Here is a 70,508-nt window from a genome sequence, read left to right as displayed (position 1 = left end):
TCCGCATAAGGAGCCCGATGTGGGACTCGATCTCGGGACCCCGGGATCACGCCCTGAGCCGAAGGTAGACACTCAACCGCTGAGCCACCCAGGTGTCCCTATCAGTAAATGCTTATTAACAATGGTGTTCTAGAGACATGAAAGCAACAATTCAGAGGGAACAAATCACAGAGCCTGCTCCCCTTCCTGCCATTTCTGCCTACCCCCAAGTCTCCAGCAAATCCTTTCTGCTTAGAGCTTTTGCTACCGGCTCGCAGGGCCTAGGATGTCCAGTTAACAATGATGTGAAGCTCTTGGTGTGGATTTGCCCTCCTTGGTACCTGATATGAACCGCTCCCAAGACAACTGCAGACTCATTTCTCAATTATGTCTATTTAGGCTGAAAGATATCCAGAGTGACCAGCTGACCCCAGGCCTCAATTCCCTGGGGCACCCAGAAGTAACAGGATTTGGGAACCAATTCTTCTAACCTGCTCTCAAATGAAACAATTGATGATTCAAAAAGACCATTTATTGAGAATAATAGGAAGCAGATTAGACCAGAGCCCCAGTCCCTGGTATCACTTAGAGAATTCCCTCTCAGAAGACTCCCCCCCTGAGCACCCACAAGGCTGCTCACTGGCTGAGGAACCAAGTGGGCTGGCCGACCTGGAGGCATAGACCCTCCAAACAGCACGCAGAGCAAAACAAGAAGAGGCCGAGGACCAGCAGAACTGGGTTGTTACTCTCGCCAGATTTGTTAGCTGCGTGGCTTTGGGCAAATTTCTAACTTCTCTGAGCCCCGGTTCCTGGTGCAAAGTGGGGTCACGATGCTCACCCCCACGGAGTAGCTGTGGGAACTGAGATCGTACAGGTAAAGTTCCTGCTGCATCAATAAATGGCACATCTCCGTGGTTTTGAATGTCCTTCCTCCTCTTGGGAGATATTTCTGTGCCCGCAGCCAGCATCAGCCCCGGGATCCACTCGCTCTCCCCACCACGCCCCACACACAGATGGATAGACTTCAAATGGTTTTCATGCTCATCATCTTTTCCTAGGTTCTGCTGTTTCCTGCCATAACTTCATGGCCATGCTTCCTATAAAAATAACCACATACTTGCATGTGATTTTCAAAGGCTTAAAGATCCGTGAAGCCTTTCCCTAAGTCTTCTAGGGCCATGTGCACCCCAAGATTGAGAAACCCTGCCTTGGGATGCCTGGGTGGCTCAGTGGTTGAGCACCTGCCTTTAGCTCAGGGCTTGATCCCCAGGGGCCCAGGGATCAAGTCCTGCATCGGGCTCCCTGCAGGAAGCCTGTGTCTCCCTCTGCCTATGTCTCTGCCTCTCTGTGTTTCTCATGAATAAAAAATAAATAAATAATAAATAATAAATAAAAATAAAAAAATACCCTCCACCTTAACAGAGCTTTAGGGCTTCTGGCCCTCCCATCTGTGCTTGGCCCATACTGCTGCTACCCATGTGTTCTCGGTTCATCCCCAAAGGCAACAGGGTAAAAGTCCCTTACTTCACAGTTTACGCAGTATCACAGAACAAAGTGATCTGTTCTCAGTTTAATGGTCATGGAAGGCTGATTCCACACCTCCTCAGCCCCCATTGTGTGGTGTCTGCCTCAAAAGACATGCCTTCCTGACCCTCCCAGGAACTGGGCCTGCAGTGTCCACCTCCCCACCCCCTCCAGCTCTCCCCATCCTGAGCCTCGTCCCACTCCGAGGCCCACCCCTGCGTGTTCCCAGGCCTGAGAGCCACCTGTCCCAGGGCTTCACTGACAAGTGCCACCATCCTGCAAAGCTCCTCTGGGCCCTGCCACCAGGGCAGGAGGGAAGAATTAAGATACTGGAGTTGAAAGATAGCAGGCTTCAGAAGCAGACTCTAAACAGACTTGAATAGCAGAAAGTTTCAAAGGCTCTCGCTGAAGTCCTCATAAAACTCCTGCCGCCTCTTCTGTGAGCTGGCAGTCCCAGGCTCCTTTAGATCTCTGAGCCACCTCCTCGCCCAGCCACCAGCTACAGTCCTGCCAAGAAACCAAAGGGTTTTTTGTATGTAAGCCTTTCAGTAGAAAGAGACTGGTGGGGGGCTTTGGACTTTCCCAATCTGAAACGTGAATGTCTCATAGCCTCACTAAGCCAGAAATGCTCTACTCTCTCCTGCCGGGGAATGATGACCATCTTGAGCTGGAAGGGGACGTAGTCACGCGTCTCAACAAGCTCATCTAGCAAGGGAGGAAACAGGCTCAGTAAAGTCTACCTGTTTGCCCAGAGTGGCCCAGCTGGAGCTCTCACGGTTGTCCGGAATCCTTGCCTCATTCCTGTGCTGCTCAGCACGCAGCCTCCAGAGGTGGTGACTTCGCAGGACTCATCACAGAGCCTGCTCCTCCATGGCCAGAGTTTTGGGAAACTTCACAGGGCTCACAAGGCTAGGACTATCGAAAACTGAACATGAATAAATGGTCACACAGAGCTTTGGAACATCTATATATCTGAGTGTGCTCGGGCTGCTGTCACAGAAGCCACAGGCCGGGTGGCTTACACAACACACCTTCATTGACTCACGGCTCTGGAGGCTGGAAGTCTGAGATCTCAGCATCCACTGGGTTGGTCTCTCCCGAGCTTTCAGGAGGCCACCTTTCTGCTGTGTCCTTCAGATGGCCCTTTGTCCCTGCACGCACTAGCTGGTGTCTCTTCCTCTCGTTATAAGGCCACCGTTCCTACTGGATTAGGGCCACCATAATGGCCCCCCATTCTACCTTAATCACTGCTCTACTAGGCCCTATCTCCAACGACAGTCACATTCTGCAGCATTAGCTGTCAGGGCTTCAGTGCACGCGGAACAGTACTGCCCTCCCGTGACGGCTTCCGACTGGGCTCTTAGTTCACCAACGTAGTTCTGTTTTTTTCTCTTTTAAGAGCGTGCACACACACACACACACACACACACACATAAAAAGAGCACACACATTGCTATGGGCTGAATTGTGTCACACACACACACGCACACACACACACACACAAATTCATACATTGCAGTCCTAACCCAGGGACCCTGGGCTGTGCTAAGATCCCTAAGTGCAGGGCTTCCTTGGCTACCCACCAGCTGAATGGTGTCCTACTGAGGGTCAGCATGGGGCCAGGTAGTGTCTAGACACTTCCATCAAGCAAGGAACAAGTGCAGGCTTAGAACCAACAAACCTGGGTCCTGATGCACTGTGGTGCTTTGGGCAAGTGACTCAGCGTGGCTGACATTCAGCTGTCTGTCCAATAAAATGGGGCTAACCTGTCCTAAACACTTCAACAGGAAAGTAGGGGAGAGCAAATAAGATAAAGCAAAGAAACGGCAGTATATTATGAACTGTAATCATACCAAATAAGGGAAAGTTATTAAAACGTGTTTTTTTTTCCCTTTTGAGTAAACTAACATGTCCCCCCACAGAAAGATGACATTTCCCAAAGCATGGCTATCATTGGTGGTGTCTCTTCAGAGCCAGTGTCTAATGGGCCCATATGTCACCAGCTCTGAGGAAGGGGGTATTGTGCTTTGTTCCGATGAATGGTATATGTAAAAGGTTCATTCCTGCTGTGTCAGGGAACTCCTCATGCAGAGGGAGAGGCGGGGCCTGAGCTGAGTCCCCAGCAATATCCCCAGGACATGACTGGGGCCCTGGCATTCCCAGCAGGGCAGGGGCGGGGGGATGAAGGGCAGAAGTCAGCGAGTCAGCGATCATGTGGGCAGATCTGCAGAAGCAGCACAGTGTGGCAGATACCGGCCAGCCCCTAGAGCTGGCTTTGAATCCAGCTGCACGTGTCTGGCCCAGCTTCTTAGCCTCATTGTGCCTCGGTGTCCTCATCTGTAAAAATGGATACTATTATGGCACCCACTGCATAAGGTTGTTGTGGGCTTTAAATGAGTCATATACCAAGAGGTTTGGGGGTGGTAACTGGCACATGGTGAGTGGCCAGGGAGTGTCAGCTGTTATGGTTCACCCTGCTTTTTCTTTCAGCTTTGGACAAGCACCAGTATGCGTCCGACACTATGGGAGGAACACAGCCTTGCCCTCCAGAAGCACAAAGTATGCATAGATGTGAAACCCACTGAAACAGCTATAAACAGTCTCTCAGAGATAATCCCAATACTCTGTGGAAACCAGGAAAAGCATGTGACCTGGCAGCGGAAGTGGAGGGAGGGGAGATATCGGATGGGGAGTCCAGAAAAGCATCCCCAAGAAGGTATCACCTGGTCCAGTCTTGAGAAGTAGAAACATCTTTGGAGGGGGCTGAAGGTAGGAGCGCACCACGTGCAGAGAGATGTGGGGCAGCGTGGTCCCCATGGCAACCAACGGGGAGTTCTGGGTTGGAAGAGCTCATGCCTAAGGAGAGATGACAAAGGACACATCTGAGAAACAGGGGGAAGCCAGCGCCTGGCGGCTCGGGTGCCCTGCCAAGGGCTTGGACTTGATCCTATGTGGGTTTGAGCAGGGAGTAGCATACTTAGATTTGTGCGTTAAATCTGAGCACAGCAAGAGGTGAAAGTAGAGGAGAGAACACTAGAGGGGAGAACAGAAAGTGAGCCACGAGCAGATGAGCGTAGGGCCCTAGTGATGGGGATGCAGAGAGAGCAAGGACACCAGGAATACTTAGGACATGGCACGATGTGACTGGGTGACCATAAGAAGAGGAGGACAGGGTGCTGGATCCATGAGCAGGCCTCAGAAAGAGAAGGTCAGAGAGGAGGACAAGTCTGACATGCAGGTAGGGGGTCCAGGGAGAAGTCCAGAGCATGGAGCATGGAGAGAGCAGCCCTGGGAGAGGGAGCAGATCAGAGTGGAGGCCTAGCCCAGAGTCAGGGGAGGCTGCAAGCGTGCACGGATGAGTAGACGGTGAAGGAACCTCCAGGAAGGGCAGGAGCAGAGGTTTGAGCCCACCCTGGTGGAGGGAGGGCAGGCCGTGCTCGGCCACCGGAGGGCAGTAGCGTGCCCGTGGGAGTGGGGAGGTGAGCAAGGCAGGGCTGAGGAGGGAAAGATGGCCCAGAAGCGGAATGGTACATGTGGACCCCCCCTTTGGGAGATTTGAGTGAAATGGGGAAGGGAAAAAGTATAAAGCAGCATCGGGGGAACTAATATTTAAATGGGAGAAGTATGAGCTAAGACCAACAGGGGCACAGGTGGGGGACGGGAGGAAAGAGTGCTACCCGAGAGGCCCAGCCCCTGGGGTTCAGAGGGCACGTGTGCCAGCCTGGGATCCTTTGGGGGTAAGTGACAGAAAACCTGATCTACCCTGAGCTACGAAACAGAGAATCTGTTGGCTCACGGACCTGAAACATTCCAAGGTAGTCTGACTTCTGGCACGACCCGGTATAGGGGCTCAAGTGGGATCACGGATCTGGCTTCTCTCCCTCTCTCTCCTGTCTCTGATTCCTCGCTGTCGACCCCGTTCTCCAACAGGTGCACCTTTTTAAATTCGTCTCTTTAAAAACAGATATAATTCACTTATAAAATCCACCCTTTTAGAATGTACACTTGCACCTTACAGTTATTTTAACTACATTGACAAGGTCGTGCAACTATCTGATTCCAGAACATTTCCGCCAACCTGCACCAAGAACCTGTACCCACTAGCAGCCACGTCCCATTTTCCCCTACTCCCAGCCCCTGGCAGAGAGGCGGTGTGTGGTTTGGGGAGGAGTGTATTCACATTGGCGGCAAACAACTTGCAGAACAACTTGTGAAAATAGCTCAGAGAGCCTCAAAAATCATATCTGATTTGGTTTATCTTGTTGACAATAGTCAAAAACCTTTTCTTGTGCTCAGAAATTATTTTCCGGTCCCCAAATTCTACCTTTTAAGACGCAGTGGCTCTATTTTTACTTCAGATCTTTGGCCCAATTTCCCAGGCATTTCAGTCCTCCAGAAACTATGTAACGATGACTAAAGAGCTTTATCATGACTAGAAATCACCATCACCCTCATCAAGATGTGACAAGAACGGAGGCATGGTTAGCCTGGGACAGCATTGGCGTTCTGCAAAATACTTACTGGTCCACACCACGCAGGAGCTGATCTGTCGGAGCACAAAGCAGCTGCCGACGGCCTGGCCGACGGCGTGGTGCAGCCATGCCACGCGAAGCAGCCAGAGAGCGGGGCCTAAGAGCCACTGGTCATTCCTGCCCTGCCAGGCTCTTGCATTATGTGGGTGACAAGCATCAGGGCTGGAGAAGCCCAACATCTCCCCAGCACAGTGTCTGGCCAGAACCCCCAAGAACAGGCTCATAAAGAGGAGGAAAAAGACTGTTGCTCTGAATCCATGGCCTGTGCTCCTCGGGCTAGTGCACAGTCTGCCTCTTTCATTACCTGCAACTTCGAGGAGTGAGAGTCTCTGAGATGTAAGACAAAGTCTTTTGGGTATAAGAGAGTGAAGGTGGTGGAGGTGATGGAAATGGTGGTGGTGGTGGAGGTGGTGACGGTGGTGGAGGGGGTGAGGGAGAGGGTGATGGTGGTGGAGGGGGTGATGGTGATGGTGGTGGAGGTGGTGATGGTGGTCGAAGTAGAGGTAGAAGTAGAGGAGATGAGATGGTGGTGGTGGCCTCTTGATAGAAACATAGCAGTAAGATGCACTTTATTAAGAAGGAACCAGTCCAAGGGAAAAGAGGAGAGTGCACTCACCTCTGTGGAAACCTGTAAGAGGTGAGTACTCTGCAGTCTACCTGAAGAGCAGCTGAGTTCAGTGAAAAGAGGAAACGTAAATGATTTTATCATGGGAGTTAACTGGACACCGTTTGGACTGAAAGCCATTCAAAAGACAGGAAGGCCCACTTTGCTAAAAGCAGCTCTGTCCAGAATGTGTTCTTGCCTTGTCTTGAAGGTCAAGGAGTCAGTAGGCTCATAATGCCACCTCCTACTTGTCCTCTCTGCTCCGGATGGACAGTTCCTGGGGGCCAAGGGCCACCCAGCGGTTCCTCCCATCGTGGGCTCCACCAGGACAGCCTTTCTCAGTCCTCAACTTCCTCCTCACACCAAGGTGGACAACTGCATGGAGAGGGAGGCCCATGGTCATGGGCTTTGTAGCTTCTTCCATCCATGACCTGGCCAGGGTGACATAAGAAGCAATATATCAGAGCGCCCCAAGAGTTTGCAAAGTGTAGACTTGGATTTACACATTTTTATAGGCCCCAAGCTCCTCCCTTCAGGGCAGTCCCACAAGGCAACCTCTGAGCACACTGGATCTCTACGTTTCAAGTTCTTAGCCCCTCCATCAGAGGATTCTGAGCAAAGGCCTGTGATCCGATGTGTGGCGGCTCCCCGAACGTCCCTCCTGAGTGGCTGGAGCACATTTTGCCAGCTACCACATTAGGAGCCAGGGAGTCCCCTTCCAGGATGTGTCACTAGGCAGATATGTCTGTGAAGCTGGCCCATGGGTGTCCCACTGGGTTTTTCATACTGCCAAATTGTGAAACACTAAAATGTATATATTAGTCTCTGCCTCCAGTGCCTGCTAATATTTGGTCTTTGAGCCCAGTTCTCAACACAAAGCTCTTAAAAACCTCGTAATTTCCTGGGTGATAGGAGGCTAGGAGGAGGTAATTCTTGGTGGGCTCCTGGAAACCCAAGCCATGATTACAAGCTTAAGCCCCAACCACCATCCTCCAGAGAGGGGACTGGAGCAAGGAAATGGGTTTACTAACCATCATGACTGTGTGATGAAGCCTCCCTAAAAAGCCCAGAAGCATGGAGCTTGGAGAGCTTCTAGGTTAGTGAGTACATCTATGTGCCGGGAGGGGGTGGTGCGCCCCAACTCAACAGAGACAGAAGCTCCTGTGCTTGGGATCCTTCGCATCTGTCCTCACCCTATAGATCTCTTCACCGGGCTGTTCATTCCTAGCTTTTAAAATATCCTTTGTAATAAATCAGCAAGAGTAAGCAAACTGTCTCCTGGGTTCTGTGAGCTGCTGAAATATACCATTTCAAGAGATGACATCCCACTAATTTTTTCTGGAAACAGCCAGTGTACCTCAAGAAACTGGCTCTGCTTCCTGAGACCATGACCGGACCGAGAGGCACAGCTTCTTAAGTCTTAGTATATATGTACAATGGACTATTGCTCAGCCACCAGAAAGGATGAATACCTACCATTTACATCAACATGGATGGACCTGGAAGGTATTATGCCGAGTGAAATAAGTCAATCAGAGAAAGACAGTTATCATATGGTTTCACTCATATGTGAAATATCAGAAATAGTGAAAGGGATTATAAGGGAAAGAAGGGGAAACTGAGCAAAATTAGAGAGGAAGATAAGCCATGAGAGACTCCTAACTCTGGGAAACCAACTAAGGGTTGCAGAAGGGGAGGTGGGTGGAGGGATGGGGTGATTGGGTGATGGGCTTTAAGGAGGGCACATAATATGATGAGCACTGGTGTTATACCATATGTTGGCAAATTGAATTTAAATTTAAAAAAAAAATCTTCCTTCCTCTCCTCTCTGCCTCACTCGAAGCCATTCCCCCTCCATCCTTCTGACCTGGGTTTACAGCCCAGCCCACCCAGTCTCACAAAGTGTTAGCGTGAGAATCTGCCGAGGGCCGTTTTCTAGAGTGCCTGGAAAGACAGAGTACTTAAACCCCCCCCCTCCTCACTTCCAGGGGTAGAGGTAACAAGTTTTGGGGGTGTGGGGTGGGGATGAGTTGGCAGAGTAGAGTACCGCGCGGGTCGGTGCTAGAGGTACAAAGGCTGAACTGGGGATGAGCTATTCCAGGGGGAACCCGAGCTGGCACCCGCGGGCCTGGGACACTGATTGGATGAGGGCAGGGGAGGAACCAAGATAGCTGCGTTTGGGAGCTCAGCCTGAGAGCCAGTAGAGCCATTAATAGAAATAGGGGAGAAGCTGAGAATTGAGCATGGGTGTTAGGGTAAGACGGACACGGAGTCTGGCCCAGGCTCTGCCATTTACTAGCTGTGTGCCCTCGGGACAGTCACTTGTCATCTCTGGGCCTCATTTCCTTACCTCTAAGGTAGAGACAGTGACAACATTTCCCCTGTTGAAGCGACAAATGGAACTCATATTCAGCACAGAGCCAGGGCCATAGCCGGAGATGGATAAATTAACGTGTCATGTTGTCTTTATTGCCTTGGCGCAGACGCTGAGTGTCCTCGACTGCACAGAGTTGCGGAGGGGGGAACTGAGGCACCACCAAGGTGCCTCCCCGTCGGCCCATCCACAGGTAGACAGAGGGCCCCCAAGCCTTCCTGGGGATCGCTGGCTGGTGAAACAAGGGATGTGGGAAGCCCCCAAGTCTGTGGACAGAGTTCCCTCAGAGCCCTGGCCCCCGCCCAGCCAGGGTCCACGGGGTGGCCAGGCCAGGACGGGACAGGGGCACCGACTCCCGGCTCCTCCTGCTGCAGTGTCTCTGACTGTAACTGGGGTGACCCCACACTAGAATTTCCTGGGGAGCCTGATGAAAATGCAGAGTCTTGGGATCCTTCGCATCTGTCCTCACCCTATAGATCTCTTCACCTGGCTGTTCGTTCCTAGCTTTTAATATATCCTTTGTAATAAAGCAGCAAGAGTAAGTAAACTCCTTTTGCCCAGCAAGTCGGATTCTGGGGATGGGCCTGGCACCTGAACTAGAACGTGCCCCCCGGGGACTCTGTGGCCCACTAACACCTGAGAACCACCATCAGGACCCCAGACTCAGGGGCCGAGGGTCACATGTGACTTTTTCCCTCTCGATGTGCTGAGACTGAAAAAACCTTGGCTCATGAGGGCTCTCCTTCCACCAGGAGCCTGACCAGAAGCACCCTGGTCTATCTCCCCCTCCAACCCAGCTACCCCAGCACGCACCCCCTCTTTATCTGCCTCCAGGAATTTGTCTTTCTCAGTCTCTCTCCCTGACAGTATCTCCCTCCATGTCCATCCTCCCCTGTCTCTCTACTTCTGTCTGTCTCTCTCTCTCTCTCTCTCTCCCACCCCTCACTATCCCCTCCCATCTCTCTCTCTCTCTCTCGCTCTCTCGCTCTCTCTCTCGCTCTCGCTCTCTTTGCTCCTCTGTTCCTATTGTTCTCTCCCTCCATCTCTCTTTGTCTCTGTCTGTGGGTCCTGCTATCTCTCTGTCTACCTCTTTCTCTCTCTCTTTCTTCTTGTCTCCGTTCTTCTGTCTCTGTCTCTCTCTGTCTCTGTGTCCCTGTCTCTGTGTCTCTCTGTCCCCTGTTTCTCTTGCTATTTCTTTCCCTGTCTTCTCCCTCCCTGGAGGCCCCCAGGCTGGTGGTTGGGAACAGATGGCTGTCAGGCCTTGGCCAGAGGCACATGTCATCACAGGCTCCTCCCTCAGTGGCAGCTTTTCAGCCACCACCTGGGGAGTGCAAACTGTCCTGCCACCAACAGGTCCCTGTCATCACTGTGCTCCAGGGCCTGGCCCAGCCCTGGGCCCAGACTGCCTCAGGTAACCCTGTGGGGTTTTGCTTGCACAACAGCGGCTCCAGGGACCAGAGGCCTCGAGGGGAGGGCAGGGGGAGGGGAGAATCCTGACTCCAAGTAAGTGTATCCCCGTCACAGCACTGGGAGCTAGGGGTCCTATGGACACAGGCCAGCCCTGACCTCTCTCCCTGAGAGGCATGGTCAAGGCCCTCACCCTGGTCCCCTCTCATACCAGGACATGGAGGAGAAGAAGCCAGGCTGGTGAAGGGCCCTAATGCCCCAGCCTGATTTCTCCAGACCTGAGGGGTGAGCCCAGAAGTGGCTTCACGCTGCTCACCTTAGGCCAGCCCTGCCCCACCTTGATCTGCAGAGACCTCTGCGCTGGATGGGGGAGAGGGGACAGATGTCACTGGATCCCTCATTTACCCTGTGCCATGCAGAAGGCCATGCAGAAGGCCAGCTGCTGAATCTGGAACAGCTGCACCAGGCGGGAATCGACACACCCATTGTTCAGATGAGAAACCAAGGCCCAGAGAAATGACATGACCCTCCCAAGGTCCCACAGCACCAGTGGGGGACCCACAGTGGTCTTGTTACACATATGCACACACCCCTGGAATTGCTTTAAAGGAACCCCTGCCATGGGCAGGCGGGAGATTGTTCTAGAACACAGATGAATGGCACGGTTTTGACAGCAGCGCTCTGCACACCACCACCTGACGTTCCTGAGATCCTGCAGTGAGGTGAGTGCACAGGGGCTGTTTCTGTCCTCGCTCCTCCCATCCAGCGCCCCAGAGGTGCCCTGACAAAGAGGTGAGCGGCGGCCTTTCTGTGGTCGTGTCCCAGGCTCGGGGACTGGACTGGCACTGTTTCAGAACAGGCACCACACTCTGCACCACCTCACTTTGTCTTCTACCTTGGACAGTGGGCATGACTGCTCCCAGGTTACAGATCAGAAGACCAAGGCTCCAAGTTGCCTGGCGATGTTGGGACTTGAGCTCCCTGGTTCGGAAGTGATCTTTTAAGGATGAAAATGTAAACAGCCAGCAGGGACCTCCCCACCCCACCCCAGACCCAGGGAAGTGAAGGGGAAGGCAGAGTCCAGGGGAGGCAGGAGAGGCTCTGCCGGATGGCACGTGCCTAGCAGGTGTCCAGATGCCAGAGGAGCCGAGAGCAGTCCCTGCAACATGGGCTCAGAGGGAAGGCGTCCGTTCTGTGGTTTTCATACATCGAGGAGGCCACGGAGCCTGGGAGCTTTCCCCAGGGCCTGCCTTTCCCTGTCCCCGGCCCCCTCCCTTCATCCCTCCTGGCTGGAGGGAGGACAGGATGGCAGGATGCAGTGGGAGAAGGCTGGCTCATGTTTCTCCCCTCTCTTCCTGGCAGGGATTACATGGTGAGCAAGGAGGACAGCTGAGCTGGCAGGTGGGTGGCCTGGTCATGCTGAGGGAGAAAGCCGGGGAGGAAGGACGGCTGAGGTAACTGGGGCCTCAGGCAGCCGCCCTCCTCACACATCCCCTCTTCCCAGCCACCCCAGGGCCACGGGACTCCGCTCCAGCACCTGGGCGCCTGCACTCCATTCCCCCAAACTCTGCTCTCCAGGATAGCCAAAGCCAAAGCCAAATAGTATCTCAACAGACAGACAGACTGGCTTCAGAGACTCAAAGACCCACACGTTTGGAGGAGCCAGTGGGGCTCATATAAATGAAACCTGTGTCATTCTAGAATCTCTCACTTGCACTGCCCCTCAGCCAGCCACCTTCACATTCCCCTCCCACCCGCCCACCAGCTCTGCAGCTGTTTCTAGACAGCCTCTGTCTAGTAAACTGCAGAGCCACCTCCCCTTGCCCCACAAAGCCGTCTCCCTCCATAGAGCCCATGGTTGCCTGGGCCACCTACCTAACTGCCTGGAAATCCTCCAGCCTTGGGGTGGTGGTTGTCAACACTTACAGTTCATCAGGTGGCAGTGAATAATTTGGGGGCATCAAACAACGAGAATTGGGTATGGATCCAGAAAGTGCCAGGAGTGATACGTCAGTGGGAAACTGCACACCTTGGGTGCCAGAGGGGCCTGGGGCTGGGGCTCATGGACCCTGGCTGAAGCCCTAACAGATGGGAGGTGAAGCTGAGCTCTCATCCCTGGGGCTATGCTTGGTCTCCAGGGGCCCCCACACTCCCCAGGAGGAGAACCTGGACCAGAAAAGCAAAGCAGGGCAGCCTGGGTGGTTCAGTGGTTTGGCGCCTGCCTTTGGCCCAGGGCGCGATCCTGGAGACCCAGGATCGAATCCCACATCAGGCTCCCGGTACATGGAGCCTGCTTCTCCCTCTGCCTGTGTCTCTGCCTCTGTCTCTCTCTCTCTCTCTCTCTCTCTCTCTCTCTCTCTCTCTGTGTGTGTGTGTGATGAATGAATAAATAAAATCTTAAAGAAAGAAAAGAAAAGTTGGACATTGGACTGGCATGCAAATGCCTATAGATCTCCCTAAGGGTGCTCAGTGCATCCCCAGCAGACAGAGTCCAGGGCCAGGAATCTTCCAGAAGGACGCTGGATCTGGCACAGGCACCAAGGGATGCTCTAGTTCCACATCCAACAGGTACGACCTGGCATCAAACTCCAACAGCTGTGTGTGTCCCCCTGCCCCCAACCTCCTTCTCACTGGTCACCACAGGAGTGACTATGTGGTTCCTATCCGAATACGCCTCCAGGCAACGCAGTGCAGAAGTTAACTGTCAGACAGCATGGTTTTCACTCGTCCTGGACCTGTTTGCTTCAGGCTCTCATTCCGATGCTCTGTGTTAGCAAGCATGTTCAACCTAGCCCTGCTCTTCATGATTTATTCATGTGGAACAGGGGCTCTGAGGAACTGGGGTTCCTCATCTCTAAGATGCAGGGAACTACCTAGAAAGGTGGTTGGGGTAAGTAAGACTAGTAAACGCTCCTAGCACAGGGTCCGGTACCCAACACATACTTTTTCCTCCTTTCCCTCCCACCTCCCTCCCTCCCTTCCTTCTTTTCCTCTTTCCTGCCTTCCTTATCCCCTACCCACTCTCTCTTTCTCTCTTTCTTTCCATTATTATCTTCCCAAAATGCAGAGACTAATCATCTTGGTTGATCCAGCTGCAGCTCCCTCTTCTCCTTCTCTCTTTGATTCCACTGCTCCCTTCATAAATGAATCTGCACTGTTTTCTAGGTCAACAATGAGAGACCCATTCATCTCTGTGTCCCCACAACTCCAGACACAGGACCTGGAGCACAGTGTCTGGTTCCAGATGGGACGAAGGAACCGGTAATGGATGGGGTGGGGCACAGTTGGGTGAAGAGATGAATGGATGGGTGGAACAAGTCAGATGGGAGGGATAAAAGAATGGGGTTGGCAGAGTGATTTAGGGGTGATGTTCAGGTAGAGAGCGAGGTATGAGTGAACAAATGGCTAAGTGAGAGATGGATGGACAAAAGGGGGACTGGATGGGTGGGTAGAGGGCCTGGATGGATCAACATGAAAGAGTGTGTGAGAGCATGGATTGTTGGATGGGTAAATGGGCAGACATGTCATGGCTGGCTTCACACTGAGGCAGGAAGGTGCAGAGAACCCACTTCAATGCTTTTCATCCCAAATCAAAGCTTTCACTATCTCCTGCTCTCAAACTGTAAAGATGTGGCAGGGAAGGAAAAGAGCGGCTGATAGCAGCTGGAGCCGGGTACCATCTTGGTTGCAGATTTGCCAAGCGCTCGATTGGTGAGTCCTGCCCCCCAGGCTGCCAGCATCCCAGTGCTCAGAGCTACAGGACTGGAGAAAGGCTGAGGGCACCCTTGCCCTTCCCTGGCCACTTCCACCAGTCTCACCCTTGGAAGATGCTGCACAGAAGGGAACTGACTGTATGAGCAGAGCTTCGAGTGTCCTCGTACTCAGCACCAAAGGCTGGAAACTTGCCAATTTCAATGGCACTTGCCAGTCTGCCTCTGCCACCGGGCAAGCTCGCACACTGGCTGTGCCGAGGGTCGGCTGCAAGGGGCCTCTATGCCGCTCTCCCTAAGCCCAGGACTCTTGGGACCATCTGTATCGTCCTCACTGCCTCAGGCCAGGGAGGAAGTTCCTGACACAGAGTTGGCATAGAAAAAAATGTGTGCGGTTAAATAAAATGGATAAAGAGTCTCCAACACAACTGCCTGTCATTGGGGGAAAAGAAGGATATACTGAAAAACAATGGTAGACCTTGACCTAGGACTCCCAGCTTGACCCAGCTCTACCTCGCCCCGGCCGTGTGGCCTTGCACAGTGTCTGCACCTCTCTGAACCCCCATTCCCTCACCCGCAAAATCAGGATTATAGTTGATACTGCTCAACTATCAACTGAGGCTACGAGGGTCTCATTGGGAATTGGCTTCTCATCTGGTCCTTTGGAGTCACCCCCACTGAGGGAGCCCTGATAATCAAGCCCCAAAGCTGAACATCCCTCTTGCCCAGCCTCGTCACCCAGACGGCAGAGCAGGGGGCCTGTTGGGAGAGGACCTGCAGGTCACAGGAGGGGAGCATGCTCCACTTTCAGATTTCTCTAACTGGGGCTACGCATAATCACCCTGACCTCAATCTTTCTTGGTGAATTATGGAAAAAGAGTTCTCTGAAAATGAGGCATGTGCAAAAGTTCCAGCAAGCTCCCTGTCCTCCCCCTCATTTCACCCTTCCCAACTTAATAAGGACCATGGCTTATTAGTTGTTCCTGTCCAGCTCTCCTTGTCCTGTGCCTGCCGACGTGAAACTAAAAATACCCGCGGCTCCTATTAGAGGCTGTGCCCCAGGGACAGGCAGGGCTGAAGTCTGCACTGACACGAGAAACTGGCTCCCTTGCCCCTGTGGGATCCAGGCCACAGTGCCCATCCTGTTTGGGGCAGAAGGGCACCAAACCTCACTCCAACAGTCCCCAGGGACTGAACAGAAGCCCGTTCTGACTTCGTTTGTGTTTTTGTGCAAGCCCTCCAGAGCTGTTTCCTGTGACTCTCCTCATTAGACAACCTCCCACCCCAGGCGTGGGTGCTCTCTCCCACAGGACACGTAACTCAGGGCATTGCCTTGGGCCCTGCAAAAAGTGGCTGGCCGAAATCTCAGCCTGCTGGTGGAAAAGACACTCGTGCCCTTCCCCACTAAAGCATACAGAATGGCAAGCGTGTGAGGCTTGGTGTGAGCCCTGGGCCCATCTAGAAGCTGGTGTTGACTCCCTGGGAAAATCGCACAATCCCATGTCTCGATCCTGTTTTAGTGTCAATAAAATGGGCATAAAGGTATCAGCCCTGCCTTGAATTACTGTGAGGACGACCTGAGTTTATGAGAGTAAAAGTGCACACTTCTCTACAGGAGTAACTGACCACCGAGGGGTGAACTGGGAAGCGTGACGTCCGTGCAAGGACCTCTGGTGTCCCTCGGAGAGGCGGATCGAGGAATATGCAAGGGGCATTTCAATGGCTGGGCAATAAACACTTGGCGAAGCTGAAGAGGTAATCTCTCCATGGGCTTTCATGTGCCACTGGATACCTCTCTTGGCACGGCCGGAGATATTTTGGAAGTGGTGGTGAGAGACAAATTGATTCTCATCATCTCCATCCCCAGGAAAAGGCCAAGAATGCCATAGTGTATAAAGACTCCAAAATTCAAACTCCCTGGAACTTGGGATGGAGTGCTTCCCACATTTGCACATCACTGTGTGCAACAAAATGGGATCGTAAAAACTATGGACAGGAAAAAGAGGGGAAACCGATGAAGGCGTCATGGGTAGAAATGCCAGAACAGGCTGACAGGCCGACCAGGGGGACACAGGCCAGAAAGGCTGAGAGAGGGAATTGTATTGAACAGAAATGTCACAGCTTCTGGCTCCTGATTGGGGCGGGATGGAGGCGGCGGCAGGGGACCCAGCAGTGCTGTTAGAACCAAGCACTCCCCCAAATTCATGCTCCAGATGGTTCTGTCAGCAGTGGGAGAAGGTGCCTTTAGAGCTGCTTGTCCTCAGTTAACCTCCCTCACTTCCACTCTCTGACGGTCTGAACGAAAGGCACAGAAGAGCAAACGCTACAAGTCTCTGCAAGGCTGCTACACCTCCGGGCTAAAGGGACAAGTCTTGGGTGGCTGGGAGCGTTCATTCTGCCCAATTTGATTCAAGCATCTATTGAGCGCCTCCTGTGTGCAATACACATAGGAGGCACAGTGTGCGGGGGGTAGTGGGGGGTGGATTAGGAATGAGGAAGACCCTGACCTGGCCCTCAGAAAGCTTAATGTGATCTGAGGCCAGGCAATGACCTCACCATACACTTTCCCATGCAAATAGGAAATACCTGAGGTAGCTTGGAAGAGCATTTTTTTAAAAAACTAACATTTACATGCTCATGTCAGGGGCACCTGGGTGGCTCAGTTGGTTAGGTGTCTGCCTTCAGCTCAGGTCATGATCACCAGGTTCTGGAATCGAGCCCCACATCAGGCTCCCTGCTCAGTGAGGAGTCTGCTTTTCCTTCTCCCTCTGCCCCTTCCCACCACTCCTCTCTCTCTTTCTCACAAATAAATAAATAAATAAAATCTTTAAAAAAAATAAATGTTTGTGCCATTCCAGTAGAAAAAGGGAACTAAAGATGGTTAAAAAGAGAGGCACCACAGAGAACTGGCATTCTCCAGGAGCTCCAAGAACCAGGGTGACCAGGAAGGCTTCAGGGTGGAGGTGAGAGCAGGTGTCAGACTTCAAAGGATGGCTAGACTGTACTTACCAGGAATGTCCAAACAGGCATTTCAGGAAGAAGTGACAGCAATAACAAATTCAGAAGTGGGAATGAGCCAAGTCAGGCTAGTGAAGACACCACAGGAGGCCTGTACCAGCTTTCGAAAAGGTTTCTGGTCTCTCATGTAACAATTTGTCCATCTCAGCAGAAGCAAGGGTATGAAGAGTCTGGGACGTGATCCGTGCTCTTTATCGAGCTGCCCCACTCTCTGCGTGCTCCCTCCCCACTGCACCAATGGAGAAAACCATGTGATGTCTACAAATCACCTGCTAAAAGCCTTTCGTGTATTGGCTTTGCCTATTTCATCTCTATGCAGAAGGGAGAAACTTACCTCCTGGGATCTCTAGAAGGGCGAAAGAGTTAGGGCTGGTGGTCCCTGAAGAACCACTATTTCGGGCACCTGGGTGGCTCAGTCAGTTAAGCATCTGCCTTCAGCTCTGGTCAGGTTCTTGGGGTCCTGGGATCAAGCCCTGCATCGGGCTCCCTGCTCAGTGGGGAGTCTGCTTCTTCCTCTCGATCTCCCTCTGTGCTCTCCCTCTCTTTCTCAAATAAATAAAATCTTAAAAAAAAGTACCACTATTCCTTAGGAAAAACAAAAACGTGAGTCAGAACACACCCCTTCTGTTGAAAATGTCATCAGCCAGAAGCAAGCCTCCCCCCTGTCAACCACCTCCCATCTCCAAGACAGCTCAGGGCTCAGAACCATTAGGACAACTGATGAACCTCATCTTCAACTAAAAGGGTGGAAGCTGTGTAGATGCCAGTAGGACATGTCTGAGTATTCAGTGTAATGGAGGATAAAGGCAGCAATACAACCACTTTGAGGGCTCTTTGACTTTTGGTGTCCTGAAATTTCTAACTCATTGTGATTAAAATCATTAAAGGTCTGCCCAACAATGGAGAGAGGCCCTCGTTTGTCACATCCTAAGACAACGAGGTAGAGAAATGTGTTAGGTCAGAATGTGGAAGTACTTGAGTCCCATGTTGTTCAAGATGGTGTCAGGGTGGAGGGGCTAGTGTGTTGAGGAAAGCCTAGAAGCAGAAAGGCCACGTAGACGTGTTTGTGGAGGAGTGGACACAGCTACGGCTGCAGCATGTGTGAGCTGGCAAGGAAAGAGGAAGAGGTGGGTCTTTAGAGGAAGGCTGGCCCCAGGGTGTAACTCACAGGCTGAGGGGCTGTTCTCAGTGCCATTGGTTAGGGCCGGGGGGGGGGGGTTGTTGAACAGAAGGTATAGACTCCCTGAATGATGCCTCATAGCCTCACTCCTTCTTGCTCCCCCTCCCCTTTCCAATACATCCAAATGTTTTCCTGTGGTGTGGTGTCTGGTCCCCTCTCAGCCAAAACAGTGCGGATGAGAGGATGGGTCAACAGAGGCCAGAGTGGGGGCATGAAGAATGAGGCCAGCATCACATCTTTCTGCCCATGCTGCTGGCAGGGAACAGCTCTACACGTCCAAGAAGCCAGCTACTAGACTGAGAGCCATCAGTGGGACTGAGGAGTGGGTCCAGGCTCTGGACACTATCAGGATCCAGGAGCGGCAGCATTTTTCAGAACAAAGTAACACAGCCCCTATTTCATGGGCTTGTTCCAAAGCAGTGTTTTGCCTGCATTTTTGTCCTCCAGGAAACATACGTCAACATCTGGACACATTCCGGGTTGTCACAACTGGGAAGTAGGTGCTACTGGCATCTAGTAGATAGATCCCAGGGATGCTGCTAAATATCCTACAATGCATAGCACACCCCCTACAAACAACAAGGAGTTCTCTGGCCCTAAATGTCTGTAGTGCTACAGACAAGAAGCCCCACTCCAAAGGATCTGATATCCTAAAGAGGCAAGAGGCCCCTAGAATGGCTTCCTGGACCTCAGGTTGATACACCCCCAGGTCATCATCTTCTCCTTCAGAGACAAGTCTGGAAAGGGATGCCAAGTGAGCAATCTCCCATCAGTGACACATTCCGGGGGGGGGGGGGACAAGGGAGATGGATGGGAGTACAAATTCAGGCAAATTTCATTCATTACTGAATGAGAGGGGCTACCCAGAAGCTTCTGTTGGGACTTACACCATAGAAGGAGGTAGGACACACTGTCCTGGGTCAGATGAGGGGATGATGCCTGGGCAATCTCCAAGACCCCAGGGACTTTCAATAATCCATAGTTCTCACTTTCCTAGGCATGTAGAGAGCACAAGGCTCAGCCAGCCTCAGGCAGGTGGGCGCACACGGGCACGTGCACACGCACACACACGTAGACGTGACAGTAAAGGACAGGACACACTGCATGAGGAAACCTGCCTTGGGAGTCACCCACCTGCCTCCACCAGTCCCAAAGCTCAGCTCTCTAGGGATTCCAAGTCAACACTGTTAGAAACCATTGACATCTTTCATTAGATGCCCAGTGAGCATGGCAGTGGTGGTGACACAGCAAGGTGGTGGTCTCTACTGTCAGATAAATGGTGAGTCACAATCAGTGGAGAAAGGCCTTCAGAATCTGAGGGTGTGTCTGCATGGCCCCCCAACTCCATCACTGACTTGTCACTTCACCTATCCTTTCCGTCATCCTTAAAATGAGTTATGAATGACACCTGCCACTTGGAGACCAGGTACTATGCACCTAGCCCCTCAAGCACATGTCATTTTCACAACAGCCCGGTGAGAACTTGTACCGTGCCCACCAGAGGGCTGGGGAAATGGGGGGATATGGCTTGTCCATGGTCACATGGGCAGCTGGCAGAGCTAGGACTGGAATCCAGCACAATATGTCATCCGCAGCCAAGGAGGAGCTAGGAGCTCTCAAGGACCGCGCTGCAACGCAGGGTCATCACCCTGCGATGGGAAGGGTCTCAGAGCAAAGGCTTCCTTGTGCTCGGCATTTATTAATGGCGGAAACTTAAGTGGGGGCCTGGCCCAGGTTGGGTGGGCCCACTGGTGCCAAGGGCCAGCAGGCAGATGCCGCTGTAAACAGTCCCGAGACCGGGAGCCAAAGGCCCTGCTGCCGCTGCTGGCTGGCCTGGCCGGGCCCCACTAAAAATAGATGGGCTCTCAGGTCCAGCTCCCTGAGCACAGCGGGCAGGCTGCTCCCTGCCCCGGCCTCCTCCTCTGCCCCTCCCCCCGGCCCACCGAGCATGAGCCAGGCTTCTAGAAGGAACAGAGATGTTAAGACTTCCACCGCAAGCCAGAAAGAACTGTGAAGTTGGTGCCCAGCGGTCACGCTCCAAGTCCCCGTGCAGCGGCAGTCGCAGAGGTCCTGACCCCAACACCCTGCCCATCTCCCTCTTACGGAGGAGGCCCGCAACCTCCCCAACGCCCCCCCCCCCGGGAAGCAGTGGGGCCACCGGGGCTGCCGTTCCTTTCCCGAGCTCTCACTGCGGGCAGCACCGCGCGATGTCCGTGCCCGCTGCGGGCCGCCCGGGAAGCCCCTGGCCGGGGACGGGGCGGGAGCCGGGGACGAGCTCGGGGCGCACGGAGCCGAGGCTCTGCAGCGGCGGCTGTGCGGCGCGCGGCCCGGGCGCAGGTCAGGGCTCGGCTGGGGATTTCCTTTCAAAGGTGACTTAGAGCCGCTTCGTTAGGGTAGCGCCCTCCCGGGCGGGCCCTAATGGCGTGTTTGGCAGAGTCAGCGAAACGCGGCGCCCGGCGGCTCGGCGGCGGGGGAGCGCCCTCTCCCGCGCCCTCGCCGCGTCCCGCGCCGGCAGCGGCGCGCACGGGGCCATTTGCAGCGCAGGCAGCCTCGAGAGCGGCCGCGGCGCACCGGCGGGGAGCGAGGCGACGCCATGGAGCTCAAGAAGGACAGCAACGCCGTGTCCATCGACATGCTGCTGATCGTGCACTCGGAGAAGCGGCGCGCCGCGCAGGGCGCGCACTCGGACCGGCAGGCGGACCCGGGCGCGCCGCCGCAGCGCCGAGGAGGTAACGCGCGCCCCGCCCGGGCCCCCGGCCCCGCTCCTCCGCCTCCTCGGCCTCCTCGGCCTCCTCGGCCTCCTCGCCCCGGGGCCCGCCCGCCGGGGGGCGCCCCACGCGCCCCACGCGCCCCCGACCGAGCGCGGCGCCAGCGACCCTCTCCCCGCCGCTGCCTGCGCCTGTGCGCCGTGGCCCTGGCGTCCCGTGGCAACGCGCAGCCCCGTGATTGCCCTGGGTTGACTCCCCGCGCGGGCTTGTCGGTGCTTCCGTCACCCGCCCGGAGCCAGCCTCCTCCGGGCCACTCACTCTCCGAAGGGTGCACCGCAGGGTTGGAAGATGCCTTGGAGGAAGGGCGCCGGAGCCTCAGGCCTGACCCTGCGCTGCGGCCCAGGCCTGCCCCTCACACGGCACATTGCAGAGCGCCCGGGGGGGAGCCAGGGGAATCTGGGCGCCGAGTCAGACTCTCAGACCGGGAGCTCCCGTCGTGTCCTTGCACAACTCCTGGCCTCAGTTTCCCCTTTCCTGAAGCCTCTCCCAGCGTCCCACAGTAGAAGGTATAAAGGGCGGTGCAAACGGCACCCAGGCTTGGGTAGGGGAAGCGTAAAATCTGCTCTCTGCACTCTCACCGAGCTACTCCTTTTACTCTTCCTACAGACTTTCTGAGGAAGGATAGGCTGGAAGAGTAAAGTGACTGCTTATAGAGCAGTGGTGGAAAGCGGCACTCAGGCCCCTGTAATCTCCAGAGAGGACTCGCTGAAGACAATAGAGATGGAGAGTAGCAGGTGTTAAACGAGCCTCTCGGAATTTGGGGGACCACAGGTCCTAGGTGTGTGAGAAAGCCCTCCCGAGCTGCCTTGGGGGCTGGTGTGAGGTTTGTGCTGGACTGACTGTGGCCCAGTGCTTTGGGAGTGATGTTTTACAGCCCATGTGGCAAAATGACTTCTGCCTCCTGCCTGCCCTCCGGCTCCAGAGCTCCTCTGAGTCTGCCTCTGGCTCTTCTGTCCGCAGAGGCCCTGTGTGCATTGAACACCCGCCTTCCATCTGCCATGCTGAGGCACTGGCGCGGCCACTGGCTTTGACCCCACCAGTCACACAGGCCAAAGCTGCCCCATAATTCCTGGTGACCTCTTGGGGAGGCCGGGGAAGGAATTAGATTGTGGAGAACTGCGTGTGTTGACAGGTACTCCAGTCTCCGGAGGGATTTGGGGCTGGAAGTTGTTTGAGTTGGTTCTGTGTCTGCTGCGGGCCATCCCGGGAAGCCCCTGGTTGGTTCTTTCGTTCTCAGAGCTGCTCCCAAGAGAGGTGGAAAGGGGCCACCCCAGTATTTGTAATGAGAAAATTGGCAGAGGCCATCCACTCCTTGATTGAAAAGAAGCTGCTTCTCCTCCAGAAACTACAGTCCAGAGGCCATCCCCAGTGTGTGGTGAGGCCAGAGGGCCCCCACGAGGCCCAGCTCCGGGTCGGCCTGAGTCCCATCTCCCTTCCCCACTCTGATTGCATCTCTCCTAAAAGCTCCAGGAACACAGGGAAGCCCCAGAAATGCCAGGGATCAGGACTGTTCCCAGAGGTGTCCGACCCCTAGCACAAACCCTACATGACTCCACTGATGCATTTCACACTCGTGACCATGACGTAAGGAAAGAAGGCCCTGCTTTCCAAGCCCTTTCTGCCATTTGTCTCCAAAGTTTTCCTGAAAGGAGGTTTCTCCCAGACATTGTGCCAGTGTAGAGACTGGTGTCACTTATTTACAATCAGACAGTTCTATACCAAAGCAGAGAAGAGGGAGAGTGCCCAGCCTCCAAGCCTGCTGGGCAGTGATGATGTCCAGGAGTTCCCTGGCTAAGTCGACCTATGGCCCCACACAGCCAAAGGCAGGGGAACACTGAATTAAACTAGCTTGTTCCAAGGCCTTCTCTTGGTGTACAAGATCCCCAGGCATCTCCTCCTGTCTCTCTTCTAGCCCAGGTCCTTGGCTCTGCAAAGGAGGGCCTGAGCTCCATTATTGTCACAATGCGGAGGACGGAGTGAAAATATGATTGGGTGGTTTTCTGCTGTGTCCTTGTGGCAGAAAAGAGTCAGAGGGACAAGGAGGCAAAGATAGCGTGTGCTATCTTTTGGGTTTTGGGTTGCCAACAGGTGCTCTCTGTTCTTTCCTCTATGGCCTTTCCATTTCCTTTATGCCGTGCTTCTCAAAAGCATGCATGGACACCCTTGCCTCCTATCATGTATCCCCCAGCCATGGAGGAGGTGGCCTACAGCTGCCTGCACCAAGTCTAAAAGAGCTCCCAAGTCAGGTTTCATCCCTTAAGTCAATATGTGTGCAATCCACTCCACATATGTGTCAGTGAGGGTTCTGAATGGTTAGCCCCAGATACTGACTGCAGAAAAGAAGAGCATCGGGAAGGGACTGGGGGCTTGCAACGGTTGCAAGGGCTGGAGATCCAGGCTGGAGGCCGATCTTCCAGGAAAAGCGCCATAAGCTACACAGCAGAGCTGGTCTGGTGAAGACACCTCTGTTGCCACCAAGGGACCTTAGGTACTCCTTCCTCACCAGGAGCTTGATTTTATTGCAGCTGCTCCCTGCCAGGACATACACCGTTTCTGTGCCAGGAACTTGACCTTGCAGCTACCACTTCCAGCCGCGACGACAGAGGGAGAGAGAGAGAGAGAGAGAGAGAGAGAGAGAGAGCTTCCATTCCCTCCCTCTTGCATCACCAGGCCCCAAGACAGAGCCAGACACAGCTGCATCTGACTGGCTGTGCCTAGGCCACATAGGTCCCTGCTCTAGCTGCAAGGGAGGCTGGGAGAGCAGGCAACTATCACTTCTAGTTTCCACAAGGATAGGCTGTCTTTGCCCACCCTCCACCTCACATCATGACTCTAAAAGTGGGAGATTCACTAAAATGAATGGTGAACATCTTCCACAGTAATGCTTCCATATTTCTGCAAAAGAGATGTGGAGTGAAAACTGGGCATCTGCATTGTGAAAATTCTCCCTGGATGATCCTGATAACCAACCTCACCACCTTTGAAAACTACTGTTTTAATATTTTGCTTTAATGTTTTAAAGTACATCTCATTTTGTGGGATTTGATTTCTCTCAAATCCCGAGAGAGCCGGGTTCCAGCAGCCCCACTTCAACCCAGATGCGTTAACAACTGGCCCATCACTCACTGGCCTGGGTCTTCCCACCATGAAGACCCTCATGCCAGACCCTGTTATTTCACAGGACTCCAGGGTGTCGGAAACGGAATCCGGAGATGGCAGAAATTCGAAGGAAATGATGTGCATGGTAAATCCTCTCTTTTCATTTTCTTTTTGATCTCTGTCATTCAACACATGGAAAAATGATAGGAAGCATTAGATTTCACGTGTTTGAAAATGGGCTCTACACACCTCACCTCTCAGAAGGTGACTGCTCATGACTCAGTCAAGTCTGGAGCCTCTGTGACCCCCAAAAGCTTTCCCTGGCATCAGGTCCCTCAATTTCCTTGAGGCTGTGGGAGGAGAGGAGAGCAGTGCCATAAGGTTGAGCGCTCACTTGTTCACTGGCTGCATATAGGGACGGACTTAACATCATCATTCGGCATGGCTAGGTTTGAGTAAGTTCCCACTGGAGGTAGGGCTGCCCATGTCGTGCAGGGCATCCATCCTTTGAAAATTTTTCCAAACAGAGAGGATAGTCGCCTGCTTTGGGACATTATTACTCCTGGCCTAGCGCGATGGGTGCTGTGATTCCTGGCTGTCCTGAGATTCACAATATAGTAAGATCTGAGAGAAGTCACTTTCCAAAGCCTCCTTTCTCTGGTGCCAGGTGTTTGTCACCCCACAGGCCCAGGGCATCTCTGGGAATGCCATACATGGACCGACCATACCAGGCCTTATTCTGTACCCTTCAGAGATTCATTAGGCCAGCTTCCAAGAACGAACATCGGTGAGACAGCACTATAGGCATATGAGAATTCTAGTAAGAATCAGAACTCCACGCCCTGAGCCCCAAGAGAGGACACAGCCAGATCTGGGCTTATCAAATACTACTGTGAAGAAACCACTCCCATGACCCTCCACAGACGGGGAACCAGGACCCCAGTTGACTGAGACCATCCTGAAGGTAACAAAAGGGAAGGATGAAATTCTAAAAGTAAATTCATTCAGTCATTCCCTCAATAAAGGTCTACAGTGCTTACTCTGTGCCAGGCAGGGTTCTAGTTGTTGGGATGAAGACAGTCAAGAACCCCTGCCCTCATGGGGCCACGTTAGTGATCATAATTATAATGATGTTTATTGCAATTGAGTTTCAACATCCTGGAGGTAAAGAGCTTTCCTGTGTCCCTTGCCCTGTGTATGAGGACAGATCGTCCTCAAGACATATCCCTGCCCGGGAGACCATCCCTTAGGGTCCTGGCTAATGGGCATGCATGGTGGGATGGCTTCCTTTACCTTGCTTCAGGGCTATAGGATGGTAGATGCACCTGCTCTAGCTGTACGAAAGCAGATGCCAAAGTTAGTGTAACTATGCTGCAGGCACATGAGAATTATAGGAATAATTCCACCAGAAACCTGTCAGCTGCAAAAATGCACAGAGCCTATGCAGATATGCATGCTTGGCTGGTGTACAAGTGGGTACGTGGAAAAGTGGGTTGAGGTGGAACAAAAGAGACACAGCGTCTTCATTTGTTATAACTCTCTTACCTTGAGTTGTCTGAAATTCATCTTATGTCTTCTCAGCCATGTTATTACATTAGGAGAAGATTGAAATATAGTGAATATATCTTATTTTTACCACCGTTAGGGCCCTGGTTTGAGGGAATGTTAGTGGAAAAATACAAAAATAAAGAGGATCATGGAGCACCTGGCTGGCTCAGTCGGTGGTGCATGCAGCTCTTGATATCAGGGCTGTGGGTTTGAGCCCCACATTGGGTGTAGAGATTACTTTAAAAAAACTAAAAATCTTTAAAAAAATAATTTTAAAAAAGTGAGGATGGTGAAAGTAGTTCTTGAAAAATCACCCAGGAACTGAGAATTTCAGGTAAGTAGAGGCCTGGAGAGAGGCTCCACAGAGCCTGGAAAAGGTAAGAGTTGCTCCATTCCACAAATATAGGCAATTTAAAGTAAAATTGTATTTATTTTTTTCATATTGCACATTTGTGTGCATGCAGAAATTAAAATTACAGCTTCTCTATGTTTTCTGATGGTGAGATTCTGGGTTCATACTTCCCCTTGCTGGTGTCCAAGGCACTCAGCCCTGGAAACTGGATGGCTTTCATCCACAGAGGAGGCAGCTGATGGCTTGTGCTGGTGGAGTGTGCACAAATGTGGCTGAACATGGGACTGATCCAAAAAGGCACATGTTCCCCTTCTTGCTGCCCTGTGTGCTCCTTGAGCTGGGGCGTTGGCAGGGTGGGGGGAGCCCGGACTGCTCCAAACTTTTCCGAGCAGCAGGTGTTTGGGCCGAGCCAACCCCACTAGCTTGCCTGGCAACGGGCTTCCCCTGCTGTGATTGGCTGCTTTCCTTGGTCCTGGCCGAAGTCTGCCTAGCAGCACAGGGACCGACACCCCATAGCCACAGGGAAACCAATTGTGCAGCCCTGACTATAAATACCCACAGCAGCTATGCCAGCCAATCGTGCTCCTTGAGGATTCCCTTCCCGGATCCTGTTTCCTTCATCCGCCAGCCCAGCAGAGATGTAGCCAGCTGTGCCTGAAGGAGGCAGCCTCCCTGTCCTGGCCTGAGTCTGGCCTAGAGCTCTAGACCAGTGTCACCCTGGATTGGCACACCCAGTGCTCCTAGCCCTTGGCCGACCCACCGACCTCAGCCCATGGGGTGAGGGTCCTGGCTGGGCCTGCTCATAGAAGGCTGGGGCAGGCAGGTTCTCCAGGGCAAGACCCTGCCAGGTGGATCACAAGTCCAGCCCAGCTCAGTGACCTGCCTATCCACCTTGACTGGTTTCTACGTGGGCCCAGGCGTGGGAAGCCCTGAGTGGCAGATCTGATCAGGTGCACAAGGGAAGTCATCTGAATGGAATCTGCTTAGGCCAGAGCCCCAAAGGCATGCTTATTTCCAGGCTCAGGCCCTGGTCCTAGTGGTCACTTCCAGTGGCAGGCCCGACAGCCTTTATGTAGACCAGTGGGAGGCCAGGGAAGAAGGTGGCAGGCCTTCTGGGTGGTAACAGCAGGGGAATGCTCCTTTGCCACAATGCTGGCCCTCCCTCAACCCCTCCCCCGACACCCCCCCCCCCTTTAAGCAGCCTCAGCAAGACTAGGCCACCACAGCAGCTGTTAAGGGAGAGATATAGGTATGATGCTGAGTGAAATGAGTCAATCAGAGAAGGACAAAAATTATATGGTTTCATTCATTTGGGGAATATAAAAAATAGTGAAAGGGAATAAAGGGGAAAGGAGAAAAAATGGTGGGAAATATCAGAAAGGGAGACAGAACATGAGAGACTCCTAACTCTGGGAAATGAACTAGGGGTGGTGGAAGGGGAGGTGGGTGGGGGGTGGGGGTGACTGGGTGACAGGCACTGAGATGGGCACTTGACGGGATGAGCACTGGGTGTTATTCTGTATGTTGACAAATTGAACACCAATAAAAAATAAATTTATTTTTTTTTAAAAAGGGAGAGATATAGGAAAAGATGTTGCTTCCCATAGGACAGGCAGGTGAGTCTGTGGGTTTCCTCTTCGTGGCCTGTGGCAGGAACTGGGCATTTCTCCACAGTAGCCTGACCCCACTGGGGGACAGCTCTGTGTTCACATAGTGGGTGTCCTGCAGGTTTCTGTGAAACTGAGCCATACTGCAAGCCACCCCAACTCCTAAACTGGAGGAGAAGGCAGGCTGCCCCCATTCTTCTCAGAGGGAGGCAAGAGGTTGATCTAGGAATCAGGAGACTTGGGGTTCAAGGCCCTGGGGGCAGGGTCTATGGTCAAAAGCTAAGTGTCCAAGCCACGGGCCTATCGACTATAAAATAGGGGATAGGAGCCTCGAAGACCGCTCCACAGAAGGTGTGATGATCAGCTAGGCATCCCTTTGCACTTTGGCACCTGAGTCCAGCGACACTGAAGTTGGGACTTACGGTTACTTAGCCCACAAGAGGTGTCCCCACCTTCTTGAGAAGAAACCCAGCCTCCACTGGCACCTGCTGAGAGGTGTGAGAGTGTGTGTGCATGAGTTCGTAGTCATTTGCCTCTTAAACTTGTGGATGTGCGTGTGGGTGTGCACAGGTTTAGGCCAGGCCTGGGATGAGCTCAGCCCCCACCAGCCTGCCTTTCTTGCAGACACACACAGCTCCCTGCTCTGCCTGGGGCAAATTCCACCAGGGTCCCAGTGGTCACTGAAGGTCCTTCTCTCTCTGTCTTGCTCAACAGGAAGCCTAGCGGAGAAACAGAACCCTCAGCCGACCCAGGTCATTACGTCCTACGACAACCAAGGTAAGGGATTCACCACTCCCTGTGGCCTCTCCTCCACCTCCTGTGTGTCTGGATCTGTTGTTCAGGCCAGAGACAGCAAGTGCAGAGCACAGACTGGGGGGAACAGGGTCTTCTCTGCCCCAGAGATGTTGGAGCACCCTCTCCCTCTCCTCCTCACATCCCAGGGGAAACAGTGAGAGGCTCCGTGGTGACACGAGGTAGAGTAGTAAAGTCCTTGGGCCACAGAACCCACAGCTGTCCTCATCGCCCTCACTGTCATCACTAGAGCTAACATTTATGAGTGCTAAGCATGTGCCAGGCACCCTGCCGATCCATTTACATAATTATTCTCATGTAAATGAAGCTTCACAGCACTCCTATTTGATCAGTCCTCTCAACTATCCTCTATTTACAGATGAGTAAACTGAGGCTTGGAAAGGTTGCCATAGGTCTGCAAGCACAGGGCCAGTAAGCAACCCGACCCTCCCCTCACAGCCACCACCGAGGCCTCTGCTGTTAACCTTCACACAGCAGGGCTTCTCGGCGCCTCTGGAAAGCAGCCTTCACCTTGGGTGCTCACTGTCAGAGCTTTCCCTCCTCCTGTCACAGCGGTTCCCTGGCCTCTTGTTCCGGAGACGGAGCCTTCCAGGGCCTTCCAGCCAGGGATGAATTTGACTGAGCAAGGGGAAGTGAGAGGGCCCTTCTTTGAGAATCCTTCCCTTGCTGGGATGGGTTCTGGGGGCTCTGAGAGGGCATCACTGCACTGACTCTGCAGTTGACTGGATCTGAGAACGGGGGTGGGGGGGTGGGGGGTGGAGGGGTGGTAAGGACAGGAGGACTCTACAGCTACAGCTGCAGGGGAGACCAGGTTAAATAGACACACACACACACACACACACACACACACACACACCCCAGCTCACTCCCACTTCACTCCTAACACACACTAACCTCTCACCTTGGTTTCCAGCTCCTCATTAAAGACTCAGGTCCTGGTACCTGAGAGGCCTCATAGACTCAGCCCTAAGATCATACTACTGTGGTTCTCGGTGCTGATGTCCTGACTTGTAAGGAGATTATCTCATCGTGTCCAGGGGGCAGAGGCAAAGTAGGACTCCTCCGGAGGACTCAGAGCCTCTCAGAGAATGGCTGTCAGAAGCACGGACTAAGCCAGCATCCCCAACAGAAAGGCACTGGCCAGCGGTGAGGAAAGGCCTCTCCAGATGGGTTAGCGGCACTAGGCCAGCCTTCCTTGCAACCAGGGCCAGTGTGCCTTGCAGCAGAATTCCTGGAGTGTGGCTCCAGAATAGGCCCTACTCAGCAGGGGCCTGCTGCAGCCTGCCCCCTGCCCTGGGCACACGGCAGAGACAAACCTGTGCCCCACTGCTTCCCTGAAGTGGACTACCAGCACACAGCTCAGCACAAAGCAAAAGTAAACAATACCGCACTGGAATGAAAGTGGATCAGCCACTACCTCACTAATCTTGCTTAGCTCTGGCTACACTGGCTGATGCGGTCATGGTGTCATTGCTGTTTGTGCACAAGAAAGCGGAGACAGGAGACGCTGGGGTCCCCGAGCTGGGCACACCTGCGAGCCCTCCACACTGCACTGCCCCCACTGTCCTAGGCAGATAGGAGTGGGATGGGGCCCGCCAGTCACCGGAGCCTCACCTGGCACACCACACCCTGGCTCTCATGGGCCACTCACGTTCCCCCTTCCAGCTTTCGGGGCTTCCAGCGGACAGAAAGGAGGGTGGCCCTGGTATCCTAGGTGCAGAATAGAGCCCTGTAGGTTGGGATGAGATGGGCCCAGGAAGGTCCTACGAGAGCTTGGGCCATAGTGAGGGAAAAGGCTGCCCCTGTCTGGGGCTGAACTAGAGTCCACAACAAAACAGGCAAGGAGCTGTTTTGTCCCTGTGGACCTGACACCCTAGTGAGGGAGCCAGACAATCCTAAGAAGAAAAATACAGGTGTCAAAGGAGGCTGAAGGAAGAAACAAGGCCGGGAGGAGGCTGAGAGTAGCGTGGGTACACATGGGTGTTAGTTTCCTATAACTGCTATAACAGATTATCACAAACTTGGTGGCTTAACACAAAAATGTATTCTCTCTCCCTCTTTTTTTAAGATCACTTATTTATTTATTTCTTCATGAGAGATACACAGAGAGAGGCAGAGATATGGGCAGAGGGAGAAGCAGGCTCCCTGTGGGGAGCCCAGTGTGGGACCTGATCCCAGCACCTCTGGATCATGACCCAAACTAAAGGCAGATGCTCAACCACTGAGCCACCCAGGGGTCCCCAAAATGTATTCTCTTAAAGAGTTCTGGAGACTACAAGTTTCAAGTGAGCCTTCCTGGGCTAGGTCAAAGTGTGGGCTGGGCAGGTTCCTTTTGGGGGCTCTAAGGGTGAATCTGGTCCTTGACTCTTCCAGCTTCTAGAGGCACTTCTTGACTCATAGCTGCATCACTCCATTGTCTGTAACCACTGTCATCTTACCTTTCTCCCACATAAGTAGTTAAATCTCCTGACTCTGTTTTATGAGAATCCTTGTGATTACACTGAGCCCACCAGATAATCCAGGATGATCTTCCTATCTCAAGATCCTTAATTTAATCACATCTGCAAAGTCCTTTCCTATATAAGGTAACATTCACAGGTCCCCAGAATTAAGGCATGGACATCTTTAAGGGCTGTTACACAGCCTACCACCCTGGGGACAATTTAAAGCAGAGTAGATGCTCCGTGATGTTTGAGTGAGGGAGGAGGGGTGGAAGCAAGCCTTGGGGGCACCTGGGGAGGAGCTTCCAGCAGAGGGAGCACCAGGTATGATAAACTTTATGCAAGGGGTGACAAAGGGATCATTGGAATCTTGGATCTTCATGTGGAGGGGTGCTTCAGAAGATTACTCCAGAACAGGTGTGTGGGTAGAATGACAAGAGTGATCACTGGAGCCCCCGTGATTTCAGGCCCCAAAAGCGATTCCTTGGTTTTCTTCTGAGGCTTTCGTCCCTCCAGGTCATGTACCCTTGGTCTCATGCAGACGCTCTGTGCCTTCTTTGATCACACATGCGCTAGAGTCAAACTGCCACATATCTAGACCTGGGACACTCCTGTGGAGCTCTGCTCTGCAGAAAGTATCATAATGGCCCCATGTTTCCAAGAGCCCAGCGAAAGCCTAGGGCGGGTTAGGGCCCTTCATTCCCCACCATCCCACCCCCCACCGCATCCCCGCTCCACCGGGCTGATGCTCCAGAGGCCTCAGCCCACTTTGTTGGCAGGTCATCATCTCATGACTAGAGCTTCAGGGCAGACCTTGCCCGCTGTGTCTGGCAGAGGCTGGCAAAGGTTCTACAGAGCTAGTCTGCTCCTCCCGTCATCCCACATGCTGTTCTCTAGGCAGAAACCGCAGCACAGCGCTGCTGAACCACCTACCCTGGAGCTCTTTCAGGGCGTTTTTTAATTACAGATGCTTTAGCTGAGGCTTCCTGACTCTCAGCTCCTGCAGAGAAAAATTTCCAGGAGAAGAACCCGGTTATTAACCCGAGTTCTAGTTATGGAAAGCGTGAGTGAAACCTCCTTAAAATCAAGGGTGGCAAATATCTGACATGTATCCCCTAGCCCCCCCCATACACACCCACTTGTGTGTACACTCACATTCGTGTGCACACACGTGCCCACACTCATGGCTAATTGATTCACACTCCAGGCAGCCACTTCCAGTCAGTCAGAGTTAATGAACAACATGAAATCTGTTTGCCGTCTCTGCATTAGATATTCTGAGCAAATTAGGCCTTTAGACAAATCCTCATTCAAACCTGCAGAGCCCCAGGGAGATGCTGCTGGGGGAGAGAAGTCTCCTGACCAGGTAAAAGGCAGACCCAAGGCGGTGGGCCATAGACGTGCTGGGGCTTGCCTGCTACATCTCCACATCGGAGGGGAAGAGGAAAAGGAAGCAGAGCTGGTGGGATCTGGAAAAGGCCCAGGAGCCACTTGTCAGGGGTGACAGGAAACAACCACTAATATGGTGTTCCTAAGACAGCCAGGGTGGCAGCTTCAGAAATGTTGTTTGGGTGACAGTTGGCAGAACCAGGGAGGGGCGCTGTGAGAGAACCAGCCAGGTGACCTAAAGTCCCAGGAAGGGCCTCCCCTGGGGGTTGTCGTGACTGTTTAGATTGGTTGATGATATCTGACTATACTTAGGTTTTAGATCTTACCTGAAATTTTGCTCCAAATGATGTTCCACTCTTTACCATTGGAGATTGGTCCCATTAATTTTTTTCTTAAATTAAGAGTTGTATGTGATACAGGAATGTAGTAGTCTGCAAAACCTTACCATTAGGGGCACCTGGGTAGCTTAGTGGTTGAGCATCTGCCTTAGGCTCAGGTCCTGATCCTGGGGTCCTGGGATCAAGTCCCAGGATGGGCTCCTTGTGAGGCGCCTGCTTCTCCCTCTGCCTATGTCTCTGCCTCTCTCTCTGTGTCCCTCATGAAAAAATAAATAAAATCTTAAAAAAAAAAAGAAAATCCTACCATTTCACACCCTTAGGAAGCTCAAGGCTCTCCATGGTTCTCTAACCATGGAATTAATAAGGAAAAAATAATACGTGAGTAGGAAAATAGGCAATTCACAAAATAAGAATTTTAAATGGCAAATGAGTATATGAAGAGCCTTGGAAAGCCTGGTTTCAGAGGCAGAGAAGCCCCCGCAAGGGCCCGTACACACCTGTGTGCAATAAGAGTGGGCACAGCACTCCCGCAGATCAGGGAGGCCAAGGAGCTTTGCTGTTTTCCTCAACGGGGACTGATTAGCCCCTGACTCAGGAAGTCAGGGGCTCAGGGGAATATTGGAATTTGGGCCCCTGTCCTAGAGTAGGGAGAAAAGATGAGGTACAGGAAAGGAAAAAGGAATTGGAAATGGCCGGGTGGAGCTTGCAGGCCAGGATCACGTCGGAGTATGAGAATATCTCAGCACCCACCTTTTGCCAGGGCTTTAACAGTACCTTGTTTTCCAGCTCACTCATTCTTGGACAGAGAAACACGGCTGAACTGGGGGCAGTGGGAAGTGCCTGGAAGTTAGATGTGAGAAGTTTGGGGTGGAGGTGTGTTGTTGACCCCCAAATCAAGTTGTTCAGTTTTGCAGCTTCTTTAAGCTTCTGGATGAGGTTGCAGCCCAGCATTTTCCAAATTGTGTTTCACAAAATGGCCCTGGGGTAAACTGACTTCTTCCCTGCAGGACTTCTCAAGGCATTACACATTGTGACCTGCAAAAGGGGAAAGAGAGAGTGGGCAGGTTTTTAAAATCCTTTTCTTTTAAGACATCTTGCAGCCAAGTACAGCCTGGCACCCACTTTGGAAAACACCTGAAAGTATTTCAGATGGAAAAAGTGAAAAGGCAGAGGAGAACAGGCCCATTCAGCATGAGAAGACACACAGGGAGTGTTGCTCTTGGCAATGGCGCCTGATCCTATGACCAGAACCGAATTATGCTTTGAACTCTCAAATGCTTAAAGTCTTAATTATAAAGTCACACACTGATTTTCTTTGACAGTGAATGTACCAGAAACTACACTCAAAGTGATGTTAACCTCTTCAAAGTAATGCTTTGGAAGGCCACACAGTAGCTTATAAAATTGTTTGAGAATTACCCTCTTTGGCATGCAGAGCAAGTTTATGAGCTACACAAGAAAGTCAGTATTGTTATTCTATGAAAAATAATTGCAATACACTTTGCAGGAAGGGGTTCGTAAAAAGAGCTCTTATGGAATTAATAAGGAAAAAATAATACGTGAGTAGGAAAATAGGCAATTCACAAAATAAGAATTTTAAATGGCAAATGAGTATATGAAAAATATATTAAAATTAAATACACAAAAATGAGATGGCATTATTCATTAATAAAAGTTTCAGGGATTGATAAAAATCAAATGTCAGTGAGTACATCAGTGATCTATTTTTATATTACTAACCACCCCAAAACTCAGTGGCTGAAAACAATAAGCCTTTACCAGCTCACAAAGGCACAGGATGGCTGGGCGTTCTTGCCTGAGACACACCCAGTTTATCGCGGGTCTTGGCTGGGTTTGCTCACGTATTTGTGGTCAGCTGGTAAGTTGGCTAGAGATGGGATAGGGTCTGCTCTGAGATGCCTCTGCTCTGTTCCACGTGGTGTCTCAACCTCCAGCAGGCTGGCCTGGGCTCATTCACATGGCATTTGTGGCTGGATTCCCAAGAATGAGGATGAAAGCTGCAAGGTTTCTTGAGACCTAGGCTCAGAGCTTGCCCAGCATCACTTCTACTGACATCACATGCTAACTAGCCAAACCAAGCCATAGGGACAGCTCAAATTCAAGGGACATAACAAAAGACCTCTCAGAAGTGCAGAGTTTTGTGACCAATTTTGCAATCAAACCCAGCAAGAATGAGCAAAATGGACATCCTCTCATGTTGTTGGTGTGGTCATCGACCGATAAAAATCATTCATGGGAAGTTTGCCAATATATAACAAAGGCCTTCTCCATAACCTTTGATCCATATTTGAGAATTCATTCAAAGGAAAAGTGTGTAAAGAGATATGTATCAGAATGTTCATGCATCACTGATTATAATAACAAAACATTTGGGAAAAGTTAACTATCCAACCAAAAAGGGTTGCTTATATGGATTATACACCACGTAGAGAATGGAGTACTATGCAGCCCACTTAAAATGATGACGTAGGACTAAATTCACTGATGTATGAGGAGTCAAGAAAAGAAAGCAGGTTACAAAGAACATGTTTACTATTATCCTGCTTTGGACTTTCTATTTTGTATCTTTCTGTATCATCCAGATTCTTGTTTTAATTCTGCAAAAAAGCTCAGTTGGTACTTATTTTTATTTTTGTTTTATTTTAAATTACTAAAATGGAATTGTCTGATATATAGTTCTATGGGTTTTAACACATGCACAGCACATGCTCATGTAACCACCCTTACAATTAGAATACAGGGCAGCTCTGTCACCCCAAAATTCTCTTGTGCAGAATCTCTGTAATTACATCCTCTCACCTATCCTAAGAGTTTCTTTGTATTACTGAGAAATATTCCTTGATATGAATGTACCACAGGGCGTTTATCCATTCACCCATTGAAGGACATTTAGGTTGTTTCCAGTTTGGGGCTATTGTGAATAGAGCTTCTACAAACATTTCTGGATAGGTTTTTTTTTTTTTTAAGATGTTATGTATTTATTCGTGAGAGACACAGAGGGAGAGGCAGAGACATAGACAGAGGGAGAAGCAGGCTTCCTGTGGGGAACCTAATACAGGACTCGATCCCAGGACTCCGAGATCATGACCTTAGCCAAAGGCAGATGCTCAACCACTGAGCCACCCCGGTGCCCCTCTGTAGAGGTTTTTGTGTGAATGTAAGTGTTTATTTCGCTGGGGTAAATATTCAAGAGTACAATTGTTGGATCATATGTTTGGTGTAGGTTTTGTTTTATAAGAAACTGTGGAACTATTTTTCCAGAGTTGCTGTAGTACTTTATAATCCCACCAGCAATGTATGAGAGATCTGATTTCTCCACAACTTTGTCAACATATAGTATTACCGCTATTTTTTAAAAGATTTTATTTATTTATTCATGAGAGAGAGAGAGAAAGGCAGAGACACAGGCAGAGGGAGAAGCAGGCTCCATGCAGGGAGGCTGATGTGGGACAGAATCCCAGGTCTCCAGGATCACACTCTGGGCTGAAGGCAGCGCTAAACCGCTGAGCCACCGGGCTGCCCTATTACCACTATTTTTGATTATTGCTCTTTAATAGGTATGATACCTCATTGTGGTTTTAATTTGCATTTTCCTAATGACTAATCATGTTGAACATCTTTTCATGGCTTATTTGCCATCTGTACTCTCTTTGGTGAATATTTGTTCTTTTACCCATTTTTAAATTGGAATGTCTTTGCACATCTATAAGAAATCAATTTGCCATATTTGTATAGCTCTAGTTCTTAACTATTTATTATGCTACATTTATCTATGAATCTGTCTCTTTGCCAGTATCACACTGATGACTGTAGCTTTATAACACATCTTAAAATCAGATAGCTAGAGTCCTCCAACTTATTTTTTTCAAAACTGGTTTGACTACCCTAGTTGCTGTATCTTTCCATCTATATTTTAGAATCATCTCGCCTAAATGTCTTCCAAGGGGTTTGATTAGAGTTGCATTCAATCTGTATAGATCAATTTAGGGAGAACTGCCAATTTAACAATATTGAGACTTTCAATTCATGAACATGGTATATCTTCCCACTTATTTAAGTCTTCTTAATTTGTTTAATAATATTTTGTAGTTCTCAACATATGGCTCCTGAACTATCTTTTAGATTTATACTTAGGCATTTCAATTTTTTGGAGCTGTGGTGAATAGTAATTTTTACATTCAATTTCCAGTCGTTTGTTGTGAACATAAATATAAGTGATTTTGGGGTGCTGACCTCATATCCTATGACCATGCTAAACTTACTTATTAGTTCTAGGAACTTCTTTGTAGATTACTTGATACTTCCTATGTAGACAGATGTGTGATCATGATTAAGGAAATTTTTGTTTCTTCCTTTCCAATCTATAGGACTTTTATTTATTTTTTTGTTTTATTTCACTGGATAGAATTTCCAGTGCATATTTATTTATTTTTTTTAATTTATTTATTTTTATGACAGTCACAGAGAGAGAGAGAGAGACGCAGAGACACAGGCAGAGGGAGATGCAGGCTCCATGCACTGGGAGCCTGACGTGGGACTCGATCCCGAGTCTCCAGGATCGCGCCCTGGGCCAAAGACCAGCGCTAAACCACTGCGCCACCCAGGATCCTCCAGTGCATATTTAGTAGGAGCAGCGAGAGTGGACATCTATGCCTTGTTTCCAGTGTTAGGGGGAAAGCATTGCATTTTTTGACCATTAAATATGCTGTTTAGTAAATAGTAAATTTAGTAAATTTGCAATAATTGTACTCTTAAAATTTTGACCATTAAATATGTTAAAAAGGTAAATACCCTTTTCAGATTCAGAAAACTGCCTTCTATTCTTAGTTTATTGAGAAATTTTATCATGAATAGATGTTAAATTTTGTCAAATGCATTTTCTGTATCAATTGATATGATCATGTGGTTTTTCTTCTTTGGCCTGCTAATATGATGAATTCATGGGTTTTCAAATAATCAACCAGCCTTGAATTGCCAAAATAAATCGTGCTTGATTGTGGTGTAGAATTCTTTTGCTATATTGCTGGATTTAATTTTTTTTTTTTGAGAGTTTTTTGTTCATAGGAAATATTGGTCTGGAAAAAAGAAAAGAAAGAGAAATATCAGTTTGTAGTGTTCTTTTCTTAAACTGTCTTTGTCTGGTTTTGATATCAGATTAATGATGGCCTCATAAAATGGGTAATGAAGTATTTGCTACTCTTCTGTTTTCTGAGAGATCTTATAAAATGTTTGGTCATACTTCTTTTTAAACGTTTGTTAGAATTTGTTAGTGACGTCAACCTGGAATTTGTTTGTTTCTGGAAGATTTTGAACTACAATTAGTTTTTAAAATAGACATAGGGATATTGAAGTTATCTATGCATTGGGTGAGTTTTGATAGTTTGTAGCTTTCAAGGAATTGATCCATTTCATGCCAGTTGTAGAATTTATGTGCATAGGACTGTTTGTAGTATTCCCTTATTATTCTTTTAATATACATGAGATCTTTAGTGGTCTTGCCTATTTCATTCCTGGTATTGTTGTCTTTATTCCTGATTTATGTCTTACTTCTCTTTTTTTTTTTTGGACAGTTTGGTTAGAGGCTTATCAATTTTGCTGATCTTTCCAAAAAAAAAAAAAAAAGAAAACAGCTTCTGGTTTCATTGATTATTCTCTCATTATTTCTTCAGTTGTGTTTTTGTTTTGTTTTGTTTTTCTGCACCACACTGTTTCTCCTCTCCTTCTGGGATCTCAATAACATGAATGTTAGACCTTTAAGTATTAACCCTGAAGTTTTGTTCACGTTTTCTCTCTGTTGTTCATATTGGATAATTTCTATTGATCTTTCTTTGAGTTCACTGACTCTTTCCTCTGTCATCTCCATTCTACTATTTAGAATATCCAGATAATTTCTCAAACTATTATATTTTTTAACTCTAAAATTTCTATTTGTTTCTTCTTCATAGCTTCTGATGTTTTGCTGAATCTTGGTATCTTTCCATTTATTTCAAGACTATTTGCCTTCACTTTTTAGAGGATGGTTTACTATGGCTCTTTGAAAGTCTGTCTGATAATTCCAAAATTTATATCATCCTGGGGTTAGCATCTGTTGGTTATCTTTTCTTTCAAGTATATTTCTGGTTCTTCCTATGCTGAATAATTTTGGATTGTAACCCTTGCAATGCTATGCAGATCTGCCCACCACATTCACCTCCCGGGGGCATTCTGGCATAGTTTAGTTCTCAAATACTCTGGCATGATGTTTAGGATGAGATCCATGTATGCTCAGCTCAGAGGTGACCACAAGAGTTCATCCATACCTGTATGGATTTGCTTTCTAGAGCTCCCTCCCCTTCACATTCCACTTCCCAGTTCTCCAGCACAAAAGCTAGACTTTAGTTTGCCCATTCTGCCAGGCACTTCTCACAACTCTGTCTGCACCTAGAGACAATCAGTGGGAGACATAGAGAGAGAAAGAACAATGAGTATTGGCCCCTACACTCCAGGGAATCATAATTTCTCTGTGGCCTCATTCAAAGACTCAGACGCTTAAGGTTTTGGCTGACCAACAAAATCACTGCTACACTGCTACCAACAGACTTCCCTAGGGGCTGGGTGGAGAGATAACAGAAAAAAGAGGGGGGTATGACAGAGGGTTTCCCCCACACTTTCTGACTCTCAGAGGTTTCCTTTCTTACTCCATAAGCTGGAAGAAAGGACTTCTCTTGGAGCACCGTTTCTCTGTACCCATGTGCACTTCTGGGTTTGGGGCTGCCTTTGAAAATCCAGTCCAAGTAAAGCCATAGGGGGAAGGGAACAGTAAACTCACTGCAAATATGGTGGTGCTTTAAATGTTAATCTTATTCCCCAACTTGCCTTCTATGAACTACCTTACAGAGTCCTCAATAGTTGCTGTGTGCATTCTTTCCAAGGTTTATAGCTGTGTTCAGTGGGAAATACAAGGTAGAATGTTCTTATTTCGCCTTGCCTGACTCTGAAAACTGGCTGCCTGTATTTTGTTTTTCACTTTTTTAAACAAGAATTATTTGCATATTCAGAAGAAAGCTTAAAACCGATTGTGTTTTGTTGTTCAAACATCTGTCATGGGACACCGCACACCCTTTCCTAGCAGCATCTGGCTGAGAATATCACATCCCATTCCCTTGCAGGGACACAGCTGACTGTGGAAGTCCACCCTCGAGATGCCATGCCCCAGCTGCTCAAGAAGTTCTCCTTGGCTAAACGTACGTACGTACAGGGCTGCTTGTGTGTGGAGGGCTGGCAGGGAAGAATTACAGTCACTTAATGGGCCAAAGCCCACCTTAGGCCTCTTCTGGGAGAAGAGGAGGAATAACCCAGGCCTACACACTGGAAAGAAATGAGGCATGACAGCTTCATTCTGGGGACTCTTTTCTCCATAACTAACACCCACTGTTCTTGAGTCTGTGCAATTAGATGTGGGTAACGCGAGGCATTTAGCTAAATATGAATTTCATCACAAGAGTGTTGTTTTTAGATACCATTTATTGTCTGCCTAAAAAGTGACATACACAGTGGTAAGCTTTTTACATTAATTAACTTTTTAACCCTTTGATATAAGCCAGTATTATCCCCACATTGTAAGTCAGCAAAGTGAGGCCCAGAGAGGTGAAATAACTGCCTAAGGGACCAGCTAGGAAGTGGGTCAAAACCAGGTCTGACACAAGGCCTGCTTGCTACCTTCCAGGTAAGGTACACAGGCCCAGGCCCATGATGTCTCTTCCACTCCCTCTTTTTCCTCTATAGGCATCTGTCTACCTTATTGCCAAAGGGGCCTGGGAAAATGCCGGCCAGGGAATGAAGGCCCCAGAGCATCCAGGGCTCAGGTTCTCTCCATGTCCATGCATGGGTGAAGCAGGTCCTTCTGGCTGCCTGGCCCTATAGCCCTCAGTGGTCAGGGTCTCAGAAGGGCAGTCAGATGTAGAATGGACAGGCCCTGGAGCCTCCTGGCTGGGGTCAGACCTCAGCTCTTACCTTGGGCAAATAGCTTAACCTCCCTTTGCTTGAAATCAAATTCCTCATCTGTGAAAGGAGGAAAATAATTCACCCTCTTTCATAGGACTGTTGTAAAGTTAAATGGCACAGTCTGAAACACAAGGCAGGCATAGTAAGTGTACAATAAACGCTAGCTATGATGTTGAACCCTCATTATTCTACCAAAGAATGGAGATAGAAATAAAATATAGATGCAAGAAACACAAGGACCACTGTTTCTCAGTGCCTCTATACATTTGCAACCATCTGTTGTTATATTTACAACCTTTTGTGGGTTTCGAGGGCAGAAAACAACCTGTCTTGACACCCTACTCCCCAGCTCCTCCTGGTTCCATCAGGGACCCATATCTCCCTGACCTGGTTTCAAATCAGCAGCTCCTCTCCTATTTCCATGGAGTCTAATGACTGTTGGCAACCATTCTGCATTACAGACTGATGAGATTTGGTTGCCCTTGAAACATCCTGGGGAATAATTTAATAATTGTTTGACCTTTCTGGGTTTCAACTCCTTAGAAACTGCCTTTCCCTCACCCCCACATCCATTCCTTCTCATGGGGGTCAGTTCTTATCTGGCTGAGAATCCACTGGTGCTCTTAGCATCCCCAGATGTGTTCCAAGATGGTGGGGGAACCCAGAGGAGGGCAGGAGCTCCAGGCTCCAGGTGGACCCACTGAGGAACACAGAAACACAAAATGTTGATGTCAGAGTAAATTCTGCCTTTGCTCACAGACTGCAGTTCTCTTTCTTGTCATTCCCTCTCTGGTTCCCAGGCCTTCCTTTACATCGGGAGGAAGTCCAGGGCAATTCCAGCAGTAGTAGATGGTGGGTGGATATTGGAGCAAGAAGGCTGGGGAAAGACAGTGAAGAGGAGGGGTCAGAAACCCAGACTGCCACGCAGACAGTCATCTGTGCTTGTGTTCTGGAGCATCTCTACTTCTGATCTTTGGGATATTGCAGGTTTGCAAGGTGATAAAAATGGAAACACAAGACCCCGGCAGCCTGGAACGAAAGATGCCCATGGTAAGTTGCAGGGCCTTCCCCAGGGCTGTTCTGTGACATGGCGAATCGGTTTAGCCTGGTGGGCCAATCTCTAATGGTCTGGAAATGGCTCCCTGGGGACTCGGTGAGAGTCCGGGGCTACCTCTGGGCTCAGGGCAAGGAGGAGGAGTATCATGATTGATTAGCAATGTCTGCCACGGACACAGGCGGGGTAATGAAAAGCTCACATGCCATATGACCCCAAAGCTAAAGCATAAACCCCAATAATAAGGCAGCCCATTACAGAAAACATATTAAAAACATAATTCAGAACTGTGTTAACTTTAAATGGAATGCCAAGCATCTGTAAGGTAGGAGGCATGCGAATAAGAATGGGACAGAGGGTACAACCCTGAATAGGGTGATAGATGGCCTGGCTTCGAATCCTATTTTTGTCCCTCGCTCACCTTCCTTGGGCCTCAGGCTTCCTCTCAGTAGACCAGATGGCTCTAAGGTTTGCTAGAGTTTGGCACTTCTTCCCATTGTTTTGCTTTAAAATTAGAATAATTCAGTTAATGCCACTGGTATTTTAAATGTATTTATGCAAAATCATATTTAGATCTTATATAATCTCTTCAGAAGGTAAATTTAATGAGGCATAAATCATTGTGGGTATTTTTAATGTTCAGATATTGTAAAATGGAACCAAGAAAGGGTAAAATTAGTAATAAGGCTTTCGGTCCCGTTTTAGAAATGTCATCCTTCTTCTAAATGGGGGCGGGGGAGACCTCATTTGCCAAGTTGTACTGAGCGGAAATTTGTCAAATGTAAGTCCACTTCATATCCACTTAGGCCAGCCTGCTAGCCCTTGTCAGAGAATGGCAGGAGCCCAAATCCTTGGAGGGAAAGGGTGCGGAGAGCTTGCTGTCCCTAGGGGCTGGCTGGACAAGGGCTGTGCTCACACTACCACACTACACAGAAAAGGGGCTGACAGTGATCCAAGTAATGAGGGACAAGAGATCCCGGCTCCAGCACCAGGCAAGTGACCACAGTGGTGCTGGGCTTCCAGGGAGCCTCAGGGTAAGACTGTACAGCACAGAAGGTTTGGGGACAGTCCAGGAAATGTCTTGGTCATTGTAGAAAGAGCAGAGAAATGAAGGAAGAAAATGCTTGCTTGGTGAGTGACAACCATAGCCTCAGGGTAAGGTTTATATAGACTGCCTGCCCCCTGCCCCCTCTTGGGAGAGGAACAGCCCTCCAATCCTGGATGTGTCAGAGCATGTGACATGGTGAGGACCCAGTCAGAAGGTTGAGGTCAAAGAGACCAAAGCCTTCTCGGGGCGCTGCAGACTGTCAGCAGGAAGCAAGAAAGCACTGCCCTGAGGAATGTGCCAGAACCAATTGGGTTGTGAAGAAAGAAGGCCTGGTTCCTAAGAGGAAGGGACCTTGGTCAGGGGGGAAGTGTGGGCGACCCATGTGGCCTGCTCTGACAGCTGACTAGAGTTTGGGAGCTCCTCTGTGGCCAGAAATTGGCCAGCTCCCTAACCAGCTGCTGCTGCCTCTCAGCCAAAGCTGGCCCAGAGAGGGTCGTGCAGGAGCTGCTCCCCACTCCAGCACCACAGGCCTTGGGTCTGTAACACCAAGGCATGGGTCTCTCACCGACCTTGAGGGATGTGTGGGCAGATGTAGCTGCAGCCCCCACACCGGGCACAGAGGCTTTATATGTCTCCTCTCAGACTTGCCCACGGAGGACCCTCACCCTGCACCCTCCCAGGAGCAGACTGGCACTGACCTTGCAACATGATCCACCATCTCATTCACTCTCCCAGGTGCCCCACAGATATATATGCGCCTGTGGCCTGGTGGCCGAGTCCAGCAACCCCCAGGGAGGTGGAGGTCCTGAAGGTTAGGCCCCCGCCAGGACATAGGCTTCATGTGGCCCCCACCAGGCACTTTCCTAGGTCGCTCTACTCTTTCCAGGCTGGCTGCCGTACCCTGGAACTCCACCAGCACCCCGCTCAGGGGAATTGGGTTATCAGTAAGTTTGGGGATCAGCACCCCTTCGGCCCCACCCTCCCCACCTCCTCCCTGGCCTCCCATCCAGCTTGCCTGATTTGGTTGGCCTTGAATAAGACAGGTCCTGCCAAAGCCCAGGTTCCCTTTTGGGCTGTGATAGGGGTTTGCTGCCCATCGTGGCAGGTCTGACCACTGGGGCAGTGGGGCATAGGTGAGGCACAGGCGGGGCATAGGTGTCCACACCTGGCGGACTGGGACTGTCCTGTGGCCTGGCTTCCTATGAGAAAGGCTGGCACAGATGAGTGGTCCTGGGGCCCAACTTCCCTCAGAGGCCTCCCCCACAGTACCTGGGGTGCCTTTTGCTGGAACACACTTGGCTTTCTTGGGGTGCTGCAGTCTCCAACTGACTGTGGGCATGAGAGGAAGCCTGTCTGGGTGCCAAACCCACCTCACCCTACCGAAGCCAAATGGCCTGGCTCCAGCACACCGTCCTCTGATACCCGAGATGCCCTCACTCTGGGCACCATGACGCTGGCACAGACCCTCCTTTCTTGAGCCCGTTAGGGACTAGAAGTATTGCCCAGACACTTCTTGCAGATCACTCATTCCTAGGAGTTAGCAAAAAATATGCAGAAAACTAAATGGTGAGGAGAAGGGGTCCCTTCATTAATCTGTCTGGGCCCTGCTGAGTTAATTGAGGTAAAACCAGTTTCCTTACTGCTGACTTCCAGGGCTCTGCAAACAGGCTCCTCTCCCCTGTGAGTCTCCAAAACAACTAGAGGAGTTGCCATAGTTCACAAACCAATTTGACCAAGGAAGCCTTCTAGGAAATAGAGCTCTTGGGAGTGGTTTTTCAGGCTCTGGGAATCATGCTGGAGGTCAGGCAATCACAGCTCCTCAAAACGACAGAGAGGCCTGAGCCAGGCGGCACTGGTCAGCAGGCCTCAAGAGCTGACTGAGCCTCCTTGTGTTTCCAGCCTACCCCTGGGATCGGTCCAGCCTGAAATCCATGCCCCTGGACCTGCGGCAGTTTGAGAAACTGGACAGCTATGCCTCACAGGTAAGAGAACGAGCCCCTCTGTATATGGTGACTTAGAGTTTCCCAAGTCAGGGTAATGAAGCCTCTCTTCAGGCCCCCTTCCCTCCACATGCATTTGGAGGCCTTCAGAGAGATGGCCCGGAGTGCCTTTTCACATTATATGGATGGGGAAAAGAAGACCAAGGCATCAGGCCCCTACCCAGGACAGAAGGCCATTCCATCTCCCCAATACCACCCAGAGTCCTGATGCACCCACCCCAGGCCACTCACACCCTGCAAAGGCCTCACTTGCAGGCTCCTCTGGCCAGCCCTGTCCTGCCCCCCTGCTGGTGTCCACTTAGGTGTTGCTGCTACTGAACTAGGCCACCCCCAGCCCATGATGGAAGCAAGCCAGAGGATGAGGGAGGACCATGGATGCAGCTGGCTAGCACCCATTGCAACCACAGCCATGCTCACCCCTGGAGCATATAGGCTGCCAATGGGTCACATCTCTGGGTCCAGAATCATCTGGGGTGCAGTTAGGGAGCGGCAGCTACCTGAGCTGAAGCACCAGAGACACACTGGGGTCCTGGGAGCCAAGTGGGAGAGCTCACCACAGAAAGTCTGATTATAAGGGCCCAAGAGCTGGACCCATTGCTGAAGTCTGAGTGAGCCATTGTAGGCTAGTAAGCAGTAAGATCACCTGCAATCTGAAGAGACCACCCTACGGTTGGCACATAGTAGGTACTCAGGAACCTTGTTTGTTGAACTGATGAGTAGATGGATGGGGGCATGGATCCAGATTCACGATAGAGGCAGGGTCATCAGTAGGGGGCCACCAACTGTGCTGACAGGATTAAGTGGGAACACTGAGAACAGAGAGGAGTGGAATGGTCAACACTGAGCTGGCAGCAGAGGGAGGACTCCATCCCAGTGTGTGTGAGGGAGGTGGAAGGCAGGTGGCTCACAGGCTGCCGGACTGAGTGACAGAGGGTGGGACAGCAGCTCATCACAAGAAGCAAGTCCCAGGGGCTGACAAGTTTGTTTAGGGGGAGTGGGCACTAGCAGCTGCAGAATAGCCAGTGGAAGTGAGCAGCAGGCAGCCAGGTCTCGAAGCCCAGAGCCTTATCTGGCCTGGAGACGTCTGGGCAGGAAACACTGATTCAGGAACCAGCAGATTTAGCTAAGAGCTGAAGCCAGAGGGTGGGTGTCATTTTAGGGAGGACAGGGCAGGAGGTCCAAAAGCCCCTGAGCCACGTGAGGCCAGGGCGAGACCAGGAGGGATCAATGTTCTGGAAGGTGCAGGGAGAGCTCCCTGAGGGCATGGATGGTCAACAGCGTGAGCTATTGAGTCTGGTCAAGTGAGGTTAGGATAGACTCATTGCTACTACGTCAGCACTGAAGTGCTTCCTACCCCCAGAGGGGCAGTTGGACAGGGGTTGGAGCATCAGCCCGACTCTCGCAGGCCGAGGAGCAACGCAGGGATGGAGGAGGAGGGAGTGAAGACCCCACAGGAGCTGGCAGAGGAGGGGAGGCTACGTGTAGACAGCCCTGAGGAAGAGATTTGGGGAAGAGGTACAGACAGGAGGGGACAAGGCAACCAGGACTAGAAGGGAGGCGTGAGGACCCGGGTGAGCAAGGGCACTGCAAAGACGGGCCCGGACCGAAGGCTGGCCGAGAGGCTGGCTGCGCCGGAGGGAGAGCTCCTTAAGGGGAAGTCCTGCCTGAGCCTCGTTGATCTGAGGCCAGGTTGTCTGAAAGGGAGAGAAGGGGGCGGTGTCAGGGTCCGAGGAGCGTGGGGTGCGCTGCAGTGGCCGCTGGGAGGGACAGGACAGGCTACTGGCCAGGCTCAGGGAGCGGTGCCGGGAGCCCAGCTGAGGCCAGAGACCCAGCCGCGGAGCAGTGGGTGTCCGGTGCCAGCCAGGCCCGGATAGAGCCAGGAGGTGGGGACCAGAGGCACAGAAGCCATGAGGTTAAGTCAGAGTCAGCCAGGCTGGAGTGCGGGCCCTGCTGTGTCAGGCGCTGTCCTCTGCCCTGGGAGAAAGACAAAGACAAGAACCATCGGTTTGGAGCTGGACACTGAACAAAAGGAGGCAGACAGCAGCTGGGTGGGTAGGAGACAGAAGAAAGGTCCAGAGGTCTCCTTGTGGTCACACAGTGCACCTGGGGTTCTGATGTGAGTGGCAGTAGGGGTCCGGGAGCTTGGGGAGTACCTTAGGGGGAGGGCTGGTGAAGGCATGAGCAACTGTCACGAATTAGGCACCCAGTTGCCCCAGCTTCTCTAGAAAGATTAACCATGGTCAGGGTTGCCTTTCCTACAACCCCAACTGTTTCTCCTCCTTAGGGCCCCGGCCAGCAAACCTCATTTGTTCCTTTTTTTTTTTTTTAATTGTGGTAAAATGTATAGAACATAAAATGTGCCATGTTAATAATTTTAAGTGTACAGCTCAGTGGCATTGCTTGCATTCACTGTATTGTACAACCATCACCACTCTTTCCAAAATCACCCCAAACAGAAGCCCTGTGCCCATGAAGCAATCCCTCCGCATCCCCGCCAGTAACCTCTACATTACTTACTGTCTCCCTTAACTTACTCTCGATGTTCTGTTTAAGTGCAATCATGTAGTACGTGTCCCTTTGCGTCTGGCTTATTTAGCATCCGTGATGTAGCATGTGTCAGAACCTCATTGCTTTTCATGGATGAATAATATTTCGTCGTGGAGACACACAACTTTTGCTGACCCGTTCATGTGTGATGGACACTTGCATTGTTTCTGCCTTTTGTGTATTGAATAATGTTCCAGTGAACACAGGTGAGCAAGTATCTGAGTATCTGTCTTCAGTTCTCTTGGGTATTTACCAAGGAGTGGAATTATTGGGTCGTATGAGAATTCTGTTCAGCTTTTTGAGGACCCGCCAAACTGTTTTCCACAGCAACTGCACCATTTTACATTTCCACTAACAATGCACAAGGGTTCTGATTTCTCCACAGCCTTGCTATCTTTTTTACTACAGCCATCCTAGTGGGTGTGAAGTGATTTCAATTTGCATTTCCCTAGTGACTAATGAAGTGGAGCAGCTTTTCACTGGCCATTTATATATCTCTGCAGAAGTGTATATTCAAGTCCCTCATACATTTTTTTTTTTTACTTTTTTTCCTTCACCCATTTTAAAACTGGGTTGTCTTTTTGTTGTTGAGTTTTAGGAGTTCTTTATATATTCTGGATATTAATCCCTTATCGGATACATGATTTGTGAATGTTATCTCCCATTCTTTGAGTTGTCTTTTCACTTTCTCAATTTTGTCCTTCAATTCCCAGAAGTTTTTTATTGTCATGACTCCCAATTAATCTATTTTTTCTTTTGTACTTTGTGCTTTTGGTACCATATTGAAGAATCTGTTGCCAAATCCAAGGTCATGACGATTTACTCCTGTGTCTACTTCAAAGAGTTTTAGCATTTAAGTTCTTTTATTTAAACCATTGACCCTTCTTGAGTTAATTTATTTAAAGATTTATTTATTTATTTTGAAAGAGAGCGAGAGCAGGGGGAGGGGCAGAGAGAGAGAATCTCAAGCAGGCTCCCTGCTGAGTGTGGAGCAGGACTGGTTCTCACAAACCTGAGATCATGACCTGAGCCAAAACCAAGAGTCTGATGCTTAACAGATTGAGCCACCCAGGTGCTCCCGGTTAATTTTTGTATATGGTATGAGGTAGGGGTCCAACTTCGTTCTTTTATATGTGGATATCCAGTTGTCCAGCACCATTTATTAAAGAGACTATTCTTTCCCCACTGAATAGACTTGTCATCCTTGTCAAAAAAAGTCAGTTAGCCATGGGTGTACAAGTTAATTTCTAGACTCTCAATTCCATTCCACTGGCCAAATGATCCTTATGTCAGTACCATAAGCACTGACTTATTTTGATTTTGATTTTCATTTTGATTTGATTTTGATTTTGATTACTATCGTTTTGTAGTAAGTTTTGAAATCCAGAAACATGGGTCCTCCAACTTTTTTATTCTTTTTTCAAAATTATTTGGACTAGGGGATCCCTGGGTGGCGCAGCGGTTTCGCGCCTGCCTTTGGCCCGGGGCACGATCCTGGAGACTCGGGATCGAATCCCACATCGGACTCCCGGTGCATGAAGCCTGCTTCTCCCTCTGCCTATGTCTCTGCCTCTCTCTCTCTCTCTCTCTCTCTCTCTCTCTCTCTCTCTCTCTCTATCATAAATAATAAAAAAAATTAAAAAATTAAAAAAAACAAAATTATTTGGACTATTCTGGACCTGTTGTTAATTTCATATGAGGTAGAGGATTGCCTTTCCCATTTCTGCAAAAAAGGCTGTTGGAATTTTATAGAGATTGTGTTTAGTCCATAGATTGCTTTGGGGAGTATTGACCATGAGTAGGGGCTGCTACGTCTGCCCAAATGTCCATCTACAATGCTGGCCCCAGGATCTGTGTGACTCTTGGGCCAGTGACCCAGCTGGTTGGCACAACCTGATATGTCCAGTCCCCAACCAAGGGTTGCTCTCAGCCTAGCCTTTGTGCCCCTGGCCCTCTCCTCCTCCTTCTCTGACTGAAGGGAAAGCAGCGCTGGCTGCAGGTGGCAAGGCACCGGGCTCCCAGAGTTCACCCAGGCCCTGACATAGTACACCCCTCCCATTCCCCAGGTGACAGTCAAGAGTGGCCTGGACGAGCTGGTGAGTGACCTGCTCCAGGAAGCCCACAGTGACCTGGAGAGGGTCCGCGTGATCTGGATCTGGATCTGCCACCACATAGGTAGGCCCACCTGTGGTGCCACTGGCTCTAGGACTCCCTTGATGCCACTCCCCGCAGGACCCTGTCCCTAGGGGAGCCTCTCTGGGATTCACTTGACCACTAGTGTGTATGGAGTTAGATGGACAGTGGAGAAAGGTTCCCAGAAAGGCTAGGTGAACAATCAAAGACTAACCAAGGAGCATAAAACTCAGTCTCCATAAAGGGTCATTGGGTGGGGGGATCTCCTGTGGCCATCAGCCCAGAGCCAGTGACCAGAGCTAAGGCCCTTCACCCGGCAGCAGCATTCCCCCAGTCCTGGCTTCCTGGTAAACCTGCTGCACAGACCTGAGAACACAGGACAGAAGGTCATCTCCAGAAGAATGCAGAAGATTCATAACTGTTGGAAAGTTATTGCGACACCAAGAGGTTTCTTAAAGCACCAGTGCCAGGAAGAGTGGGCTCGCCTCTCCCTGCTCCCTGTTCCCACACCCATGACCTCAGCCCTGTCTCCAGGCACTCAGAGCAACCTCAGGGGACCTGAGCCTCTGCACCTGTCCCCAGCTCTGCACAGGACAGCCTTGGGAGTCTGGCCAGGGCAAGCCAAGCCCCGTGGGTGGTTGCCAGGGAGATGCTGGATGCTACCCCTTGCAGTCAGTGGAAGAGCCAGCCGGTGGTGGTGTGGACTTCTAGCGTTTTCCCTATGACCCCACAACCAGCCGGGCTCTCCTGATCTGCTGCCACTGGGCTTTACCTTTGCCCTCTAAAGCAGCAGTGAGGGATTCAGCTTAGAGGGTGAACTCACCTGACACAGGGAGAGTATCTGAACATAGGGCCTGAGAGGCCATTTCCTCCCCTTCCACCACCAGCAGCTCCACTCAGCCTCGGCCTTATGGGGGCAGAAACAGAACATTAGGTAGGACTCCATATACTGCCTGCCACCCTCCCACATGTTCCCTTCATCCCGGTGGCCACAGCGATTGATTCCTGCCTCAGGGCCTCACCCCAGGCCTTAGTGACCCCAGGCCTCTGTCAGTGACCAGAGACCAGACAGGCTGTTTAGCAGCAGCTCAGAGTGCCCCCTGTGGGTCAGTGTGAGGTCTGGAAGGTGGCAGCTTCAGCAGGGATGGGTGAGCAGCCTCAGGGGAGTTGCTGGCAGAGCTGTGTGGTGGGGACAAGACCAGAGCCCCCACCCCTAGTGCTGTCTCGGCCCCCTTCCCTCCCAGCCTTTCCCCAGAGGCCCACCGAGCCAGGCCTGCTCTGCCAATGCTCCGCTCTTCCTCTAGCCACCTGTGCAAGGGGGTGACATTTCCCAGCGCTGGCCCTGGCTGGGCCCTGGTTCCCCTCGGCCTACAGTGGTTTCTCTGGGACCTGAGGGAGGCCAGCCCAAGTGGTGCTGAAAGCACAGCCAAGGGCTGGGGGGCAGTGCTGCCGGCCACAGACCCCCTCTGCTCTGCATAAGCTTTGGTCGCCTCCCGGGACCTAGCTGTTCACAGACGCCTCTGCCCTCCAGAATACGACATTGAGGCGGCCCAGGAGAAGGACCGCCAGGCCTTCAAGCCCACTGACATCCTGCGGACCCAGAAGACCAATTGTGATGGCTACGCTGGACTCTTTGAGAGGATGTGCAGGTACGAGAGGGGTCCCACAGTCCCAGGCTGACCACCTTGACACATCCCTTCCTCCCTTCCAAAGCACTGTGGGCCTTCGCCCACATGCCAGGCCTGAAACTTGAGTTTGCAAACTCTGCTCTGGAATCCAAGTGAGTCCTGAAAAGGTCAATTTCTCCCTTTTTAACACCAGCATAATTGACTTTGTACCATCTGCCGGGCTTCGCGATGCATTAACATAATGGCAGATGAATGCACAGAGATAATTTGGTTATAAAAGGCCCTTTTTCCACCTTCGCCGATCTCTGCGCAGCTGAAGGTTAGAAGAATGGCAGGTCTGAGAACAGGAGGACAGTGGCTGCTGATGCCAAGGGGACTGTGAAAACCTGTCCTGGGCCTGGCATGGGAGCCCTCTCTCGGGGGAAACAGATGATCTCCTACCTGAAAAGATTTGTCAGTTGGAGAAGCTGAATAACTAGGAAGCAGCTTTTCTCTTGGAGGTGTTGGGCTCCGTTTTCATTGCTCTGGGAATGAGCCCCTGGCCAGGTTGCCCGGGTGGGTGACGGCAGGAGAGTGGCTGGTAAGGAAACCACTTGTGTACAGAGACACCGTTGTTGGTTCAAGGTGACCTCAGGACACACTTCAGGCAGGGGGAGCCCCACCGACCCCACAGCTTGCTATGCTCACTCTCCAAGGTCTGCTGGGTTCCCCAGGATCAATCAGTCAGCCCTGGAGGCCATTGAAAAGTCTTTCCCAGGGAGATGGATAGGCTCTGCCCACCATCTCTGCAGGCCTCTGGGAGTGGGTCTTCTCGGGCACCCAGATGTCAGCCCACCAGGACCCAGGTGACGATTCATTAAACCAAGTGTAGCAACAGACACGAGTCCACAGGGGGGCAGCTGTCGCATGTCGGAGTTGTACAGGCAGCCCAAGACATCCTGCTCCTGTCTAACTCCCAGTTGTCGGGCCTCCCACCCCTCAATGCCACCACCAAGCATAGACATGTGTCTGTTCCCATCTTGCTCCAGCCTCCTGCTTGCTCCCCGCTCTTCACTTATCCCACCTACACACCCCACCCCTAAGACCACAGTCCCTGAGGCCACCAGGGCAGGTCAGCCTGCAGCCTGCAGAGGATGCCAGCCCCTCAGCAGCCCATCCACCCCCCCAGAGCTAGTCCTTCCCACCCTTCACATTCCTGCCCCTGCTTCTTACCCAGGCACTCCAATATGCCTGGGGGCCTCTCTGGGATGCAGGATCCTCACTGGCCCTCTGCCCAGACTCCTGAACAAGACCACAGGCTCCACTGTCCTACAAAGTCCTCCAAAATCTGACCTCCAGCACCCTTCCAGCCCTACCCCCTGTGCCACTGGCCGCACTTACGTGTATTCAAGCTCACTCTGCTCCCCTATCTCTAATGCTCCTTCCAGCACCACCCCAGGATGGTCACCCCACCTTCCTCTCCCTTGATATCATCAGCACACCTTGTTCACAAGCTCCTGTCTTGCCTTATGCTTTTATTTAATAACTTTCCCAAATCAAGGAAAAAAATACTTTTTAATTATAAGTGACTTATAAAATGTATAGGAGCAGAAAGAAAATTGTTACTCTGACCACTTTGAGATAACACTTAACATTTTGTCACATTCCTTTCCATACCTTGTTCTATCACATACATGTTACCTGTGCTCACTTTTCCTTATATGTCTTGTGGGTCTAATATGTCTTTTATGTGTCTTCAGGCGCTCACTGTTTCTGCTTCCCCTATGAACGCCCATCTCAGACCCTACACACCATAGGCCCGCGATGACAGGAAATGATAAGATATTCCTACCAGATTTGTAGGACATGGGCCTTCCTCTCTTTAAACAATGGGCTAACCCTCAGTCTATTTTCAGCTCTGTTTGTGCCTGGCATCTTTCAGAGTGTAATTTGCATCTTAGTTGGCCAACTTGAAAGCACTCAGGATTTTCAATCCTAGGATACATCCTTCTTCATCCAGTATAAGCTTTCCAGCATGATATAGAAGGGTGCCAGACTCAAAGCCAGAAAGACTTTTAGAGTCCTCGGTCCCCCCATCCTTAATTTCCAGTCCTTGATTTACTACTTGTTAGTTTTGTGCCTTCTGAGGAACAAACTGAGGAACTTCTCAGTTTTCTCATCTGTACATGGGGACTGTACTGCCTGCTGGCAATGCTAGGGCTAAGTGAGAACATGCAGTTTGGAGTTTGCTCACCTGATTTGGGGTGATTGTGTTTTATTTTAACCTTGCCTGTCTTTCTTGAGTCTGGGAATGCTGTTGCTCTGTGGAACTTTCCTACAGACACACATCGACTCAGAAAATTGACACTTGCCTTGAGTGAATCTGTCAGCTTTTTGGCTTAATCCAGATGCTTAACAATGGCCCTATCCTGGCCTGCAGCTGATCATTAAAACACATCCCAACATTTTACATCATTTAAAGCTAGGTTCTAACCTGGCAGTTAGCATGTGAAAAACTCTATACTACCGCTCAGACGGTTAACCGCTCACGGTCCCTTGGATCCCTTTAACTTTGGCTTTAAAAATCAGTAACCTCGTCTATGCATCACTTTCCTAATTCCCCACCTTCCAAATAATTGCCGAAAGTTTGGTAAATTCATTAGCGGAGTCCTTAATAACAGAAGACATGTAATCCACACTTGCTGATTTATCCCGGCTCGGTCGCCAGGGCAGCCTCTTAGCAAGAGTAGTACCTATGCGGCCTTCATTACTTCTGTCCGTCCATTCTGACTCCTTGCAGTGGCCTCATTAAAGACTGATTGAATAAAGTAATTTGGTGGGGAACTCAGATATTTTTGCAGCATCCTTCATTCCCACATTGTCTTTCCCGAGTAACCTATGTGAGTTTTTTTGTTAGTGCTGTTGCTTGTAACTGCTGGTCTGGTTTCTTTCTGACTTCCCATCACCCATCATTAATGTCCCTTCTTTTGTCTCAATCCCCCTTGGCCTTAATCAATTCTGCTGAACTTCCTTGGAGAGGCCAAGCTTAATTTCCCAGATTCCTGCCCCCAACTTAGCCCCCAGTAGAACGCTTCCCTCTGTTAGCACAGCTCCAGCCACCATCAGCTACTAGAGTTTCCAGAGACTTTTGGTAAAGTCAGGAGCTTATTATCAGTTTGAGACTTTGCTGCCGGAGAGACTGGTTGTCACCAGTCAGATGTCAGCCTGTTCTCCATCCATCCTCCTGCTGTCACAGAGAGCAAGAGCAGCGGCATGCTTCTGCTCAACGTGATGTCCCAGACGATCCCAATACATCGGTTGGTTCCAAAGGCCCCAAAGGCCGGGGACTGACCATCTCACCCTCCTGGGAGAGGCAGATACCCTGGATAACCTGAAGTTATGCCCAGATCTCTGACTTTGTCATATAAAGCCTCTAAAAGGGACATCTGAATTCCCCTGCCCTTGTAGATACATCAAAGGATAGTGCTTACAGAGCTGAATGATGTCACTAAATCAAACCATTCTTTGATTTTACCCCACCCACATATTTATAAATTAAAATGAATCTTGGCATACAAAAGTGCTAGTATAATACAAAGCCTCCTGAACCGTGTGCATCTGGACAACTGAGTCCTGGTGCTGCTCTGGCCACTGGCTGGCTATATGTCCCCAGGCAAATCAGCCTCCCTCTCTGAGTCTTGACTTGTCAGAGAGGAGGACCCTGAAGTCACACCCCAAAAGGGCCTCAGAGTAAGAATAATTACTGTAGTTATAGTTACTGACCTCACCATAAAGGGTGGTCCAAGAATACCGTATGATTTATAAGAAATACTTTTATTTCTTCACCATCAGATTTATAAGAAATCAACTATGTAAATAAACTGTGAAACATGATACATGGCTATACTTGTCCTGCTGCAGTATAGAAATCACAAAATTTGGGGGACGCCTGGGTGACTCAGTCTGTTGAGCAGCAGACTCTTGGTTTCAGCTCAGGTCATGATCTCAGGGCCGTGAAATCGAGCCCCGCATTGGGCTCCACATTCAGCACAGAGCCTGCTTAAGATTCTCTCTCTCTCTCCTTGTCCCTCTGCCCCTCCCCCTCGCTCATGTACTATAAGTAAATAAATAAATAAATCTTTAAGAAAAGAAAAAGAAAAAAATCACAATATTTTCATCAAGGTACACACACAAAAAAAGAGCATACTTCATTGCCTCTCCCATTGGTACATCCCTCCCTCCCTCTCTTATTTTCCACATGGCTCACGTATTCTGGGAGGAGATCAGAGTTGGGGGAGTACACTATGGTCAAAGCCTGATGCCTGCAGAGCTCATTGCCCACCCCGGACAGTGCAGCCACCCTGCTGAGGCCTGGCAGTGGTGTGGCTAACACAGTATTACACGGTTCCCACAGCAGGACCCGGACCATGTCTGCATAAAATAATAGTCACAGACTGGATCCACCAACTCCTCAATTGATACCACTGGTGTTGGCAATTTAAAAGCTATCAAAAGTAAAAGCCAAGACTCTACAATCTGAGATTATTAGATAGATGTCCTGGGATGATATTTTAGGCTCTAGCATGACTAGTCAGATCTCATTAGGAAGTGGAAACATTTCTCATTTTCTGTCCCTTCTTCAATACTCTCCTAGATCTTTCCAGCAAATTCTTCTTCCTTTGGGTCTCCTTAAAGGTCTGTATCACTAGCATTTTAGTGATGCTTCACATATCTGCCCCTTTGTACCTATCAGCACATCTAGGGAAGCCAGTGAATTTTCCTTTCAGAATATTTTATTTTATTTTTAAGATTTTATTTATTTATTCATGAGACATAGAGAGGCAGAGACATAGGCAGAGGGAGAAGCAGGCTCCCTGCAGGGAGCCCGATGTGGGACTCGATCCCGGGACTTGGGGTCACTCCCTGAGCCAAAGGCAGACGCTCAACTGCTGAGCCACCAGACGTCCCCAGAATATTTTATTAGGCTATAATATTTATTAAATGAAATGAGATGATATATGATATTATTCCCTGGTACCTGTTACAGTGCTTTGCACAAAAGGTGGTGATCTTTCAATGGCATGAAATGGCTGTGGGTCATCCTGACTAGCAACCAGCAGCTGGAATTACTAGTTCCACAATTTTGTGAGAGAATTATGGATTATTAACAATAATGCTTTACATTATGACTTCCTTGTCCAATCCATCTGGCACATTGCTGCCAGGTAGTAAAATACCCTCATGTCATAGTCAAGCATGGCATAAGCTCACAGCTAAGTTTCCTTTTTCATCTTTATTCTGCCCCAGGCATTCCCCATGGCCTCCCCAGCTTCCCTTCAGCTTGTCATAGGAGAATCACCCCCTAGAGACCATTTAATCCAACATTTCTTTTGGTCCATCGTGGGCCTGGCAAGGTCACCCTAGAGGTGACCATGTTGCTGAGACTGAGCCCTGATCCCCTTTCTCAGCCCAGGGACTACCCCTCCAGCCACCCACTTCTGCTTCCTTCTGCCCTTCCCGGGCTTGGGGTCAGGATCTCACTGCTGCTCCCCAACCTGGCTCTCAGAGCCTCCCTCCACTCCATCCCTCGGTGGGAGGGTACCCCCGGGCCCACTGGCCAGGCCCATAGCTTCTCCCGGGAGGACACTCAGCCCGAGTTCCAGCCGGCCACACTGCCCACAGCAATGCCTGCTCCGTCTCACTGCAGTGCTGACGGGCCGTGTGGATGTGCAAGGCCCTCCTTCCGTCCCAGACCACAGCGGGCCATGAGCGGAGGCGGGCCTAGTGGGCAGCGTGTGCAGAAGTCCACAGCTCCCCGCAGCCAGCACACCTACCCCAGAACCGTTTCCAGGTCTCCACTTGTCCCTCCACACGCGCCTGGAAATGGATGCGCACAGACTTTGCTGGCCAAGAAAGGAAGATAACTCACTGAAGAATGTAATCTCAAGTAGTATTTATGGCTTTTTTCCAATTCTAAAAGTAACACCTAATCACTACTGAAAATTTAGGAGATACAGAGAAGTTTAAAGAAGAAAATTACACTCATCCATAATCGCATTACTAGGAGAGCAGGTGCAGCCCGCCTGTCTCACTCTGCCGCCCTCCTCTGTCTGCCTCTCGCCCTGCACGCACACCCACGCACCCACGTGCACGTGCACACACACACTCGGGCCTTGTGCTGATGGCCGGGTTGTATGAGCTTTTGTCAGTTAACATCGTGTCAGGAGCATGTCTTACCCCATACTTCCTCTCACTCCCTCTGGGTGGGTGGAGCCCCACCTGCCAGGGAAGCCCCCCAGTCTGCTCCTCTATCCCGCCCTTCTGGCCTCACTCTTATCCCAACCCCTCTGCTGCCTGGAAACGCATCCAGTTCTGACCCCCAGAAGCATCCTCTCACCACCCTCTGCAGCTAAGGAGACTGGGGACTCTCCAGGCATGCACGCTGCACTTTCTTTCCCCACCCGTCCAGGCCTGCCCCCACCCCTCACTTTGGGGCTCCTTCTTGGCTTCCTGCCTCTGGGCTGCCCTTCTGCTCCAGGAGTGGGTTTTGGCCTGTACCAGCAGAAACAACTGACATCCCAGTCCGGTCCCTCTTGCTCTCTGCCCCGCGTCCCCAGGTGCTCCTAAAATCCAGGGGGCCTAGCTGCTCTGTTCTTGTGGCATGTCCTAGACAGCCTGGGAGGCCTGGACCTCCTCCTGTGAAGCTGTGGGCAGAAGGGCACCTTCTGCACCCTGCCTGCACCCTGCAGAGGAGGGAAGTTCAGGCAGACGTGGGAGGGGGACACTGTTGTCGTGTGCAGGTGGAGCGACCCCCGTGGCAGGGTGGGGTGTGGAAACTTGCAGACCCCCCATTTTGCTTCACGGATTCTCTCAGCAAATGATAAGCAATATTTAATCCAGCATTCTAGTGGTTAATTGAATATATGTTTTTGGGGCACCTGGGTGGCTCAGTCAGTTGAGCGTTTGACTGAATTTCAGCTCAGGTCATGATCTCAGGGTTATGAGATTGATCCGCACACTGGGCCTGGAGCCTCCTTGAGATTCTCTCTCTCTCTCTCTCTCTCTCTCTCTCTCTCTCTCTCCTTCTGCCCTTCCCTCCACTTGCTTGCAGGTGCGTGTTCTCTCACTCTCTCTCTAAAAAAAAAATAAAATAAAAATAAATTAAAAAAATCAAAAAAAGATTTAGAAACCTATGTTTTTATAGGGAAAATTTCCCCTGTTCCTATTATGGCTGCAGAGCCATCTTCCCCATTACCCTGAGAGGCTCCATGGCCCTGTTGCTTAGAGCACTGGCGTCTGCAGACCTGGTCCATGGAAGGACCCTGGCCCCCAGAGGCCTCCAGGCCTAGCTAACACCCAGTGTACAGAATCGGTTCATCTGAGGAGAGTGCAGACTCAGCAGGGCAGCTTGCGTGATCCTCAAAGGGGCCCTATTTAAGGAGCCACCAGAATAGCCTGGAAATCATGGACTGTGTTTTTATTATGCCAATCTGCCAGAAGTGGAAGGAGAGAGTCTTAAAAAAGGAACACCTTTTTCTAATTCACACAAAGACTCCCAGGGGAGCAAGCACAGGGCATCCCCTGGGGCAGATAGTGGTCCACCCTGGTCACTGCCAGGTGGTGGGCAGGGCTGCTGAAGAGGAGAGCCAGCTGGTCATGGAAAGACTCTCATGGCTCTTGCATTGGCCTTGGGGCTGTGCCTCAGGGTTTCGGCTACAAATGCCCACATGGGAGCTTGCCCAAGATTTCTGTGGTCCCCATAGGTGACCTTCACCAATCCCTCACTGTCCAGGCCACAGAAAGTGGTGCCAGCATGGTTGTTGTAAGCAGTGGGGAGCACACTGTCAGAGGGCCAAAAAAGTCAGGCTGGCTGGCCCACGTGTCACCCCTCAAGGGACATCCATGGGGGACTCCAAAACTGCGGCCAGGACCATCAGTTATCAGACTACCTTACTGCACTGCGGTGGCCCTGGTGGTCAGACCTGAGCCATCTCAGCAATGGGCCAGTCTTCCCCAGTCAGGGCTGCAGACACTGGCCAGCCTGCCCCAGCTGTCCCCACACGGATGTCCTAAAACAGGACATAATGGAGAGACTAGGGCTGAGCTTTCTCCTGAACCCTCCTATCCAGCCCCCTCCCTCATCACCCCACTTGTGTCACCCAGACCTAGCTCCTCAATTTAGAGCTGCTTGGATACTTCGAGAACATCATTCTCTCCTTGGTTTCCATGTTCTCGGGGTGATCCTCGCCATGGCACCCAGTGTCCTCCCAGAGAGCTGCGGGGAGAACACTTAGGCGGGTTCTGTCTGGGGAAGAATGTTCCAGAAGTGATTTGCCCCATCCCCTAGGAGGAGCCAGCAATGGAGACTGAAGCCAGTGGGTGCCAGCAGGACCAGCCAGCCCCGCGTCCCCCTGTACCTCCCTCCCCGCCCCAGCCCTGGGGATGAAAGTCCTCAGGCTGTCTGTATGGGACCGTGTGAAAGGCAGGGAGGGACTGACACGCAGCAGACAGGCCTGCGGGGGGGAGGCCATGGACAGAGTCCCAGGCAGTGGGCAGCCCCGCGGGAGCCCGCTCTCAGACCCCCTGTCCTGCCGCCAGGATCGCCGGGGTGCAGTGCATGACTGTGCCTGGCTACTCCAAGGGCTTTGGCTATCAGACGGGCCAGAGCTTCTCGGGGGAGTTTGACCACGCCTGGAACGCCGTGTACCTGGAGGGGAGGTGGCACCTGGTGGACAGCACCTGGGGCAGTGGCCTGGTGGACTCTTCTACCTCCAAATTCACCTTCCTGTAAGTATGAATCTGGGTTCTGTTGGTGGAAATGGGGGAGACACAGGTGAAGGAAGCAGCAGGTGGGGCAGGCCAGGTGGGAGGGCAGGGAGAGCCAGGTGCGTGCTGCCGGCCATCCCAGCCTTCCTCTGGTTCTGAAATGAGCTGGCTCCAGGCCGAGAGGAAGGGCCCGGACCTTTTTGTCACCTCACCCTCCACTGACTAAATCCCTCCTCTGGCTCCCCATTGCTCCCTCTACCCAAGTGCTGAAAGCCCAGCATTTATTTGCCCACGGGCCATACAAGAGAGGCAGGCAGGGCTGAGAAGCTACTGGAACTATCAAGATTCCTCCGGGCCTTTGACCCATTGACCGTATTGTAACGCAGGGATGCCAGAGTTCTCTTCCTGGTGTCTGTTTCCCCCAGACACCAGGGCTCCTCCGCACTGAAGGCAGCCACATCACATCTCGGAGGAAGGGGTTATAGTTTGTGGGAAGGGGGCTGTGGGTGCCCAGAGTCCCTGTGAGCCGCAGTGAGGCAGGGTGGTGGGGTGCAGGGCACTGGAGCACGTCTGTTCTCCAAGGCTCTGGCCAACTGTGGTCTTAACCTTAAAGCCATGACCTTCCTCATGGATCATAACATCTCTCAGCAGCTCAGATTCCTTTTTATCCAGAAGAATGAGAGCATTGTCTCTGATTTTTGCAGTTTAAATCTCGACAGTCCTGCACACAGGCCAAATACAAGCTAAGAGTGAAGCTTCCCCATCTCAGATGAGTCTCCGTGTTCTTCTCCTGATCCCCATCACTAACCTCTAGGGAGCTGTGTCTCATTGGCCCTGGGGACCACAGGAGGGCTGCTCACCCAAGACTCCCTGCCTGCCGTCCCTCCACCCTGATGGCTGGGACCTTGTCCATGGGTTATGCCTTTGTTCCCTCAAATCTCTTTTTGGCTTTGAGTGTAGGGGGAGCCCGTTCCCCACCTGGACACAGCTCCACGTGGGCTATGGCCTTCTCTTAAAAGGGGCCTCAGATCGTGCCATGGCTTCTATTTCTGGAAGCAGCCACTGAGGAGCCATCTGCAGTGCCCATGTTAAGGCTGGAAATAGTGCCTCTTCCCCTTAGGTTGTTGGCAGGACCCCTTCTGTGGATGTGCTAGGCCAAAGAAGGCCCCAGGGATCCCCCTGTGAGCTCCCACCTGCTTCTCCACAGAGCTGAGGCCTACTCACCCTATATGGCTACTGACCATCTTCCTCCCCACCCCACTTCTAGATACAATGAATTCTACTTCCTCACCCATCCCGCACTGTTCATCGAGGACCATTTCCCAGACAATAAGAATTGGCAACTGCTAAAACCACCTCAATCCCTGAAGCAGTTTGAGAACAACATGTATCACAAGAGTGAATTCTACAACAAGGGGATGCTGAGTGCCCACCCAGAGACTTCTGTGATCAAAACAGGTAAGCCCTGAGCAGGTGCCAGCATGCGAGCATCAGAGACAGAGCAGCTTTCCCTGTGTCTCAAGGTATCTGGGCCCCCAGGGGACCGCCCTGCCAGGGTGCAGCCAGGGTCCCTGAGCTTGGTGTAAGCAGAACGTATGTGCAGATGCTACTACGGCAGCCAAGGCCATGAGGCCATTGGGGCAGGATCCAGCCATAGGTCACATTTGCAGGGACAGGTACCCGCTCGCAGCAGCATAAACCAAAAACGGGGTGCATAGGAAGTCCTTGGGTTTCCCTAGCCCCTGAGGGCCACACTTACAGCCCAACCTGTCAGGGAGCCAGGACTGGAGGGTCCCCAGCTGGATGAGTTTCTCCCAGTTCCCAGAGCCAGTAAAGGACTGCCTCAGGCCGGGCTGTACCCACCCCCAGTTCAGGTTCCCGACAGGAGTTCCCAAACTCCTGGCAAAGAGCTCCTGCTGGCCCAGCCAAGCTGGGATCTCCATGTCAGTGGTCTAACCAGCTAGTGGGAGAGCAGCGTGGGTCTCCCAGGACACAGGTTGCGGGGGGGAGGCACTTTATTCAGGAGCTGGAAGAGTGCAGGCACCACCACACACAGGGACAGACATGCTCTGGACGGGCACAGCAAGCCCTCCAACGTCTGAGCTCAAGCTCCGCTAGACGAGGGCAGGCCCCAGAGACGCAGCCTGCCTTCCTCCATGCCCTTCCCTCACAAGCTCAGATGCTCACTCTGCCTGCTTCCCTCCCGGAGGCAGAGGCCAGCCTTTTCCAGCCAACCTCCCTGGGAGTAAGAAGTGCAGGACACCTAGCTGAGCTGTCCCCACAGCTGGCCCGGACTGACCTTTACTCCCCACGTCCCCACAGGGGCCACAGGCACCGAGCTAAGTGTGTTGTGCACTCTGAGGTTTAGGGGGAGCCAGCTGTGTGGGAGAGGGTACAGAACTGTGGTCACGAGCCTCGCAGAGCTGACCGCAGAGGACTTTGTCTTATGTACGTCCAAGGCCCTGGCGCCTGGTCCAAGGCTGGGCACATAACCTGGACAGGCTCCAGGGCTCAGCACAACCTAGTCAGAGTACCTACCCCCCACCCACCCGCAAACACACATACACACACACACACCACTTCAGCAAAGGCCTGCCTGTTGGTACCATCTCTGCTACTGGGGGTGGGTTGGGGGTGGGGGTGGGGGTGGAGGGATGTGTATTCCCAGGAGAGAAGGCCTGAGCACACAGGCCACCTGTGGGTGGGCCTGCAGGTGAGCCCCATCCCACACTGTAGAGTGATAGGGGCATGGGGAGCACAGGTGTCCCCAAGTTACTTCCAGCTGATTTGTCCCTTCCACCTCACAATGGCTTCCTTAACCAGTTTGTGGAGCTCTCTAGAATACTTTTTTAAAACTACAAATACCTGGAGGCTCCTGCTGCTAAAATAACAGCATGAGGTTGCTGTCTTTGAGAATGTGTTTCCTCTGTTTATATCGGATGGGGAGCCTGTTCTGTCTGGTGCGGGCTGTGGAACCACAGGGAAGGATGGACCAGGCCACACCAACATCAAATTAATGCCACGGAGTAGAAGAACTTGCCTTTGCAAGAGGCACAGAAATGTCAACGCTGGGTTTCTTAATATACAGTAATCTCAAATTTGATTCCATATTCATGATGCTTATTTAAAGAATATTTCTTTGTTGGAGCTACTTTCGTTAAGAGTAGGGATGCGGAGAAAGCAGAAGAGGGAAACAGGTGGGTGAAAGGCAGGGAATGAAGAGGACAGGGGATGTGGGGCGTGGAGTACCACCCACAGGGGTGAGAGGAGGTGCAGGGAGAGAGGATGCAGGGGAGGATGCAGGATCCCACAGAGTCCCCAGAGTTGCCAGTCCTTTCAAGTCTTCGGGCCATTCAGCTCACCTTGGTAGAGAATCTGCTGGCCCAGGTGCCCTCGTCAGGCCTGGGGAATGCAGGAAAGGAGGGAGGAGGGCAGCTCCCCACAGTGCTCACCCCTGCAGGGAAGACAGACATCACAGAGAATTCACTACAACGGTGCTTGCTGCTTCCCGAAGGAGATGTGGAGCTAGAAGAGGGGCTCCCGGGGGAGCTCGACCTCACTCCTATGCAGTCAGACATTATACTAAGGTCTTAGCAGGTTTAGGGGAAAGCAGTGGAGGGAAGAACATGAGTGAGGGCTCTGGGATGTGATGGAGCCCTGGAGGATGTGGGAGGATGCTTGTGTGGGTCCTGACTCAGCTTAGGCAGGAGGGGACAGGACTCTCACTGGTCTCCAGGCTGATGGTGACCCACATGAGTGAACCCAGGAGTTGGCAGGTAGATATTTTCCCAGGGGCCCTGGGGAGGCCCTGTGGAAATGCTGGGTGGCACTCCACCTCAAAGGTGAATTCCGTGGGATCTCACAGCCAACTCAGATGCAAGATGGAACAGGATGGGGCCATGAGCAGTTGAAGGCTGAGATGGCTTCTGCCCACTGAGTTGGCTTAGAAGAGGAAGCGAGGGGAGAGGGGAGATTCAGACAAGAGAGACTCATAACAAGCCTATTGCTCCTTTCCTTTGGAGGTAGATGTCCCATAGCGGCTGGAGGCAGTGGAGAAAGAAAGTAGACAAGAAGAGAACACCAAAGCACAAGGGGCCCCACAATCAATATACTAGAAAGGGAAGGAAGGGCAGCAGAGGGCTTGGGGTGGTGGTCAGCAGGCTGGGCTGGAGAGCGTGGTGGCTGCAAGGGGAGAAGAGAGCGTCCAGGAGGGCCTGCCAGCAGCCCCGTTGCTCCAAGGAAGTCAGTGAAGTCTTTGGACAGAGGCCAGATGAGAGTTATGGGGTGGAAGAGGACCGCAGTGGGGAGGGGTTCCCTGCCAAGGTTTCCGGATGAGGAAGCCCATGAAGAAGCAGAGGGGAGATGGCCAGTGAGCTCCCATCTCTTCCTGCTGCCTGTGTGGGATTCTCACTGGCTGGCTGGAAGTTAGCACTGAATGCAGTAGCAGAGCAGCTTGGAGTCGGGGTCCTTGTGGCAGATTAGAGGGGACATCTTGGAGGTACTTGTCCCAGAGCCCAGGCATTGCCTCCGCAGAAGAGTATTGGACCTCAGACTGGGGAAAGGTGACTAGTGAGCATGGCTCTGGCAGTAGTCTGCCTCCTTCCCTCATGCTCATCTGTGAACACGAATGGGGCTGGGGAAGTTGCTGGGACAAGGAACAGGTGTGGGGCTTCCGAGAGGAAGGGGCTTGAGGCTCTGCAAGAAGCCACTGCCCCCCCCCCCCCGCCCTGCCCGTGGTCCCTCGAGACAGGGAGGACCAGGTAGGGAAATGCTCATGGGCTGCAAGACCAGAGGACTGACCACCTGTCCCTGAAAAACAGTGAGCAGGACAGAGGAAGATCACAAAACTGGTGGGCATGGGGAGAGGCAGAAGGAGAGTGGATGCCAAAGGCCCTCCAGAGCCGGGCCAAGCCACAGCTAAGTGAGAGTCCTGGGGTTGGGGCAGGGGTGGATCGAGGAGGCAGTCCTGGCCCTGGAGCACAGCCTCTAGCGCACGATGGCATTCAAGCCAGGTTGTAAGGTCCTGTGTTCACCTGACAGCTGCTGGCAAATGAGCAGATGCAGAGAGCGGTGGGAGGCAAGACTTAAGACCGGGAGACACAGGGTGTCCAACCGGTCACGGGCCCTCCTTGCCCCTGGGCCCTCTACCCTGTTCCAGAATCAGGCTAAGCCTCCGTGCAACCTTCATCTAATGAGAATCACTAGGGTGAGGCCAGCATCTACGGCTGGGGCGGATTTTCTCTTGAGACCCTCAGCTTTCAACTCCCTCTCAGAGAAGCACCTGCCGCGGGGAGGGGATCCTTTTAGTGTATGCCGCAGGTGGCCCGCATCGAGGTCTGGGATACCACCGTGATTGCTTAAAATCCATCGTGCTGAAAGTATTCACATCATGGAAATGGGCAGATGCTAGAGGCAGGGTTCCCCCAGTGAGCCAGTTGTCAAACATTTAGCAGCACGTCAGCACATATTGGATTCACCTCCAACCCTGGTTCTGTCTCCGCAGTGAACGGGAAGGCCACCATCACCATTGAGAGCTGTGCCCCGACGCTCTTCATGTTTATGCTCAATGGCAAGCAGGAACATGGGCTGCTGAGCCTCAGGAAGAACGGGATGAAGCTGGACATCTACCCTCCCACAGTGGGCAACCACAAGCTGCAGATCTTTGCCAAAGGCAACTCTGACATCTACAGCTCGGTGCTGGAGTACACACTCAAGTGCAACTATGTGGACATCGGTGTCCGGCTGCCCGCTGAGCTGCACCAGCCCGTGGGCCCCAGCTGGTTCTCGGAGCAGATGGGCATCGTGAAGCCCTCCCACCCCGACCCCATCATCCACACCAGTGACGGCCGCTGCTCCGTCAGCTTCGGTGTAGATGAAGGCATCAGCGTCCTGGCTTCCCTGCACGGGGACGAAGGCCCTATCACCGAGGAGACCGGGCGGCGCTACATCTTCCAGGTGCACCGAGAGAAGCGGGCGGAGCTGAAGGTCCAGCTGCCCCAGGCCGGCAAGTTTGCCCTCAAGATCTTCGTCAAGAAGAGGCTGGAGCCGGGCAACTACGTCTTTGTCTTCAATTACCTTCTGTGCTGTACCAACACCAAGGTGAACTGGCCCATGTTCCCCGAGAGCTTTGGCAACTGGGGACAGGACAATGAGTTGCTGGAGCCCCTGTCGGGCGTGCTTCCTGCCAACCGGAATGTCCCATTCAAACTGAAGCTACATGGTATCGCCAAAGCCCTGGTGAAGGGGCAGGACACGTGGCCCCTGACCCTGAATAGAGAGGGCTACTGGGAGGGCAGCTGCAGCACGGCCGGCTGCCAAGAAATCTATGTCATGGTGCTGGAGAACGCCAACCACAACTTCTACTCCTACATCCTGAAGTACAAAGTGAACGCCCAGTGAGGCCTGGTGCCCTGGTCACACCTCCCAGAGGGCCAAGGCCAGACCTGCCCAGGGAGGGCCCAACGGAAGTGCAGCGAGCCCCGGCCACCAGCGAGTCTGCATGAAACCACTTCTGGGCCTCTGCCTCAGTCTCCCCGCCCCGCCGTGGAAGCTGCGATGTTTGTGTTCTGATGGCTTCGCTCAGCTGTGGCAACGGCCGAGCGGACTGAGGCAAAGGCCCTTTAGAAGAAAAAGGTGCTATGTAAATCCAAGGTATTGTAAACTGTACACCACCGCCCAGATGCCCCTTCTCGTATTCATGCTGTTGTTGTTTTTGTAGGGTTGATGTGGGAAAGCAGGCCTATGGCCCCAGCAGAAAGCTTTGCACGTGATGGTGAGAGGATTCTCCTCTACGCCCCACAGGGACCCGGTCTGCGAGGCTGAGTCGTCCTGAATCACAGAACCCCTTTCAAGTAGCATCGGTGTTTCTCACCAATTCCTCGACCCCAGGGAAGGTTGGACACCCATTTTTCCCAGACCTGACCATCCTCTGCATTCCTGCAGCCTCTTGCTCTTCAGGAGCCCTAGAAAAGAGAAGGTGTGAAGAGGAAGCCAGCCAGCCCGCCTCTGCCTGGAGGTTCCACAATCCCTGTATACTCTGGGGATGTGGCAATAGAAAAGTCGGGAGGGGGCCCCCAGTGCCCACTCTTGGGTGGCCTGGGTGGAGGGCCAGAGGGCGAGGGACGCTGCAGCAGCCCCACAACCTGAGTCTGAGGGTGTGAGACCCCAGACTCCGTGCTCTCAGACGAGCCCACAGGGCAGTTCGGTCCAGTTCGGTCTAGCTGGTGGTCCTCCAGGCCCTCTCGGAGCCTGGGTGTCAGGCCCTGGCCTGCACCTCCATAGGGGGAGCTTCAGGAGGCTGCTAGGCCCTTGGGGTGGGGGCTTGTGGACAACCCTAAATAAAGACCCAAGCAGGGAGGCCAGGCAGGGAGTCGGGCAAATACCACAGTGTCCAGGAGACTCGGGAACTAGCAGGGCTCTGCTGGCCCCCGAGGGTCCCCACGCACGAAGCCTGCACAGGGGGACCGCCCCCGCCCCGGAGCCTCTGAGCTCGTCTATCCCACCTCCTTCCCCGCCTTTCTCTGACAGGAGAGACCCCTGGGGTCCGGGGTGCACGCTCGCTCCAGCCAGCCCTAGGAGCCTGGGCCCAGCGGCCTCGGCAGCCTCAGGCCCGCGTTGCCATGGCAACGGCAGAGAGGCTGGCTCCCGTGAGGGCAGCGGGAGGGAAGGGGCGGAGGCCCCGCGTGGCCACCGCAGCACCCCGCAGCACCCCGCAGCACCCGGAGCCCCTGCAGGTGCTCCCTGCCCCCTGGCGCCCCGGCTCAGCCCCTCACCTGAGAGCGGGACACTGCCCGCGTCCCCCTCCCCCACTGCTGTTCTAAATGTCCTCAGGCTCCGCGACAGCCAGGCCAGCCGCTGCTCACGCCTCCTCTGCCTTCATTCTCACATTTGTGTATTCAGCAAATGTTCACGGGGCACTTAATAAGCACGGGGCTCTGTGCTAGATGCCGGGGTTGGGGGGAACCAAGGGGGTCCTGCCCCTGCCATCTCAGAGCTCAGGGTGGGCAGCAGCAGCCTCCCCCCAACAGGCCTGCCTAAGGCTGCGGGCTCCGGAGGCTTCAGTCCATCCTCTCCCCGGGTCCCGGGCGCCCGGCGTGGTCCTGGCCCAGGGCCATGTTATAGGGCTGCCCACCCCCCTGGCCGAACACGAGGGTGGTACACCCGGGGGGTCTGAGCTCTCCTCTGGCCCGTGTCCCACACCCCCTTGGCAGGCACTGTTGTCACCCGTGCCTGGAAAAAAGCACAAAGGCCCCAGAGGAGGGACCGCTGAGCACTACGGCAGGGAAACAAGGAGGGGGTTCTGATGCCCTGAAAACAGCCTTTTTTCACACCTTTGATTTTATGGGCTGAAAGAAACCTGCTGTGTTTTATCCGAATAATAAGTGCCTCCTATGACTCATGTTGCTCACCGGACCCAGAGCCACGGGTCGTCCCGATGAGAACAACGTGCGTCTTTTTTAAAATAATACAGCTAATGAATACATTCTGGAGCATGCAGAGGATGCCACCCAGCAACACAGGAGCTGCCCCAGGAAGCAAGACAAGGCCCAGCCTCGCAAAGTGTCTGCGGAGCAACCACATGCTCCTCCGTCTGCGGCGTTAACCAGGCGCCCCCCCAACCACCCCACCCCATTTGTAAAGACAGCTGTGGGCGCAGCCAGAAATCACCTGTATTTCTCTCCACTGAAGTAAAAATACATGAAATGAAATCCAATCTTCATGAATTTTTACACGCATGCTGCTCAGGGTGGAACGCAGGGCTGCATTTTGAAGTCTTTTATTCAAATCCCCAGCTTTGTTTCCTGGTGGCGCCTGGCGCGACGGTGGAATGGCACGGGCGCTCCCTGGTGCCCAGTCCGCGAGCTGCCGAGAGTTCACGCTCACTCCAGCTCACTCCGATGTTGGTGTCACATTCACTGCGTGCTTCCTGGCGTGCACACGGAGCGCACAGGCTGTGGGGCGAGCTTGGGGACTGCCTGGCAGGGTGAGAAGACACCGGGGTGTGCCACTGGGGAGTGTTTTGCCGGGAAATCCCATCTTGACATGCAAACCCTGGGAATGAGACTGGAAGGGACAGCTCTGCGAGCGCTCCTTACTGTGCCCCCCATTGTAAGGACCGAACCCATCACACTCCGAGCTTTGGCCCGCAAGTCCTAGGACGGTGGCCCTCAGGCCCCAGGCAGCAGGGTGCAGAGGTCCGGGAGGGTGAGGGAGTTAACTGCCTTAACTCCTTGCGTGCGGCTTGGTTGGCTTGGTTCCCAAGCGCCAGCAGCACAGCTGGAGCCCGTTTCAATCTGATTATGATCATTGTGAGCTCCCCATATGCTACATTGTCCCACCAGAGGCAAACCTCTCACCGCCTGCTGAGATTAAAAGGAAATAAATAGAGTAACTGAAGCATGAAGGATTTAGGCTAGACATAAAGAACTATTTCCTGTTTTTAAGCAGGAGGGACACGTTGCCAAGAAAGTTTGTGAAATCCTCTTCTCAAAGGACTTGGAAAGTAGAAAAGGTTTCCCAGTGGTCTGGGTATTTGACGCTCTGCTCACTGGAAGGACTAAATTCTCACCAAACCAGTTAATCCTTAAAATACGCTAGATGGCCCCCAGCAAACGCAAGGTGAACAGGATTGCCGCATCCTTTGCTGTTAGCAGCGCGTTCAGAGGCGGGTGTGCATCCGCATCCCACATCACTTTGTCTGGGGTCTATCATTTCATTTGGAATAAGTAGCTGGAAATCTTAAGAGGTGATTACTTTTCATAATGTGCGTGTTGAGTTGTGTGGGCCAGTGGCTGTTGAGTATGCTTTCCCCACATTGTTGCTGGTGTTGTTTTTCAATAAAATTTATATTCATTTTTATCCAACAATGTAATTATCGATCTGTTCTTATCACTGCTCTCACAGGGGGGAAAAAAATAGGAAAAAGCACTTTCATGTTCAAAGGGAGCCCTAGCAGAAAAAAAAAAAAAAAAATCAATGTCCCGGCCATTTGAATGTGATGGGGAGATGCAAATGGAATGTCAGGCAAATAGCTATTTCACATTAAAGAAAACATAATTAGGTTAGCTCCAACCCCTCTCTCGCTCACATGCCTTTGAAGAACATGAAGGCAGTGTTTCTTTCATTGAATCTTGTTTAACTTGAAATTTTTAAAGTCAATCCCAATTTTTGTTATTAGGAGGAGGAAAAAAATGTACCCAAAATGCCTATCAGCCTACTTTTTTTGCTGTTTTGAGTGTGTGTGTATATTTATACATATCTTGATTTTCATATATATACAGAAACTTTCTAGCAATTTACCTAAACAGATTATTCATAAATTAGACATTTAGGGGAATAGAGAAAGTGAACATCCAGGCACCTCTGAGAAGCTGCTGTAACCATGGAGACCATTCTCGTAGCTGTAGTGTGAAGGACAGAAAGAACTGTGTTCTCAAATCTGGCCTCGCACATCCCTACCGCTGGACCCACAAACGTGAGCCCCAGCATGCTCCTCCCGAGGAAGGAAGCGCACAGGTGGACCGTGTCTTTAACAGCATATTAAGGAGAAGTCAGAAGAAAGGCTCCCACATTAATAGGAGGAGGAACTCTTAAATTATTAGAACGGTCTGAAAATGCCAACCCCGAGGCTGGAATGGATGACCTCTAACGTCCCTTCCAGTCCGGA

At 51.6% G+C, this 70,508-nt stretch overlaps 1 protein-coding gene across 3 annotated transcripts; it reads left to right on the top strand.

Annotated features, from left to right (window-relative positions):
- The first annotated feature begins 20,788 nt into the window (after window positions 1–20,788).
- On the top strand, window positions 20,789–69,656 carry KY (kyphoscoliosis peptidase). 3 transcript variants are annotated; one of them, XR_008663956.1, is made up of 12 exons: window positions 20,789–21,057; window positions 24,278–24,340; window positions 28,417–28,479; window positions 39,853–39,927; window positions 41,675–41,737; window positions 44,689–44,771; window positions 49,403–49,511; window positions 51,001–51,118; window positions 59,675–59,863; window positions 61,110–61,300; window positions 65,346–66,475; window positions 66,561–69,656. XR_008663956.1 is itself a non-coding variant. In XM_055321590.1 (11 exons), exons 1-11 carry the CDS (start codon window positions 20,922–20,924, stop codon window positions 66,239–66,241), a joined length of 1,986 nt encoding a protein of 661 aa, XP_055177565.1. In that variant the 5' UTR covers window positions 20,789–20,921; the 3' UTR covers window positions 66,242–69,656. The 3 variants fall into 3 exon arrangements, 2 of the variants coding, with proteins under 2 accessions (XP_055177565.1, XP_055177567.1); XM_055321590.1 differs by having other exon boundaries at window positions 65,346–69,656; XM_055321592.1 differs by lacking the exon at window positions 24,278–24,340 and having other exon boundaries at window positions 65,346–69,656.
- Window positions 69,657–70,508: the final 852 nt, after the last annotated feature.

The sequence above is a fragment of the Nyctereutes procyonoides genome, unplaced genomic scaffold (assembly GCF_905146905.1).
Source record: "Nyctereutes procyonoides isolate TBG_1078 unplaced genomic scaffold, NYPRO_anot_genome, whole genome shotgun sequence".
Classification (NCBI taxonomy): domain Eukaryota; kingdom Metazoa; phylum Chordata; class Mammalia; order Carnivora; family Canidae; genus Nyctereutes; species Nyctereutes procyonoides.
Note: the sequence above shows the minus strand (reverse complement) of the source record. Positions and strands in the feature narration are given on the sequence as shown.

Excerpts from the sequence above, each read along its gene's own strand:
- KY (XM_055321590.1), top strand. The coding sequence starts at position 20,922 with ATGGAGCTCAAGAAGGACAGCAACGCCGTGTCCATCGACATGCTGCTG. Across the intron at positions 21,058-24,277 it reads GCCGCCGCAGCGCCGAGGAG|GACTCCAGGGTGTCGGAAAC; the intron begins GTAACGCGCGCC and ends GTTATTTCACAG. Across the intron at positions 39,928-41,674 it reads GAAGTTCTCCTTGGCTAAAC|GTTTGCAAGGTGATAAAAAT; the intron begins GTACGTACGTAC and ends GGGATATTGCAG.